The 59,789-nt window shown below is 44.1% G+C and overlaps 2 protein-coding genes and 2 non-coding genes across 4 annotated transcripts; 3 read left to right on the top strand and 1 right to left on the bottom strand.

The window, feature by feature from the left end:
* Positions 1-6,806: 6,806 nt before the first annotated feature.
* On the top strand, positions 6,807-29,265 carry LOC106578868 (cerebellar degeneration-related protein 2-like). Its single transcript, XM_082965750.1, has 6 exons — positions 6,807-7,176; positions 18,887-18,999; positions 24,238-24,386; positions 24,467-24,631; positions 25,495-25,702; positions 25,942-29,265. The coding sequence occupies exons 1-6, from the start codon at positions 7,107-7,109 to the stop codon at positions 26,683-26,685; spliced, it is 1,449 nt and encodes a 482-aa protein (XP_082821876.1). The 5' UTR covers positions 6,807-7,106; the 3' UTR covers positions 26,686-29,265.
* Positions 29,266-30,217: 952 nt separating this feature from the next.
* On the top strand, positions 30,218-30,290 carry trnar-ucg (transfer RNA arginine (anticodon UCG)). Its single transcript has one exon. It is a non-coding gene; the product is annotated as a tRNA-Arg (tRNA).
* A 1,502-nt stretch (positions 30,291-31,792) lies between these two features.
* Positions 31,793-31,864, bottom strand: trnaq-cug (transfer RNA glutamine (anticodon CUG)). The gene has a single exon. It is a non-coding gene; the product is annotated as a tRNA-Gln (tRNA).
* A 5,346-nt stretch (positions 31,865-37,210) lies between these two features.
* Positions 37,211-54,912, top strand: LOC106578867 (WD repeat domain phosphoinositide-interacting protein 3). Its single transcript, XM_014158100.2, has 10 exons — positions 37,211-37,419; positions 38,454-38,528; positions 39,623-39,724; positions 40,009-40,096; positions 44,845-44,939; positions 45,201-45,391; positions 49,887-49,972; positions 50,082-50,183; positions 50,506-50,627; positions 50,983-54,912. Exons 1-10 carry the CDS (start codon positions 37,353-37,355, stop codon positions 51,087-51,089), a joined length of 1,035 nt encoding a protein of 344 aa, XP_014013575.1. The 5' UTR covers positions 37,211-37,352; the 3' UTR covers positions 51,090-54,912.
* Positions 54,913-59,789: the final 4,877 nt, after the last annotated feature.

Raw genomic sequence — 59,789 nt, 5'->3', positions numbered from 1 at the left:
TCCTTCGCTACGGAAGGGTTCCTGACAACGAAACCGAGAACAATGTGGCTTCTCCTCCGGTCTGTTTGTGTTTGTTCTCTGTAAAAGAACCCTGAGGTACAGGGAGTGAGGCCTGTGTGTTGGTCAGTCAGAGGCAGGGTGATCTTTCAACTGGGTGAAAGTATGCAAACGTTTATTTATCTCATTTGACTTTCTGTTGTTGGTGCATGCAGGAAAATGAGAAAGAATGTTATGCAGGAAAGAATTCCCTATATTCTTTTAGAATGTCTCCATGGTCCTTAAAGGCCCTTTTGTTCCCTGCATTTCCCTTTACACACAGGATTGCATGACCACGTTACTTATCGACGTATTACATCTTTTCTGGCAAAGCCACAGTGAATAATGCTCTCACCTCACCTCTCCTCTTTTCCTTTCCTCCTCTCCTCCTCCTCTCCTCGTCTCCTCCTCTCCTCGTCTTCTCCTCTCCTCCCCTTCTCATCCTCTCATAGTGTCATATTATTACTTCATTGTCAAGCCCACTGTCATCCAATAGGACAGACAGAACATACAGAACAGACAGAACATACAGAACAGACAGAACAGATAGAACAGACAGAACAGATAGGACAGATAGAACATACAGGACAGACAGAACATACAGAACAGATAGAACATACAGAACAGATAGAACATACAGAACAGACAGAACAGACAGAACATACAGAACAGACAGAACATACAGGACAGACAGAACATACAGAACATACAGGACAGACAGAACATACAGAACAGACAGAACATACAGAACAGATAGAACAGATAGAACAGACAGAACAGACAGAACATACAGAACAGACAGGACAGACAGAACATACAGAACAGACAGAACAGACAGAACAGACAGAACATACAGAACAGACAGGACAGACAGAACAGACAGAACATACAGAACAGATAGAACATACAGAACAGATAGAACATACAGGACAGACAGAACAGACAGAACAGATAGAACAGATAGAACATACAGAACAGACAGAACATACAGGACAGACAGAACAGACAGAACATACAGAACAGACAGAACATACAGAACAGATAGAACATACAGAACAGATAGAACAGATAGAACAGATAGAACATACAGGACAGATAGAACATACAGGACAGACAGAACATACAGAACAGATAGAACATACAGGACAGACAGAACAGACAGAACATACAGGACAGACAGAACATACAGAACATACAGGACAGACAGAACATACAGAACAGACAGAACATACAGAACAGATAGAACAGATAGAACAGACAGAACAGACAGAACAGACAGAACATACAGAACAGACAGAACATACAGGACAGACAGAACAGACAGAACAGACAGAACAGATAGAACAGGGAGAACATACAGAACAGACAGAACATACAGGACAGACAGAACAGACAGAACAGACAGAACAGACAGAACAGACAGGACAGACAGGACAGACAGAACAGATAGAACAGGGAGAGGTGGTGTGAATGTGGGTATGCCAAAGATGGAAATCTAACTGTGTGTGTTTCTGCCATCCTTCATGTGAAAGGCTGTTCTCAGTTCTGCTGGCCTACTCACTGTACTGTTGCATAACTCATTGGAAGACAGACACCACAGCTCAGTGGAAAGAATAGATGGAACACTTCTCACAGAATACAGAATAGAATAGAGAGAAAGAGAAAGAGCGACAGAGAGAGAGACAGAGAGAAAGAGAGAGAGAGAGAGAGGAAGAGAGAGAGAGACAGAGAGAGAGAGAGAGAGATATTCGGGGTAACGTTAAATAGTGAAACAGGATTCAAATTCATAGAATGAAAGTTGGAAGAATGTACACTGGGGAGAGTGGGGTGAAAGTTGGACGAATGTACACTGGGGAGAGTGGGATGAAAGTTGGAAGAATGTACACTGGGAGAGTGGGGTGAAAGTTGGAAGAATGTACACTGGGGAGAGTGGAGTGAAAGTTGAAAGAATGTACACTGGGGATAGTAGGGTGAAAGTTGGAAGAATGTACACTGGGGAGAGTGGGGTGAAAGTTGAAAGAATGTACACTGGGGATAGTGGGGTGAAAGTTGGAAGAATGTACACTGGGGAGAGTGGGGTGAAAGTTGGAAGAATGTACACTGGGGAGAGTGCGGTGAAAGTTGGAAGAATGTACACTGGGGAGAGTGCGGTGAAAGTTGGAAGAATGTACACTGGGGAGAGTGCGGTGAAAGTTGGAAGGTTGCAGTAGAGGTAACAATGAAGATACAGAACCCATAAGAATGCAGAGCAACAATGGGCTGATCTGCACTGACCTCTGTGGGATCAGGTCAGTTTGGGGAAGGGTGAATGGAAGCCACAGCTGCAGTAGCAGCAGCCTGTTGAGTTGAATCAGTATCATCCAGGCTTTTGTCTGGGCCAGACTGTGGCGGTTATACGATATCATCTTAATTAACCCTTTAACCCCTGATGATGTCAAACACACTGGGCCTCTGACACGGACTGCCCAGGCAGGGAGTGTGTGTATGGTAATGGAACGGGTATTGTGGGGTTCTCTGTGTGTGTGTGTGTGGGGGGGGGGGGGGGGGGGGTTCAGAGAGTTGTGGGCCCTGTGGGGGGCAGAGTTGTATAAAGCCTGTCCCTATCTATTTCTCTGTATCCAGAGTCTGAGACCTAGAATGTTCTCTCTGTATCCAGAGCCTGAGTCTGCACTGTACCATGCTGTTTGTTGTACTGTACTGTAATACTACTACTGGAGGCTGCCTAGGCTGTGTGAGCCAGGCTGGGCAGAGCAGTGAACTTTTGGTTCCAACTCTAGCCATCACAGTGATTAGGGTAAAGAACCAAATAGATTCAGCACCCTGGCTTCACCCAAAGTGGTGAGGATTTTTTAAATGTATTTTTTATTTCACCTTTATTTAACCAGGTAGGCAAGTTGAGAACAAGTTTACAACTGCGACCTGGCCAAGATAAAGCAAAGCAGTTCGACACATACAACAACACAAAGTTACACATGGAGTAAAACAAACATACAGTCAATAATACAGTAGAAAAATAAGTCTATATACAATGTGAGCAAATGAGGTGAGATAAGGGAGGTAAAGGCAATAAATAGGCCATGGTGGCGAAGTAAATACAATATAGCAAGTAAAACACTGGAATGGTAGGTAGATTTGCAGTGGATGAATGTGCAAAGTAGAAATACTGGGGTGCAAAGGAGCTAAATAAATAAATAAATACAGTAGGGGAAGAGGTAGTTGTTTGGGCTAATTATAGATGGGCTATGTACAGGTGCAGTAATCTGTGAGCTGCTCTGACAGCTGGTGCTTAAAGCTAGTGAGGGAGATAAGTGTTTCCAGTTTCAGATTTGTGTAGTTCGTTCCAGTCATTGGCAGCAGAGAACTGGAAGGAGAGGCAGCCAAAGGAGGAATTGGCTTTGGGGGTGACCAGAGAGATATACCTGCTGGAGCGCGTGCTACAGGTGGGTGCTGCTATGGTGACCAGTGAGCTGAGATAAGGGGGAACTTTACCTAGCAGGGTCTTGTAGATGACCTGGAGCCAGTGGGTTTGGCGATGAGTATGAAGCGAGGGCCAGCCAACGAGAGCGTACAGGTCGCAGTGGTGGGTAGTATATGGGGCTTTGGTGACAAAACGGATGGCACTGTGATAGACTGCATCCAGTTTGTTGAGTAGAGTGTTGGAGGCTATTTTGTAAATGACATCGCCAAAGTCGAGGATCGGTAGGATGGTAAGTTTTACGAGGGTATGTTTGGCAGCATGAGTGAAGGATGCTTTGTTGCGAAATAGGAAGCCAACTCTAGATTTAACTTTGGATTGGAGATGTTTGATGTGAGTCTGGAAGGAGAGTTTACAGTCTAACCAGACACCTAGGTATTTGTAGTTGTCCACATATTCTAAGTCAGAACCGTCCAGAGTAGTGATGCTGGACGGGCGGGCAGGTGCAGGCAGCGAACGGTTGAAGAGCATTCATTTAGTTTTACTTGTATTTAAGAGCAGTTGGAGGCCACGGAAGGAGAGTTGTATGGCATTGATGATTTGGTACCAGACACACCCAGTGCACTGCAGGCCAAAAGCTCTTCATGGAATAAGGAGGGGTGTAATAGTATGATCAGGTGTAAATACTGTATCGCATTACATATAATAGTAGGAAGGATTCATCACAAAACCATTGCTGACTATTTTAGCACTCCTCTCCCTTTCCAATTCTCCTTCCTTACTTGGTTATCCTCTCCTACCGGCAGAGTGGGCAGGGTACGTAGGTACTTAGTAAAGCTTCATCTGTTGTTGTAAATGATACTGTGATGACATTCAGGGTTCAGACAGGACTGATCGTCTGGCAAGTCAGTGGTTGTATAATGTCTTAATCATGTGTGATACAGTCTACTCTTGGTGACGGTGTTACAGTCGACCAGACGTTTACTGTAGGAGTCGTGTAGCGTGTTGGTACTGTATGGGGAAGTGCCACGTCCCTCACCCCCCTCCCTCCAGAGAAGAGAGAGACGAAACGAGACGAGAGCAGAAAGGCTTCATTCATACCAGCCTCGCTCCCTCTTTTTATAAATCAGAGCAGCTGGATTCAGACTGGCTTTGTTGACAACAGTCGAGAAGAGTTGAGCAGCTTTGCAATTCAAATTATTTGTGTAAAGTAAACAGTGTGTGTTATTTCCCACCATGCATACGTATCACTGTAGGCACATTGGTGATCTAATGGCTCTGATGTAGCGTCCCTCTGTCAGCCAATGCTGTGACCTATAGGATGACATCCCCACTGACAGAATCCTCAGATCTCTATTCTAATACTGTGTATAATGTCCTGTCTTCACCCTGACCTAGGGAGTAGGACTGGGCCCGTATGCACAGATCTAGGACCAGCTCACCCTCCCCAACCCTGGGGAGAAAACCGAACAACTGACCTTAGATCAGCGGAGCGATTTACATCCTCCTATGTCACAAAGCAAGATTAGTTAGCTGTGGCTGTCTCTTCTCCATCAATACAATCCTGCTGTCATTACCCCCCACAAAGCTAAGACTTTCATTGGGCAAAGTGATCTGAGTAATAACAGCTCAGAGCCTGAGAGAGAACCACATCAAGCTGACTGTTTTGGTGGTGGTTGGTGGAACTGAAAGGTTGGATTGCCCCCTGGTGGTGATGTATGTGTGTAATACTCAAATGTGACATTAAATATTGTCTGCTCTGCTGCACACCTGGGGGTTAATTCAGGGGATGTGAATGATACTCAATAGCGTGATTCACTGCTACTCAATTGGCCCTCGGGCAACACAGCTACAATGTGATGTATTTCAATGCATGAATTTCTTGCATGTAGCATAATAGTGTATGTGTAGGCCTGTTATATCTGAGTGTTGATTCTGGTGGGGTTAACACCAGTGTTATATCTGAGTGTTGATTCTAGTGGGGTTAACACCAGTGTTATATCTGAGTGTTGATTCTAGTGATGTTAACACCAGTGTTATATTTCAGTGTTGATTCTGGTGGGGTTAACACCAGTGTTATTTCTGAGTGTTTATTCTAGTGGGGTTAACACCAGTGTTATATTTCAGTGTTGATTCTAGAGGGGTTAACACCAGTGGGTTTGAAATTTAGTATGTCTTTATGATATATGTCATGTATTGTCATTAAGACTTGGTCACTCACTTGGTCAAGGCTACGTGACTGAAAGCAACAACAATGTATCTGTGACTAGCAAACACAGTCATAGATGTTACTGGTAACTCAAACATTTACTGGAAAGGCACCCTGGGAAATCAATATGGAAATAAGGCTTCACACCCTATAGTGTTAAAACAACACCCCAAAACAAGTTACTGTGTTAATTTAAGTCGGAGTTAGGGACACACTCTCAGGGTGTTAGTCTATCAGCACTTTGAAAAGTGTTAGTTGAACACATATAATTTCTAAGAAAGTGTTAAATGTAAAACCGTCTGTGTTAAAATTCCGATCTGAAATCTGCTGTGCACAGTCAAACATCCGCTCTGCTGTGCCCCGTTTGTAATAGTGTTAGGAAAGGAGGAAGAGGGAGAGACAATTGAGACATCTGCCACGTCTGTAAACTACACATTCTCTCACTAGCGGTTCTTAGAACAGGATGGGACGGGGGATTGAGAGAGAGCGAGAGGTGGGAGTAACAGAGACAGAAACACACACGTGTTAACAACCCTGTTTTACTTTAGACCAAACAAAGCCCCGAACAGACCTGTTTCTGAGTTTGCAAACACTGCCGCGTGAGGGTGATGCGCGCAAGTTGGTGGCAGAACACCAACTTATAGAGCGAAGGCAAAGAAAAATCCATCTATTTACATGTTGCTTATGAGTGCATTTCACACTACTTTGGGATTATAATTGGAATCGTATGAATGTCCTGCTTAGTATAATGTTTGTCATCATCACAAATCAACTGCATTATACTTTTTTTTTTAAACTGTTCAACACCAACCAGTAAAATGGCTCTTTGGCTAGCTTTTGCTACAGCCTATGTCAATGAGCGCTAGCATTCTAGCTAACAACTAATGCATCCAAAATAGTTATTTTGCAAAGATCACAACCAAATAATCTTAGTGACTGTTCAAGCTGGAATCAAATCATCAGTGTAAGCGTATGAGAACCAACAGAAAGTGATTTTGTTTAGAAGAAATAGAACCGTAAATCTAGGCTATATTGAATGGGTGCAGATGGCCATGGCTTTCTTACTGCAGCCAAGAGTCTCGCGCATCTGTGCATGACGTCAGTGTGTCGTGTACTAGAAAGGGGTCTATAAGAAACAATAACTAGGCAATTCACACTGCATGGTTTTAAAACAGTGTTCGAGTCTCTTGTCTTTATGTGTCATTTTGTTTAATCTGCTGCCAAGAAAAAAATATATATATATTTAGCCTGCTTCATCGGTTAACGTCACAGCTCTTTCCTCATTCGAGTGTGGCGGCTGCGTTCAGAATCTGAAGAAAGATGAGCTGACGTTATTCCAGAGGCGGGCGGACAGTGGAATTGCGTGTGTGCCTGACTGTGTAGCCGGCTGGTAGACACGTCTTTGCTGGGTTCCAGGACAAGGCGGATGGTGGTATCCTTGTCTCGATGCTAGGAATGGAGGAATTTGTCACCGACGAGGAAGAGCCATGGTACGACCAGCAAGATCTCGAATCGGGTAAGTAACGACGCATATGGGAACGCCGTTTGCAGCCAACCGCATCCCCTATGTCAATGCACCGGGTAGCGGTTCGTTATTGGCGAGCTCAGATGTTCTTCCCAAACAAAGGCCTTTATGATGGAAGAATTCTAGATCCGTATGCGAAGGTACATTTGTCCGTGCATCTTGACAAATAGCAATAGTAATGGCAATGCTCTTCGAAATGTGCAACCGCGATTGAATATTTTGCTACTTTCTGACATGAATTTATTTTTAGGGATTTCTAGGGCCTTTGGGACGTGGATGGGGAAAAGCATTTCCCTGCTGTTGTCACAATGTTGCAAGAAAAACCAAATACTCTGCACAGTGGTCTGTTGGTGATTGCAAACAATGGGTTACAATATTACAATGTAATAAATTAACCATAAATAGAAGTCAGTATATTTCGGCTGTCATCAATGCAATGCAATTTGTTCTTTGTAGGTTGCAATACTGATTAGGGATCACTTAACCTTGTTTATGCAGGCAATTAGGTTTTATTGATTTCCTCATTCAAGCGTTACATATTATGTTTTCCTTTTAGAATGTGGTGACTTTCAAGGCCCGTAGACTGTCATGTCCATGTCCCCATAATTCAATAAGAACTGAACTTGTCAGTTGAACATAATCAATAAGTAAGTGATTGGTTGAGACCGAGCATACACGGGCCAACAAAGCCATGAAACATGCTTGATTTGCAGACTTGCAGATCCACCAGAATAGTTAATGAGCCAGAGATTATTTCGCTGCACACAACATTTTCCGACAATGCAGCATAATTCACAGTATGCTGCTGTAAATATACAGGGTAATACAGTATTTACTGTAAAATTGTATTGTACGATTTTACAGCAGTGTAGCGGAGCACCATTGAGCCCTCATAATACATTGCTTTTTACAGTACTGTACTGTAATATATAATTACAGTACCTAACTGTGAAACATATAGAATTACAGTAGCTAACTGTGAATGTGTTGCTGTAAATTTACAGCAATTTGTTACAGTGTACTGTTTTAAGTCACTAGGCTATTCCCCAAATATATTTTTTGCAGTAGCCTAGTCTACTACAGTCCAGGCCTTGTGCATCACTTCCGTTCCACATGAATTCTATGGGACCATATATGATATTTGCATAAAGATAACCTACTTGACCTGGACTGTATAGACTGTGTAAACACCATCATTCAGCGGAACCGCTATTAGTCTGAATTCAATTTGTATTTGTATTTATTATGGATCCCCATTAGTTCCTGCCAAGGCAGCAGCTACTCTTCCTGGGGTTTATTATGGATCCCCATTAGTTCCTGCCAAGGCAGCAGGTACTCTTCCTGGGGTTTGTTAGGGATCCTCATTAGTTCCTGCCAAGGCAGCAGCTACTCTTCCTGGGGTTTGTTAGGGATCCCCATTAGTTTCTGCCAAGGCAGCAGCTACTCTTCCTGGGGTTTATTATGGATCCCCATTAGTTCCTGCCAAGGCAGCAGCTACTCTTCCTGGGGTTTGTTAGGGATCCTCATTAGTTCCTGCCAAGGCAGCAGCTACTCTTCCTGGGGTTTGTTAGGGATCCCCATTAGTTTCTGCCAAGGCAGAAGCTACTCTTCCTGGGGTTTATTATGGATCCCCATTAGTTCCTGTCAAGGCAGCAGCTACCCTTCCTGGGGTCAAAACACATTAAGACACGTATATTACACCTGAAACAAAAGCTAAAACAGTACATCATATAATGCTGTTGGCACAATAAGCTTCATTTTGGATGACACTCGTTTAAATGCATATCCCAAGCTGCCGGTAATGTATCTGCTGAGCTGTAGCCAATCACAGCTTGTCAAACAACTTTACACTTCTTGCCAGCATTAGGTCTATTTCATATCTCTCCCCTCTTCCTCACTACATCACTCTTTTTTTCTTTGCCTCGCTCCCTGACTCTCGCTTCCCTCACTCCCTGCCTCTCGCTCCCTACCTCTCGCTTCTCTCGCTCCCTGCCTCTCCCTTCCCTCGCTCCCTGCCTCTCCCTTCCCTCGCTCCCTGCCCCTCCCTGCCTCTCGCTCCCTGCCTCTCGCTTCCCTCGCTCCCTGCCTCTCCCTGCCTCTCGCTCCCTGCCTCTCGCTTTCCTCGCTTCCTTCCCTCGCTCCCTGCCTCTCCCTTCCCTCGCTCCCTGCCTCTCGCTCCCTGCCTCGCTCCCTGCCTCTCGCTCCCTTCCCTCGCTCCCTGCCGCTCCCTTCCCTCGCTCCCTGCCTCTCGCTCCCTGCCTCTCGCTCCCTGCCTCTCGCTCCCTGCCTCTCGCTTCCCTCGCTCCCTTCCCTCGCTCCCTGCCTCGCCCTTCCCTCGCTCCCTGCCTCGCCCTTCCCTCGCTCCCTGCCTCTCACTTCTCTCTTTCCCTGCCTCTCGCTTCCCTCGCTCCCTGCCTCTCGCTTCCCTCGCCCCCTGCCTCTCCCTTCCCTCGCCCCCTGCCTCTCCCTTCCCTCGCCCCCTGCCTCTCCCTTCCCTCGCCCCCTGCCTCTCCCTTCCCTCGCCCCTGCCTCTCCCTTCCCTCGCCCCTGCCTCTCCCTTCCCTCTTTCCCTGCCTCTCGCTTCTCTCTTTCCCTGCCTCTCGCTTCTCTCTTTCACTGCCCTTCGCTTCTCTCTTTCCCTGCCTCTCGCTTCTCTCTTTCCCTGCCTCTCGCTTCTCTCTTTCACTGCCCTTCGCTTCTCTCTTTCCCTGCCTCTCGCTTCTCTCTTTCCCTGCCTCTCGCTTCTCTCTTTCCCTGCCTCTCGCTTCTCTCTTTCCCTGCCTCTCGCTTCTCTCTTTCCCTGCCTCTCGCTTCTCTCTTTCCATGCCTCTCGCTTCTCTCTTTCCATGCCTCTCGCTTCTCTCTTTCCATGCCTCTCACTTCTCTCTTTCCCTGCCTCTCACTGCCCTCGCTCCCTTCTCTCGCTCCCTGCCTCTGCCTTCCCTCACTCCCTGCCATGCATCACTCATTCCTAATCTCTCTATCACTTCTCTCTTTGTTCCAATTATTAGGATATCTGCCACAGGCTGAGAGCAGATGATGCATTTGCATTTGACTCATTTAGCAGACACTCTTTTCCAGAGCGACTTACATGCGCAATTAGGGCTAAGTGCCTTGCTCAAGAGCACATCGACAGAGTATTCACCTAGTCTGCTCGGGGATTCGAACCAGGTAATGCTTTGACCCCATTCTTGATCTGGTCTTATACACACACACTATATACACATGCACTATACACACACACACACTATACACACACACTATACACACACTATACACACACTATACACACATGTACACATGGATTTTGTACTGTATATATGTGGCAGTGGTGGAGTAGGGTCCTGAGGGCACACAGTCTGTGAATGTGTTGTAATATGTTTAAAATTGTATAAACTGCCTTCATTTGGCTGGACCCCAGGAAGAGCAGCTGCTGAGAGAGCGGGCAGGAGGGGGAACTGAGTGTGTGGACACATCAGTAGAACTGAGGATAAAAATAAAGGCTGACGTATCTTCTTTATTCAGAAAGAAGAAGAGGGAGGGAAATGGAGAGACAGTAGAAGATAAAAGGATGAAGCCAGGATGAGCCATGAGAGAGAGAGGAGAAAGATCAGAAGAGAACAAGCCCCATTTCTCTGTCCCATTCTCTACACCCAGCCTTCCTCTCTGCACCCAGCCTTCCTCTCTGCACCCAGCCTTCCTCTCTGCACCCAGCCTTCCTCTCTGCACCCAGCCTTCCTCTCTGCACCCAGCCTTCCTCTCTGCACCCAGCCTTCCTCTCTGCACCCAGCCTTCCTCTCTGCACCCAGCCTTCCTCTCTGCACCCAGCCTTCCTCTCTGCACCCAGCCTTCCTCTCTGCACCCAGCCTTCCTCTCTGCACCCAGCCTTCCTCTCTGCACCCAGCCTTCCTCTCTGCACCCAGCCTTCCTCTCTGCACCCAGCCTTCCTCTCTGCACCCGGTCTTCCTCTCTGCACCCAGCACCCAGCCTTCATCTCTTCACATCTCTCTGGTGCATCCTGTTATCATCAGAGGTGCTATTTAACCAGAAGGTTTGGCAGATTGAGATGTGGTAATAATCAGATGAAGAAGAGAACTTCCATGCTTAGCATCAAAGCAGGCATTTATTGGTGCAGCGAGGCAACCTGCTGTTCTATACCGTAAGGAATCAGCAAACGTGTTCCATCTACAATACAGACGCAGACATTTCCGTGTATTCTATAAACACTACGTGATGAGGAAAACATATCAATGATCATGCTTGGAACCCTTTGTAACACAGACCAAAGCTGGCTCTAGGCCAAAGTCTGAGCTGAAGCTATGTGCCCAGACCAGCTGAGGCCTGTTGGGACCTGATTTGTTAGCAGAGCTGGACTTTACATCTGATGACAGGGTTGTAACGTCGCGTACCTGCTGTTATTACAGTTTTATCATCTCTTCAACAACCACCTCTCTACGTCTCCACGTACCTGCTGTTATTACAGCTTTAACATCTCTTCAACAACCACCTCTCTACGTCTCCACGTACCCGCTGTTATTACAGCTTTAACATCTCTTCAACAACCACCTCTCTACGTCTCCACGTACCCGCTGTTATTACAGCTTTAACATCTCTTCAACAACCACCTCTCTACGTCTCCACGTACCTGCTGTTATTACAGCTTTACCATCTCTTCAACAACCACCTCTCTACGTCTCCACGTACCTGCTGTTATTACAGCTTTACCATCTCTTCAACAACCACCTCTCTACGTCTCCAAACACACATTTTCTTTCCTTGTTATCCTGCAGATATCAATTTGTGCTGCATCATTTGTACACAGAATTTGAGCTTACTATGGGATTGACTGAAGACTGCAGGGAAGTCGTACGGAAGGGGTTGGCCTGCTTCACAGCTTTTCTGCAGACAAGGAAAGAGGGAAAGTAGGAAGGAGAGAAGGAGGACAAAACAGGGATAAGTCTTGTTTTCCATATTCCGGTGAATCCTATGGGAGATATGTAACTATAAAAACAACACAGTGCTCAGAAAGGCTGGGCACATTCCAAACCAGGGGTGTTTCCTTTCACGTGTGCACACACACACACATACGAATGCACACACACACACACACTGCTACAGTTGTATTACATGTTTTTCTGCCACCAACAGTTCTGTGTCGTTTCAATGTTTGACTCCCCAGCACTAAGCCCCAACTGATCTGATGACAGGGCTCAGAGACAGTGGCTCTGATACCCAGACTGTACTGTGTGTGTGTGTGTGTGTGTGTGTGTGTGTGTGTGTGTGTGTGTGTGTGTGTGTGTGTGTGTGTGTGTGTGTGTGTGTGTGTGTGTGTGTGTGTGTGTGTGTGTGTGTGTGTGTGTGTGTGTGTGTGTGTGTGTGTGTGTGTGTGTGTGTGTGCAGTTGGTTGTGACAGGAGTGTGAATCTTCCCCTGAGGACAATATGTCAGTGTAACTGACAAGTCAGTGTAACTGACACGGCTAAAACATAACAAAAGATAACCATAGCATTGGCCTGATAGCCCATGCAGGAAATGCACACAATTCAATCCATTATGTCTCAGTCACTGGGTCTGGGTGGTGATGTCGTCCTTCAGGGGGGAGTTGACTTCCTGGTGTCCGTGTTTGGAGACAGTGGTCTGTGGAGGGTATTGATTAGGATGTTTCATGTTGCAGAGAAACACAGTGCTCACCTCCTCTCTCTCTCTCTCTCTCTCTCTCTCTGTCTCTTTCTGTCTCTTGTCTCTCATCCCCCTCTGAACACCCACTGTGGGACTCACCCCCCTGTCGTAACGTTTGCTGTCATTAAATGTGAAGACTGTTATATTTATCAAATCAATTCTCTATGTGTAATTATTACGTAATTAAACTAATCACGGAATAGTAATTAACTAGGAAGTCGGGGCACCATGGGAAAATTTTGTATAGAGTTTCAATTTCCCGAATATAACTCTTCAGATATTTTATTATCTTATCGATTACAGTCTTCTATTAATGCATTGTTACATCAGTCTCATTACTAAACGTCACAAACCCTTGGATATCTGCACAAACCCTAACATAGATCATGAATCAGCGATTTACAAATGGGCTTAATTATATATTTACTAACTAACTAATCACTCACAGAATTACATAAACACACACACAAATAGGTCATACATCAGTTACTGACATGATAGAAAAGTCCCTAGTGGGCTAAACCGATATGGCGGCTTGGTAGACAAAGGAAAGGGGTGGGGACAGTTCAAGAGCGGGAACTTAGAGTGGATTCCAAATAATACAGTTGATAACTACACTCATGAAATGCTAATACGTTGAACATGAACAACTGCTCATTAGAAAATAAATAGCAATTTACATATTTACGAGTGTATGCTGTCACGAACCAGCTCAAAGTTCCTAACAAAAAGGGAGACATCGTGGAGACAAGGAATAACAAAATATATATATTTATTAACTGAGGTAACCTAAATGCAATTAACAATGGTGTGTGTAATCAGTAATCAGTAGTGTAAATGAGTGTTTTCAATGCATAAATGTGATAATGCGGGGTGTTGAAAGGTGCCAAAGCAAACAACCAAAAGGCCACAAAAATATCTATGATGGAGAGAGTCTCCCCAATGAATGGGGAAGAGGTGCATTTATCCTGGGACACACCTGAGCCCAGGTGTTTCCCATGTCGCTGACGACCCTCCCAACTCCGCCCACCGGCATCCTAATAAGGAAACAAGTACAAAGAGAGAATACGGCAGACAGAGTGGGAGGGTCGTCACAATGCCTTTGTTGTCTCTGTGATCGCCGGTCCATCTGCTGGATAATAGACAGTTGACAGAAAGCCTCTGGTTTGTCCACGAGAGATCAAAGTCTGTCGTAGTTGTAGGTTGTTATAATGGATACGTCAGAGTGCCATTTGGGAAATGTTCTTAGATCGGATGTGTTTACCAGACTAAAGAATTTAAACAGCTGCAGACTGAATAATTGGTCTTTAGTTTGTAGATTTCGTCACCATTTCAGCGGGGATGATCTCAACGTTCTCTGGTCTTGTCCTTTGATAGAGTTGTAGTTTGAACCACTTCACACACCAGCATCACCCGGCGTGTTTTGGTTTGGAGTTTTAGTCATTTCAACATGGGGACCCTGCCCCGGCGTTATCTTGACTAAATGTACATTTTGTCACGAGTCCTTTTATTAGAAAAGGGGGCGTTCCATGACGTCGATGTAAATGTCTGTGCTCACAGGGTGTCGCTGACTAGTTCAAACTTTATATGAAAACAATGATCTTGTTTTGAAGGTTAACATCACATTTCATCTTCTCACAAATAGTTTAATATTTGATCATATATTTTATACAACATTTAGATGTAAACCCCATAATTGAGAAGTGTACACAACCAAAGACACAGTAATGTGTGTTTCCTGTCCTTCATGAGATCACCAAATGAAACAAACTCGACATGACTGTCCCTTAAGTGTCCACGGACCACTCCAACTGCTTGGAATACAGAAATGCTGTTCAATTATTCAACCTTTTGATGTCCAAGTGTCTCTCTCTCTCTGCGTTCCACAGTTACATTTCAATCTCCCATACTACTTAACCCAGAGGCAGAGTATTTTACGACCGCCATAAAGCGGCCCCATCTCCCTCTGCAGGAGAGAGAGAGGGTGCTGTAGAGTGGACCCACTGCAACCTCCTTCAGATCTTCACAGGAGAGTTATGACACCCCTCTGAACACCCACTGTAGGACTCATCCCCCTCTGAACACCCACTGTGGGACTCATCCCACTCTGAACACCCACTGTGGGACTCATCCCACTCTGAACACCCACTGTGGGACTCATCCCACTCAGAACACCCACTGTGGGACTCATCCCCCTCTGAACACCCACTGTGGGACTCATCCCCCTCTGAACACCCACTGTGGGACTCATCCCCCTCTGAACACCCACTGTGGGACTCATCCCCCTCTGAACACCCACTGTGGGACTCATCCCCCTCTGAACACCCACTGTGGGACTCATCCCTCTCTGAACACCCACTGTGGGACTCATCTCCCTATTCTATTCTATACAGAATCCCTTTGCCCCATTCTAATTAGCCCTATTCTGTTATACACGGGCCCTTAGCCCCATTCTAATAGGCCCTATTCTGTTATACACGGTCCCTTAGCCTCATTCTAATTAGCCCTATTCTGTTATACACGGTCCCTTAGCCTCATTCTAATAGGCCCTGTTCTGTTACACATGGTCCCTTTTCCCACTGCCTTATTCTAACGGAGCAGTGGGACAGCACTGAATCCACAGAACTAGAATGAGATTCTATTTCTATGACTGGAAGCAGCCTCCTCCTTGTTAGCGAGTTTAACTTTGAGGAGTGACTTCTCAGTGTTCTCTTCCTGAATGTTATTGTTTAGAGAGGATTGAATCGGCCTTAGAATTGAAATTGGAATGGGAATTAGCAGTCAGGAAATAGGAATTGGTTAAGTAACGTTCAACGTAGGATTGAATGTGCTGTGCATAGTGCTGGAAGGGTCAACACCCATTCACAGATACCTGTGTAGTAGCAAAGGCCCCACAGGAGTTAATTAGCTGTGAGTGCAGCAGGCAAGTCTATGTATAAGCCCATGCCAGAGAGGAGCTGGCAGCAGCCTGCTTTTCTCCTCATTAGTTTAATTGAGGGAAGACAGGACAAGACAGGACAATAAGAAAGAGGAGACAGCATGGTTGAAAAGCAAGCACTGGAACAAAACGATGTGTGTGCAACAAATTCCCAGGTGTGTGTGTGTGTGTGTGTGTGTGCGAGCTTGCCATCTCCCCTGTCTGTTCTTTCTGTTTCTGAACACTCTTCAAAACAACATACTGTGTTCTCTCTCGTTGAAGATCAGATTCTGATTAGAATGAACTCTGATTATCAGATAACTGAAGTGTTGATCAGTGATCCCATTGTTCATCACTCTCAACCTCAGAGTTTTACTGTCAACTCAGTTCAGTCTCTACAATGAGAGTGATGGTGTTTCCATTGAGTTGTTGTGTGTTTTCCCTTCTCAGATATGACCAAAGGTCCCAAAACACAAAACATATCTCGCTGCTGTGTCAGACCTGAAAATATAGACTATGAATCCGACTGATTCACTCTGAAGGCAGAATGCAGTCCCTTCCACTCCTGTTTGACCCCTAATCGATGAGAATATCTCTCAATTAGTTTTTTCCCCACTCTGCACCATTTTACCATAAAATGAGAGAGAGAAGTATTCTAGTCTAGACTGATTGTTAGTGTCTTGTATTGCTTCACTACTAGAACAGTGTTCTTCAATCCCGTTCCAGGGTGTACATGACTACACGTTTTTGTTTGAGCCCACACTCTGCTTGCATGTGAATAAAATGCATAATCTAACAGCAACTTCATATCCTGTCACTTTCTACTTTAGACATTAGCTTCCCCTCCTCCCTGCTGCAGAGAGACATACTGCATAATATTTTGACTCTGTGGAGAAGTGGTGTCTTGTCTTCTGATGATCTTGGCAGACATCACAGACCTTCACTGACAGAGATACAAGGGTGAAACATCTCAGATCGTCACTGACAGAGATACAAGGGTGAAACATCTCAGATCGTCACTGACAGAGATACAAGGGTCAAACATCTCAGATCGTCACTGACAGAGATACAAGGGTCAAAACATCTCAGACCTTCACTGACAGAGATACTTTTTCTTTCTAGCGTTGTCTCTCTTTCTCTCTCTCCCTTTATTTGTATCTCCCACTCCCCCTTTCTTTGTATCCTTCTCTTTCTCTCTAGAATGAGCTTGTTCATCTATATGTATCTCAGGGAAGAATGAAGGTGGAATATGATATTTTTTAGTTAAAAAAATGTGCTCCCTTTTTCATGATATCCAATTGCGATCATGTCTCATCATCCCCAACAGAGGGCGAAGGTTGAGTCATGCGTCCTCCGAAACATGACCCGCCAAGCCGTTCTGCTTCTTAACACCCGCTAACTTAACCCATAACCCAGCTACACTAATGCATCGAAAGAAACACTGTTCAACTGACAACCCTGTCTGCTTGCAGGCAACGGCCCGCCACAAGTAGTCGCTAGCGCGAGATGAGCCAAGTAAAGACCCACAGCCAAACCCTCCCCTAACCCGGACAACGGTTGTGAACACCAGGCTGTAGTGACTCTGCAACACTACGATGCAGTGCCTTAGACCTCTGCATCAACCGGGAGACCTAAGGTGGAATGTTTAAAAGTTCTGTTTGTAGACGCTCTTAGAAGCCTGCTGAACATAGAAATGTGATTCCAAATTATAAACTGGGTGGTGCAAGCCCTGAATGCTGATTGTCTGACAGCCGTGGTATATCAGACCATATACCACAGGTATGACAAAAATTTTATTTTTACTGCTCTAATTACGTTGGTAAACAGTTTATAATAGCAATAAGGCACCTCGGAGGTTTGTGATGGCCAATATACCACGGTTACGGGCTGTATCCAGGCACTCCGAGGTTGCGTTGTGCATTAGAACAGCCCTTAGCCGTAGTATATTGGCCATATACCACACCTCCTCTGGCCGTATTGCTTAAGTGAATCATCATGTTACAGTATGAACAACGCTTTCTACTGTGGCTGTCATAGGGACGAGTGCAGACTCAAAAACAATTTTTAGTATCTTCACTGACATCACTCACATCTTTGGACCAGCAAAGGAAAACCTGTTCCTGATGCTCTCTTATTTAGACAGTTTGATTCAGCTCTTGCTCTCAAAATGTAAAAGCTCTTTCTCTCCCCCTCATCTCCTTCTCCGTCTCCCATGGCCCTAGCCAGCTCTAATCTCTCTATCCCTTATCTCTCTCTCCCAACTTCCACCCCCCTCCATCTCTCTCCACCTCTCTCCCCCCTCCCTCTATCTATCTCAATTTCAATTTAAGGCATGGAAAACATGTGTTTACATTGCAAAAGCAAGTTAAATAGATAATAAACAAAAGTGAAATAAACAATAAAAAAATGAACAGTAAACATTACACTCACAAAAGTTCCAAAATAATTATGACATTTCAAATGTCTTATTATGTGCAAATAGTTCAAGTGCAAAAGGGATAATAAATCAACATAAATATAGGTTGTATTTACAATGGTGTTTGTTCTTCACTGGTTGCCCTTTTCTTGTGGCAACAGGTCACAAATCGTGCTGCTGTGATGGCACACTGTGGTATTTCACCCAATAGATATGGGAGTTTATCAAAATTGGGTTTGTTTTCGAATTCTTTGTGGGCCTGTGTAATCTGTGGGAAATATATGACTCTAATGTGGTCATACATTTGGCAGGAAATGAGGAAGTGCTGCTCAGTTTCCAACTCATTTTGTGGGCAGTGTGCACATAGCCTGTCTTCTCTTGAGAGCCAGGTCTGCCTACGGCGGCCTTTCTCAATAGCAAGGCATATACTCACTGAGTCTGTGCATAGTCAAAGCTTTCCTTAAATTTGGGTCAGTCACAGTGGTCAGGTATTCTGCCACTGTGTATTCTTTGTTTGGGGCCAAATAGCATTCTAGTTTGCTCAGTTTTTTTGTTAATTCTTTCCAATGTGTCAAGTAATTATCTTTTTGTTTTCTCTCTCTCTCCCTCTTGCTCTTTCTCTCTTCCTCCTTCTCTCCCCCTACATCGCTCTACCTCTCCCTCCTTCCCTCCCTCCCACTCTCTCTCAAGACCTCCACCTGGCAGCAGAGCTTGGGAAGACTCTGTTGGAGAGGAACAAGGAGCTGGAGGATTCTCTACAGCAAATATACATCACCAATGAGGAGCAGGTGCAGGAGATTGAGGTAGGAGGGCCAAGTTTCAAAAGCTCCTTTGATGCATCTCAATAGTCTAAACTCTACCCACATAGTAACCTCTACCCACATCCAGGGGTTGGAACCTAAATTATTTTCCAATCGTTTCTTTCTGAACCAAACCATTCTTTTTTTCAATCCGTTCCACAGCAAAATAAAGTTTTGAACCGATTCGAACCCTGAAAAAATTTCCTTTCTGTTCCTTTTTAACCTCGGAAATCATAATTTTTTGTATTTTTACATTTATCTCGACATTAAATTACTTCACCAATGGCTAGAGCAGCTTACTATGGAGCAGGCAAGCTATGTACATGCATTGAAATTTTGCGGGTGAGGAGAGCGCTGGGCTTGAAGCGCTGGGCATCTTGTGATGACATGCATTATCTGAATTAGGCCCACATAATTATACCTACAGAGGAGCGGCTTCTATGAAAGAACTTTGAATGTCTTTGAACTTCAGAGAGTTGGCATAACTAACGTTGGACCAGAGCTAGCTAACTTTGGACCAGAGCTAGCCCTTGATCATGACTCTTTGAGTTTCTACTTCTAAAAATGCACCTTTCCAGAAACAAGTCTCTCACTGTTGCCGCTTGCTATAGACCACTCTCTGCCCCCAGCTGTGCCCTCGATACCATATGTGAATTGATTGCCCCCGTCGACATGCTTAACACCCTGGTCATCCTAGAATCTAAGCTTGATGCCCTCAATCTCACACAAATTATCAATGAACCTACCAGGTACAACCCCAAATCTGTAAACACGGGCACCCTCATAGATATCATCCTAACTAACTCGCCCTCCAAATACACCTCTGCTGTTTACAATCAAGATCTCAGCGATCACTGCCTCATTGCCTGCATCCGTAATGGGTCTGCGACCAAACGACCACCCCTCATCACTGTGAAACGCTCCCTAAAACACTTCTGCGAGCAGGCCTTTCTAATTGACCTGGCCGGGGTATCCTGGAATGACATTGACCTCATCCCGTCAGTAGATGATGCCTGGTTATTCTTTAAAAGTGCCTTCCTCACCATCTTAAATAAGCATGCCCCATTCAAAAAATGTAGAACTAGGAATAGATATAGTCCTTGGTTCACTCCAGACCTGTCTGCCCTTGACCAGCACAAAAACATCCTGTGGCGTTCTGCATTAGCATTGAATAGCCCCCGTGATATGCAACTTTTCAGGGAAGTTAGGAACAAATATACACAGGCAGTTAGGAAAGCTAAGGCTAGCTTTTTCAAACAGAAATTTGCATCCTGTAGTACAAACTCAAAAAAAGTTCTGGGACACTGTAAAGTCCATGGAGAATAAGAGCACCTCCTCCCAGCTGCCCATTGCTCTGAGGCTAGGAAACACTGTTACCACCGATAAATCCACGATAATTGAGAATTTCAATAAGCATTTTTCTACGGCTGGCCATGCTTTCCACCTGGCTACCCCAACCCTGGTCAACTGCCCGGCTGTCACAGAATATGTTGTACTCTTCTGCGAAAATGTCGTATGTGAGAGAGAAGGACCAAGGCGCAGCGGGTATGTGGATACTCATTCTTTTAATTGGAAAATGAAAAGCATCCACAGGGAAAAACAAAACAATAAACGGTACTCACGATCAACAACAGTTTTGCAGGCTATCCAAAAACTCAGTGCAAAAACAATTCCCCACAACCCCAAAGACAAACACACACACCTATATAGGACTTCCAATCAAAGGCAACTATACACACCTGCCTTCAATTGGAAGTCCCAATCACCAACACAACATTAAACAAACAAACCACCTGCCACATCTTGACCAAGACTAAGCAATACGCCCTCTGCTGGTCAGGACGTGACACCGGCACCCTCCACAGCAACACGCCAAAGCCCCCACCATTTCTCCTTCACCCAAATCCAGATAGCTGATATTCTGAAAGAGCTGCAAAATCTGGACCCCTACAAATCAGCCGGGCTAGACAATCTGGACCCTCTCTTTCTAAAATGATCTGCCGAAATTGTTGCAACCTCTATTACTAGCCTGTTCAACCTCTCTTTCGTATCGTCTGAGATTCCCAAAGATTGGAAAGCTGCCGCGGTCATCCCCCTCTTCAAAAGGGGTGACACTCTAGACCCAAACTGCTACAGATCTATATCTATAATACCCTGTCTTTCTAAGGTCTTCGAAAGCCAAGTTAACAAACAGATTACCGACCATTTCGAATCGCACCATACCTTCTCTGCTATGCAATCTGGTTTCAGAGCTGGTCATGGGTGCACCTCAGCCACGCTCAAGGTCCTAAACGATATCATAACCGCCATCGATAAGAGACATTACTGTGCAGCCATATTCATCGACCTGGCCAAGGCTTTCGACTCTGTCAATCACCACATTCTTATTGGCAGACTCGACAGCCTTGGTTTCTCAAATGATTGCCTCGCCTGGTTTACCAACTGCTTCTCTGATAGTTCAATGTGTCAAATCGGAGGGCCTGTTGTCCGGACCTCTGGCAGTCTCTATGGGGGTGCCACAGGGTTCAATTCTCGCGCCAACTCTCTTCTCTGTATACATCAATGATGTCGCTCTTGCTGCTGGTGATTCTCTGATCCACCTCTACACAGACGACACCATTCTGTATACTTCTGGCCCCTCTTTAGACACTGTGTTAACTAACTTCCAGACAAGCTTCCATACAACTCTCCTTCCATGGCCTCCAACTGCTCTTAAATGCAAGTAAAACTAAATGCATGCTATTCAATCGATCACTGCCCGCACCTGCCCGCCCGTCCAGCATCACTACTCTGGACAGCTCTGACTTAGAATACGCGGACAACTACAAATACCTAGGTGTCTTGTTAGACTGTAAATTCTCATTCCAGACTCACATTAAGCATCTCCAATCCAAAATTAAATCTAGAATCGGCTTCCTATATCGCAACAAAGCATCCTTCACTCATGCTGCCAAACATACCCTCGTAAAACTGACCCTCCTACCGATCCTTGACTTGTTGATGTCATCTATAAAATAGCCTCCAACACTCTACTCAACAAACTGGATGCAGTCTATCACAGTGCCATCCGTTTTGTCACCAAAGCCCCATACACTACCCACCACTGCGACCTGTACGCTCTCGTTGGTTGGCCCTCCCTTCATACTCGTCGCCAAACCCACTGGCTACAGGTTATCTACAAGTCTCTGCTAGGTAAAGCCCCGCCTTATCTCAGCTCACTGGTCACCATAGCAGCACCCACCCGTAGCACGCGCTCCAGCAGGTATATCTCACTGGGCACCCCCAAAGCCAATTCCTCCTTTGGTCGCCTTTCATTCCAGTTCTCTGCTGCCAATTACTGGAACGAACTGCAACAATCACTTGAGCTGGAGACTCATATCTCCCTCACTAGCTTTAAGCACCAGCTGTCAGAGCAGCTCACAGATCACTGCACCTGTACATAGCCCATCTGTAAACAGCCCATCTATCTACCTACCTCATCCCCATCCTGTATTTATTTATTTATTTTGCTCCTTTGCACCCCAATATCTCTACTTGCACATTCATCTTCTGCACATCTACCATTCCAGTGTTTAATTGCTACATTGTAATTACTTCGCCACCATGGCCTATTTATTTCCTTAACTCCCTTATCTTACCTCATTTGCACTCACTGTATATAGACTTTTTGTTTGCTTTTGTTCTACTGTATTACTGACTGTATGTTTTGTTTATTCCATGTGTAACTCTGTGTTGTTGTATGTGTCAGTTTGCTATGCTTTATCTTGGCCAGGTCACAGTTGCAAATGAGAACTTGTTCTCAACTAGCCTACCTGGTTAAATAAAGGGGAAATCATTTATTTTCAGTTCCATTACATTACACATACACATAATGCCTGCTTAGAGTTTTCGTGAGCTAGACCAGAGCTAGCTAACAAACTAGCTTGTGCGTGCAGAGCGGCACCAGAATTAAAATAAAAACACGTCTTACCTTTCTGTAGTTAATAAATCCAATGTGAAACGTGTTAACTGTAGTATCCTTAAATAGCATTGAAAAGGTTAATCCATTCTTCTCTCCCTAATTTCTGCCTGTAACGTCAGTAGCTACTGTAGATTATGTATTTTCTTCGGAGGGAGGGAGGGGGAGGGAAAGGTAGCCTACACACACTGGCAAAAATTTCAGGAAGACACTGGAATAAGTTTCATAGTGACAGTGAGGGCTTTGCATAGGCTCTTTGTTGTGTTTTTGTGGGACTGGAAAAAAATGCCCAGAACATAAAATACAATTATTAACCGGTTCCCATATTTTTAAAATTAAGGTTATGTTCCAGAACAGTATAGATCACTTTTGTTCTCGGTTCTGGTTCTGTTCCTCGAAAAATAAATTATTTTCCCATTTCCGGTTCTGTTTGCTGAACCGGTTCCAAACACTGCCCACATCTCAACAATCTAAACTCTAACATAACCTCTACCCACATCTCAACTGGGGTGGCAGGTAGCCTAGTGGTTAGAGCGTTGAGCCAGTAACCACAAGGATGCTGGATTGAATCCCTGAGCTGACAAGGCAAAAACCTGTTCTACCCCTGAGCAAGGCAGTTAACCCACTGTGCCATGTGTGCTGATTAAGGCAGCCCCCCGCACCTCTATGATTCAGAGGCTTTGGGTTAAATGCAGAAAACACATTCTACTTGAATACATTCAGTTGGACAACTGACTAGGCATCCCCCTTTCCCTAACTATGTAACCTCTACCCATAAATTAGGTGTAGATTGGATGACAATCTACATGTTGACTGAGCAGAGTTGTAGGATGTTGGCTCTTCTCTGCTGTGGTGGCTGGCCATAGTTCTGTGGCCTACCTAATGCCTCAGTAACTCTTTGACCCTGCTGGCTGATCCTAATATAGTGAAATGGTTCACTGAGTTCATGACCAAGGGGTTTTAGAGCGCCCTAATGGCTTAGGGGTAGTGGAACGTGCCCCCATCTGTTAATGTACTGTATACAGTGCTTTTGGAAAGTATTCAGACCCCTTGACTTTCTCCACATTTTGTTACGTTACAGCCTTATTCTAAAATTGATTTAAATAGTTTTTCCCCCGCATGAATCTACACACAACACCCCATAATGACAAAGTGAGAACATTCCGCTCCAGTCATTACCACGACCCCGTCCTCCCCAATTAAGGTGCCACCAACCTCCTGTGATATATATGTATATGTGTGTGTACAGGATATATATATACAGTATGTCTCTCTCTGTGCAGTACCTGGCTAAGCAGCTGGAGGTGCTGAGGGAAATGAATGAGCAACATGCTAAGGTGTACGAGCAGCTAGATGGGACAGCCAGAGAACTGGAGCTCACCAACTGCACCCTGGTACTGGACAGCAAGGCCTCGCAACATAAGATGGAGAGGTGAGCTGGACGGACGCACAGCGTCAAACGCACGTACACAAACACACTAACCCCATTTCTCTCTTCCCTGGTTCTCCCAGGTTGACGGGGACCATCGAGACCCTGCAGACCCAGGTGGAGTCTCTCTCTGGGCAGGTGGAACAGCTCCACTCCCTGGAGCAGCTCAGGGTCCGGAGGGAGAAGAGGGAACGACGCAAAACCATCGCCTCCTTCCCCTGCCTTAGGGAACTCTGCACCGCACCCAAGTGAGGGCTCATAGCAGTCACACTCACATCTTTGGTTACTGGATCTCAAGGTCCCTAGACTATGTATTGCGCCTGTCTGTCTGGCAGGTACAAGTAAAGGTGGGTGTACACTACACGATTTTGGCCCCGATTTAGCTGTCCCAGACAAGTTTTTGTGATCGGAGACAAAATCCACGCCGTTACCTACTCGGAGGGGGCCTGACGCTCGTTTAATGTAAGCGGGTCAGAGACACAATCTGAGGGCTACCGATCCCGTCTTTGAGCCATACCAGACGTCCCGAGATTTTCAGACGTTTGATTTTATCGGCATAAAATCTGCAATGCTCTAGTAGTGTGAGTACGGCGATCATCAATAGCCAATGAGAGCTGGCCAGAGAAGAAGCCAGCGAGATGATGACGTTGTATCACATCACCCAGAATGTGTCGACTCTCCAGCAGGAACCATGACTACTGTTATTAGGTGTTCTGTACTTGCCTTTAAACCAAAGTGTCAAATCGTTACAGCTCTGAAGTTCACAGGCAAATGTTATTCAACTCCAAAAAAATTTGGCTAAATATTTCAACTCTATGTGGAAGGTGTGAATGTCTGACTGAAAACGTTTGAGGCTGCTTTGTTCTAGCTACGTTAACAATCTAATCACCATCATTGTTTTTCGCGAGACAGTGTGTTGGTAATCGAGAATTCTCACGACCAAGTAAAGAATCTTGTAGTGTGTGAACCCTTGTCTGTGCCACATCGTTTAGTTGGCAAGACAAAAGAAAATACAGGAAGGATGGTTGTTTAATATGAGAGGCTCAGCGATGTTAGGATTTTAGCTGATATTGTGTGGAACTGTGTGTCTCTATCTCTGTCTGTCTGTCAGGTATGAGGATGGGTTTGTGGTGGGCCGCTCAGACAGCTTCACCTCAGAGACTAAGCGCCAGCCAGCAGAGGAGGAGAACGAGCGTCTGAGAGAGGCGGTGTCGGCACTTCGCTCGGCCGTGAGGGCGGAGCGGGGTCGCAGGGAGGGGGTGGAGAGAGAGTGTCACGTCCTCCTGGGGGAGTTCTCTCGTCTGGAGTCACGTGTGCTGGTCAGAATCACTCCATTTAATATTCATTCCAAAAGGAGTGCCTCCGTTTCTTTTATGGTTGCATGTTCTACTAAATGGGTTCAATCCAATGAGTGATACTGATACTTGTTCCTAACTGAAATATAGCAGGGCTCCTAACTCTCCCTCTTTTTTGGGAGAATAAAAATATTGAGTGATTGGTTTATTGACTGTCTGACTGACTGACTGATTGACTCGTTGACTCATTGATTGATTGACAGGGTGCAGAGAGCTGCCAGGCACGGGTTCGTGAACTAGAGGCAGAGCTCCAGGAACTCCAGCAACTCCGACGGGCGAGGACCCTCCTCCTGAGCAGCGAAGATGACGGCGTGGGCTTCACCCAGACCCTCCTCAACAACACCCCCGAGACAGACACCCTGGAGGGGGAGGGAGGAGAAGTGGGTGGAGGGTTCAGGGAGGAGGGCGAGGGGGGAGGAGGCTTAGGTGGAGAGTTGTTACCTGCCTCCAGCCCCGTCAGGAAGAGCTGCAGCGACACGGCACTGAATGCCATCGTGGCAAGGGACGCGTCCGGGAGGAGAAGAGGGAGCTACGCGATCCACGCCAACAGCGTCCGTAAGAGAGGGATGTCCATCCTGAGGGAGGTGGACGAGCAGTACCACGCTCTGCTGGAGAAGTATGAAGAGCTGTTAGGGAAGTGCCGGCGCCACGAGGAGTCCATGTGCCACGCGGGGGTGCAGACCTCGCGGCCCGTCTCCAGGGACCCCTCCATGAAGGACTGTGCCATGGGCCCCACCTCTGCACCCCCGCCCTCCCCCACCCAGTCCCCCTCCACCCCCGAGGTAATGGAAAGCATCAGTAAGCAGGTGGAGGCGGTGGATAAACGACTGGGCCAGAGCGCGCCAGAGTACAAAGCTCTGTTCAAGGAGATCTTTTCGCGTATTCAGAAGACCAAGATGGACATCAAAGCCACCAAAGCCAGCAAGTCTGGCAAGTCCAGCAAATAAATTATGATACTGGATTGGTTTGGTAGTGCAGTGCTTTTTCCATGCTCAAAGCGCTTGAGATTAGAGGAGGAATTTGCCTCGTACTCTACCGATGTGTAGCACTCATGAGTAGGCTTCTGTATGGGGTCTGGTCTCCTGTCTGCTTCACATGAGGCTGCTGAGGGGAGAACGGCTCATAATAATGCCCGGGAACGGAGCAAATGGAATTGCATCAAACTACTGGAAACCATGTATTTGATACCATTCCAAATGATTCCGCTCCAGCAATTAGAACAAGCCAGTTTTCACAAACTAAGGAACCTCCTGTGGACTGCTTCTGTTACTATAGTTACCAATCAAACAATATGCTACTTAAACCAATCTACTACTAATGCTATTAGCACCTGCCTAGCTTTGCCAGTGAGATCTAACACAGCTGCCTTTTGCTACCGTTACACAGGTCACACAGGTATGATAACTGTCACCCTCAACTTGTTGGACTCCACTATTGTCTGGGCTTGATATGCCCAGCTGGTAATACACTCGTGTCTCCCGACGACTAGTTCGTACATTCTCCATTCTCCTACTTAACTCGATTTAATTTAAGGTGGAAGAAAACATACTTTCTTTATGAAACACCATTTTCTACCACCATGCTCGAGTGGCTAATGCAACTTCCTGATGTTGCGCCCCGCATTCAGCCAGGGGTAAACATTTTAGGCATTAGCCACTCTAGCATGGTCCATAACTCCAATCACCTTTCCTTATTATCATGAATGTTATAGCGTATTTTGCATTACTTTGACTTATGTATGTGAAATACTCACAATGTAATGCCATACCATATGGCAGAAGAAAATGTACACAACAATGAACCTGCAGTATACAGGAAATATAATCGATTATAACTTGGATTATTACATGTTTTACTTTTCTATTATTTCTCTATTTTCTTTTTCTCTGCGTTGTTGGGAAGAGCCCGTCACTAAGCATTTCACTGTTAGTCCACACCTGTTGTTTACAAAGCATGTGACGAATAAAATTTGATTTGATTTAGAGCTAACTCACTCAAGGTCTTAAACTCAACTGAAGCTTCAAACCTTTATAGCAGCCACAGGATTTGGCGTGAGATCAATGCTGTTGTGGTGTTGTGAAAGTAAAACTGTGGATTGTGGAATGAGAAAAGAAAAGTTGTTACAGAGAAATCAACTGAATCATTTAAACCAGAAACTAGTTATTGTTTTCTCCACAGTGTTATAATTAAGCATTAAGGCACGAGGGGGTGTGGTATATGGCCAATATACCACAGCTAAGGGCTGTTCTTAGCCACGACACAAAGTGGAGTGCCTGGACACAGCCTTTAGCCATGGTATATTGGCCATATATCACAAACCCCCGAGGTGCCTTATTGCTATTATAAACTGGTTACCAACGTAATTAGAGCAGTAAAAATAGATGTTTTGTCATACCTGTGGTATACGGTCTGATATACCACGGCTGTCAGCCAATCAACATTCAGGGCTGGAACCACCCAGTTTATAATGAGTCGTATGTGCCAGGTACAAGCAGAGGCACATTTTTCTCCCAAGGTCACTCAAGTGTTGCTGAGTGAAGAAAAAGGGCATGACGTCTTGTGGAGGCTAACTGTCAGTCTGTCATAGCAATGTTCCCTCCTGGTCCTGGAGGGCCGCAGTGTGTGGTGCAGACTTTTGTTCCAGCCCAGCATTCAGGTATACTGCTGGGCTGGAACAAAAGCCTGCTCAGCCTGAAGCTCTTCAGTGCAAGGAGATAATGACACTGTGTCATAGCAATGGTAACAGAATATGTTCTATATTCCAATAAGAGACAACAAAATGAAGCGGTTTACACGTCCACCCTTCCTAACGGGGAGCCAATCAAAAGTGGACATCCCATTCTTATGGAACATTCTGTCCTTTTTGAAGGCTCCTTGGTTTTCTCTGCACTGTAATGTTTTACTGATTGCACTTAAAAAAAAAAAAGTATTGTGTATTTATACATGGATATTTACTTATTATTGCTTGTGTATTTATTCCATTATCGTGTGTCTCTGTGAGCATTGATTCATGATAACGACACTTATCTGCCATGGTGCCTATATGTGATTGTATTCATTATTGATAGGCTACATCTTTAGAATGAAAATCAAGTCATATTTGTTTTTTATTTATCTACTCAACCTTTTGGGCTCCCGAGTGGCGCAGCGGTTTAAGGCACTGAATGTTAGTGCTAGTGATGTCACTACAGACACCCTGGTTCGATTCCAGGCTGTATCAGGACAACCGGCCATGATTGGGAGTCCCATAGGGCGGTGCACAATTGGCCCAGGTTTGGCCGGTGTAGGCTGTCAGTGTAAATAAGAATTTGATCTTAACTGACTTGCCTAATTAAATAAAAAATTCATTCAGATGAATGAGCATATTATTAGTTTTATGAGGATATTAGTTAGCCTTCGGCATCACAGGTTTTGTCATTGTAGCAAGCCACATTATCTCTCTCATTGAACTGAGTAATTCATGTTGTGGCACTCTGTATCATTGACTTACATGTCTGCTCTGTGCAATTAAAGCATTGGAATGAAAATATGTCTCTTTGTGGATTTTGTTATATTACTCTGAAAATGTATATTGATGGTTAATTATTTGATTAATTGGCTGGTGGAATGATTAATGGAGAAGCGCACACAGTGGTGGAAAACGTTGCCAATTGTCATACTTAAGGTAAAGTAAAGAGACTTTAATGGAAAATGACTTAAATAAAAGTTTAAGTCACCATGTAAAATACTACTTCAGTAAAAGTCAAAAAGTATTTCGTTTAAAAAATACTTAAGTATCAAAAATAAATGTAATTGCTAAAATGTACTTAAGTATCAAAAGTAGAAGTAAATTCCTTATATTAAGCAAACCAGATGGCACGATTATCTAGTTTGTTTCCATTTACACACCCGGGGCACACTCCAACACTCAGATAATTTACAAACAAAGCATTTGTGTTTGGTGAGTCCGCCAGATCAGATGCAGTAGGTATGACTACGGAATTTCTCTTTAATTGACAATGTTCCTGTCCTGCTAAGCATTCCAAATGTAATGAGTACTTTTGGGTGTCAGGAAAAATGTATGGAGTAGAAAGTACATTATGCTCACTACAATGTAGTGAAGTAAAAGTTGTCAAACATATAAATAATAAAGTAAAGTACAGATACACCCCCCCCCCCCAAAAAAAAACACAATTTAAGTAGTACTTTAAAGTATTTTTACACAAGTACTTTACAGCACCGCACGCACACACAGGGTCGAGTTAGTCCGATTTTCATTCACCCGCCCCGAACCTTCCACCAAGATGCGCTATTGACAAGGTCAAGGGCGTCTACCTTTTCGTATAACTATGTATATTATTTCACCCGTCTAGTTATATTTACAGTGTTTAGCTGCACACACTCACACACTAAAATTCTTTCTTCATATTACATCATCTTTGATCCAACGTTAAATAGTAGTAGCATTTAGATATCGAAAACGCTGTCATTCGCTATATAGACCGCGTGGCCTAATGGATAAGGCGTCTGACTTCGAATCAGAAGATTGAGGGTTCGAGTCCCTTCGTGGTCGTCTTTTGCTAAATCGTACGGTTCATGACGCAATACGAGAGCAACACTTATGTCTTGTTTGATGAATGGTACTGCCACAATTGTAGCTAGGTACGTTCATTGGAATGCGAAAGTGTCAAGATTTGACAATGGCCTGATTCAGCATAACTTAATAGGCAAACAAGTTAAATGTTCTTATTTCTCATACTGTACACGACCGCATATAATTTCTACATCTTCTTGCACAGTTGCGGTAGCTAACGACTTCCAAACCGAGTGCACCCTTGCCTTCACCTTCGAGTTGTACAGTGTGGGCGTTTCTAGCTGCGTATATTAAGGTAACTGCGCTAGGAATTTCTGTACAGCAGAGTGGCGCAGCGGAAGCGTGCTGGGCCCATAACCCAGAGGTCGATGGATCGAAACCATCCTCTGCTAACTTTTTCTTCCTGTTCACGGGGAATCCGATGTTTTTTGCTCATGTTTTTTTGCTCATTCATTGAATAGCATTTACTTGTAATTTATAGAAAAATACTGCAACAGCAATCAACTCAAATGAGATCAGCATGTCTACAAAAACTCAACATAGATGTTTTATCCTTTCAAACCAAAAATTCTAAATGTATTGATTACGTGAGAAAATAGACACAAAGCAAGACTCATTCACGACCTAGATGCTCTGAAGACGATGTCCTTTGCAGTAGGCTCATTGGACTTCTCACTAGCCTCTGCTATGATGTCAATATCTTCTGAATGTCGGCCCAGAGGTTCCTCTGCTGGCTCCTGCTCTGCTCTGACATCACCAGCAAGGCTCACTGCCTTGTTGATATGGTTTTTATTCTGCAGTGGAAGAAAGAGTAAAAACATACAGCGAAATGCTTGTGCTTCTTGTTCCAACAGTGCAGTAATATCTAACAAGTAATCTAACAATTCCACAACAACTACATAATACCCACAAATCTAAGTAAAGGGATGGAATAAGTATATATACATATAAATATATGGATGAGCGATGACCGAGCGGCATAGGCAAGATGCAATAGATGGTATAAAATACAGTATATACATATGAGATGAGTAATGCAAGATATGTAAACATGATTAAAGTGGCATTATTAAAGTGACTAGTGATCCATGTATTAAAGTGGCCAATGATTTCAAGTCTGAATGTAGGCAGCAGCCTCTCTGTGTTAGTGATGGCTGTTTAACAGTGAGATAAAAGGCCTTGAGATAGAAGCTGTTTTTCAGTCTCCCGGTTCTAGCTTTGATGCACCTGTACTGACATTGCCTTCTGGATAATAGCGGGGTGAACAGGCAGTGGCTCGGGTGGTTGTCCTAGATGATCTTTTTGGCCTTACTGTGACATCGGGTGCTGTAGGTGTGCTGGAAGGCAGGTTGTTTGCCCCCGGTGATGTGTTGTGCAGACTGCACCACCCTCTGGAGATGCATTAACACAGCGAAAATTTAGGTAGGACAAATGTTGGCTGGAATACATGTGACAAATCTTCAAGGTCGTGATAAAACTTTAGGTTCTACCGAGATTTGAACTCGGATCGCTGGATTCAGAGTCCAGAGTGCTAACCATTACACCATAGAACCACGTTTTGCTATGCATACTGCAACATATTTTAAACTATTGGAATCTCGTGTGTCATTATATGTACAGTATATAATGACACATTGTAAACAACCAGGAAGCTGACAGCTGGCTGTTTGGGAGGCAGTCGATATTGATTCATGGAACATAATGCTCCACATGTGATTGTTATCAATCGCAATGGGTAGCGCGAGCAAAATTCAAGGGACTCGCACACACAATCCCTGGTTTAGGAGGCCAGTGCCGTATCAATTAGACCACTGGGGCGCATTAGAAAATATATATATGCCGGAATGACTATAGGGGCTACAAATTCATATTTGTACTGTCGTATAAAAGCATTCTTTTCAATCTACGGCCAACACCGTGATGGTCAATTTTACCAAGGACATGGCATGGATTAGCGAGAGTTGGAAAACCAGCTATCTACCTTTTCATGTTGGCACGTGGTCGCATGTTAGCGATCTATCTATCTATCTACCTACCTACCTACCTACCTGACTAGCTAACTTTCATCTGACTGGAGCAATGTCTGTCTCTGGTGTACTTCCTCAGCTATCTCTGGTGGAGACCGACAATGTAGTTATGTCTGTGTATACTTGGGTTGCGGTTATCTTCCTCTTTTTTAATTTAATTTATAAAATACGATTGTATCACCATCCGTCAATCACTGGCGACAGCTAGCTAACTAGCTATTTGCGAAAGGATATATTGTCATACTGCAGCAAGCGCTTTTAAAGGCCAAAATAATCAATATTCTCTTATAGATCATGGTGATAAACTTACCTCTGAATGAATAATATAAATTACTTTTTAAACAGGTCAACATTCACAAAGCCGCGGGGCCAGACGGATTACCAGGACGTGTACTCAAAGCATGCGCGGACCAACTGGCCAGTGTCTTCAGTGACATTTTCAACCTCTCCCTGACCGAGTCTGTAATACCTACCTGTTTCAAACAGACCACCATAGTCCCTGTGCCCAAGAAAGCGAATGTAACCTGCCTAAATGACTACCGCCCTGTAGCACTCACGTTTGTAGCCATGAAGTGCGTTGAATGGCTGGTCATGGCTCACATCAACACCATCATATCGGAAACCTTAGACCCACTCCAATTTGCATACCACCCCAACAGATCCACAGATGACGCAATCTCAATCGCACTCCACACTGCCCTTTCCCATCTGGACAAAAATAACTACTATGTGAAAATACTGTTCATTGACTACAGCTCAGCGTTCAACATCATAGTGCCCACAAAGCTCATCACTAAGCTAAGCACCCTGGGACTAAACACCTCCCTCTGCAACTGGATCCTGGACTTCCTGACAGGCCGCCACAAGGTGGTAAGGATAGGCAACAACACATATGCCACGCTGATCCTCAGCACTGGGGCCCCTCAGGGGTGTGTGCCTAGACCCCTCCTGTACTCCCTGTTCTCCCACGACTGTGTGGCCAAGCACGACTCCAACACCATTATTAAGTTTGCTGACGACACAACAGTGTTAGAGGCCTGATCACCGACAACGATGAGACAGCCTATAGGGTGGAGGTCAGAGGCCAGGACAACAACCTCTCTCATTGTGAGCAAGACAAAGGACTATAGGAAAATGAGGGCCAAACGGGCCCCCATTAACATCGACGGGACTCAAGTGGAGCGGGTCGAGAATTTCAAGTTCCTTGGCGTCCAGATCACCAACAAACTATCATGGTCCAAACACACAAGACAGTTGTGAAGAGGGCACGACAACACCTTTCCCCCCTCAGGAGACTGAAAAGATTTGGCATGGGTCCCCAGATCCTCAAAAAGTTCTACAGCTGCATCATTGACAGCATCCTGACAGGTTGCATTACCGCCTGGTATGGCAACCTCTCGGCATCTGACCGGAAGGCACTACAGAGGGTAGTGCGTACAGCCCAGTACATCACTGGTGCCAAGCTTCCTGACATCCAGGACCTATATACTAGGCAGTGTCAGAGGAAGGCCCAAAAAATTGTCAAAGGCTCCAGTCACCCAAGTCATAGACTGTTCTCTCTGCTACCGCACGGCAAGCGGTACCGGAGCGCCAAGTCTAGGACCAAAAGGCTTCTTAACAGCTTCTACCCCCAAGCCATGAATGCTGAACAACTAATTTAATCAAATGGCCACCTGGACTATTTACACTGAACCCCCCTTTTGTTTTCACACTGCCTCTGTTTGCTGTTTATTATCTCTGCATGGTCACTTTACAAATTACCTCGATTAACCTGTGCCCCCGCACATTGATTCGGTACCGGTACCCCCTGTATATAGACTCGTTATTGTTATGTAAACAAACTCACTCTCCCTGCCTGTTTCATTACACTACGATGAGAGCCGTCTGCAGACAATGATCAGCTAGGGGGAAATCAACAAATTTTCCACCAACAGGTTTCTGTGCCAATGCACCACATAACCAATAAAAAAATCATACCGACTTCGGGCACTTCAATATCATGGTTTTCAACACCTCAATAAATAGACTGTCAATCTCAACAAATAGAAAATACATTCCTTCCTACCTTGTGGGCTTACCCAGTATAAAAGGTTGGTTTGACAATCTCCGAATGTCATTAAACTTTTTGGTGATTTGTTGGATTGATTGATTGTATTTGTCAGTTACAAAAATACATACTGTATATAAGATTTGTCAAAGTGACCAGGATTGCACAATAAAGTCGGGGACTTATTGCCGTTGTGGTCCCTATTTTTTTTACATAAATAAATATACAGACACATTACAGAGATACACTGTGGCATTGGGCTCTCGAGTGGTGCAGCGGTCTAAGGCACTGCATCTCAATACAAGAGGTGTCACTACAGTCCCTGGTTTGAATCCAGGCTGTATCACATCTGGCCGTGATTGGGAGTACCATCGGGTGGCGCACATTTGGCCCAGTGTCGTCCAGGTTTGGCCTGGGTAGGCCATCATTGTAAATAAGAATTTGTTCTTAACTGACTTGCCTGGATACAGAAAAAAAATACAGAAAAAAATGCTTGACCTCCAGATGAGTATGGGAGGGGAGTTTAAGTACAATTCTTACAAGTTTGTTTTGGCTGGTCTGTAGCTTATTCTTTATATGTTTGTGGCTGCTGGTGAACCATGACGTACAGGCAAAATCAAAGTTACACTGCACTAGCGCACTTGAGCCTTTAGGGTGTCTATAGCTAGGTTTCCATCCAATTGGTGACAGTTTTTATGTCAATATTCCGTTGGAGCCTGGCTGGAGGAGCTATAGGAGGACTGGCTCATTGTAATGGCTGGAATGGCATAGATGGAAACAGAGGGAAACATGTGGTTTCCATATGTTTGATGTGTTTGATACCGTTCCATTTATTCCATTCCAGCCATTACAATGAGCCCGTCCTCCTATAGCTCCTCACACCAGCCTCCCCTGGAATTTTCTAAAATCTGCATAAAAATCATATGCATATTTTCCCATCAGAGTTGTGTTTCCATCAAATTCACTTATTGCGGATAAAGTGTGTTCTAGCCAACAGCTCACAGATGCAGTGTGGGTATAGCCTACTACATGATGAGATTATTATGGATAAGAGCAAAAAAATTGTTTATTTGTCAATGGCAGCCAAGCATCGATCATCATGTCACCAGAATAAGACCCTTGATATTTATTGAAAGGAGCTCTTTCACCACCTGGTGAAGTACATAATAACTTATTTCATCTGTAGCCTATTAAACTGCATCCCATGATGTCTTTGACATTTTTTATCCAACGTACTTAACTCGCTTTAAAAGGTTGGATGGAAACCTGGTTAATGTAAAGCCATTTTGAGGATGCTGGAATTATATTTTGGACGAATGTGTGTATGGCTACAGGAGACTTTTGAAGTAGCCTAATCAGATTAAAACATTGTGACTAGATGCGTTTATGCCACATATAAAACGTAATACATTTTAAAAGTTAAATGATAATATGCTATATTGAAGAATTCAGTTCTAGGTGCATGAGGAATAGCCGTTTGGATTGGAGAGGAGGCAGAGTGTGTTAAGTTTTCCTGACTAACTGGGTCTGCCGGGATCATATGTTGCCATATTATTATAGGATGACTTGGCAGAATGATGATCTGAAACAGACAGCGCATCTCAGTATCTAAAGTAAAAATACAGCCAGACTAGTCTGCGACTGTGCCTTTCTAGACCTTATGAACTGTCCAGAGTAGACCCACAACTGATCCAAATGGAATGAAACGTTCAAGTCACAGAGCCGAGAGTAGAATTTTGTACTCACTTGAAATTTTTCATTGCATTGTGGTGTTGTAGACTAGTCTAGGAAGGATACTTGTATTGTCCCTAAACAAAATCAATAGGGGAGCTTTTTGAGCTGCGTACTTCAAGGCTTCACTGTATTTTCATGCGCAATGATGCACCTGGCCTTGTTCTTGTGGATTCATATAGAACATTTATGCAGCTTTGAATGCTTTAATGTGTGGTATGATTGCTAGTTAGCCTATTGCAGATCTGGACAAACTATCCACCTACGACTATTGTCACTATGAATGGTGGATGGAGGGCAGGATAGAACAGACTGGTAGACTATATTGGCCTGTGGTATAGTAAAGGTTAGTGCGCGGAAAAGCGGAGTGCACAAGGGAAGTACCAAAACAGTACCAAGTACCGCCCCCCTCCCGTAAATTTCGATCTGTCCTTAAATGACTAAGTCGGATGTTGAGGTCCTGGACTGGAGTGGTTACACGTGGTCTGCAGTTGTGAAGCTGGTTGGACGATTCACTAAAACGACGTTGGAGGCAGCTTACGGCAGAGAAATGAACATTCAATTCTCTGGCAACAGCTCTGGTGGACATTCCTGCTGTCAGCATGCCAATTGCATGCTCACTCAAAACTTGAGACATCTGTGACATTGTGTTGTGTGACAAAACTGCACGTTTAGAGTGATCTTTTATTGTCCCCAGCACAAGGTGCACCTGTGTAATGATCATGCTGTTTTTAATAAGCTTCTTGATATGCCACACCTTTCAGGTGGATGGACTATCCTGTCAAAGGAGAAATGCTCACTAACAGGAATGTAAACATATTTGCGCAAAACATTTGAGAGAAATAAGCTTTTTGTGTATATGGAAAGTTTCTGTGATCTTTTATTTCAGCTCATGAAACATGGGACCAACACTTTACATGTTGCGTTTAATGTGTATATTTATGTTGTATCATAATACAGAGAAAAAGAGACCTAGGTCTCAATATGTCTTCACTGTTTAATAAAGGTTAAATAAAATATACAGTGTATTGTTTTTTCACTGTCTTTGGACTAGTACTGAAACGCCCACTCCCAATCAATCGATCGCTCGGTGCTCGTTTGAGCGTCCTGGAACCAATAGCTGTGTCTTTGGCTGTGTTGTTTTTCCTGGCTGGTTGTCTGTGGGACAGGAGGAACGCTAGCTAGCATTCTGTTCAAATTCGGCTAACGTACGCCTGTGATTATCTGATCGAAGTAATGAATTTACTACCATCAAATGCACATGGGAACGGACTCTTGTACGCGGGATTCAACCAGGATCATGGTGAGAAATTGTTTCTTCATCGAAATCGTCTTTGGTTGACAGTTCTGTCGTCGATGCCACGCTACCGACGACGTGTTGAGGCCGGGGGTTAACTTTAAACGTTAGTCAGCCTTCGGTAGCTAGCTCGCTAGTTCTCTAGCCATATTAAGTTGTTGTGAAATCGTGATTGGATTGTCATTTGAGCAAACGAAATAATATTACATGTAACAATTTAGATGTAACATCATGACCAGAGCGAGCTAAATGTTATGGATGTGTTAGGCTCTCCCATTTGTGGACAATATAATTTTAGCACTAATGTTGTCTGATGTAAAATAAACATCTGCTAAACTTTCGTTAAATGTATGTTGTAAATAGCCAACATAACGTTACTATTCACTTTACCGTATATACTTGCAGGGTTGTCAAATGTCCTCATCTTTAGCGCCTCTGTCGTTAACAAGCTAACTATCTTAGCGACATAGTAACGGTATAGTACAGATGGTTATAACAAAGATGTTAGAACGTTCCCCTTTTATCTGTAGTTATAACGTTAGTTTGACAACTGCTAAACTACTAAATAGTTTACATCAAAAGATGGCTAGGTATTTATTTTTTATTTAACCTTTATTTAACTAGGCAGCTCAAGTTGTGAGGGTGGGTGGGTCTAGGTGGCCCTAGCCAGCTTTTCTTCACTGAGCAGTGAATGAATGGGTCTCCTTCCAAACAAATAAATTACTGGTAGCTAATATTCAAACACTCTGTTCAATGCCCACTGTGTGTGCATTCCTCACATGCAGCATCTGGTTACTGGAGCAGTAGGACAAACTTCAACTTGGATAGGATAGAGAGAAAGAACAGGAACAGATAGGAGGCTGAATGGAAACATAGTCTGTCCTTAGTTGACCTTCCATATAATCATGATGTCTTCGAAGACAGACACACATTCTGGCACAAAAGCAATTATCTTGGGTTGTTCATACACTGTGAATTTGTTTGGACCAAGCTTCGATCAGGGTTGTTCTAACCAGTGGTATTTTCTGTTCTCCTTCCAGGATGCTTTGCTTGCGGAATGGAGAATGGGTTTAGGGTGTACAACGCAGACCCACTCAAAGAGAAAGAAAAACAAGGTAAATATATGTCAAGATAATGACTGTATGAAACATAAAATCATAATTGTCTATAAAAAAAAAATCATGATTCATCATAATGTGGTTTTTCCACAGTTTACTATTGATCAAAAGTTATGGGGTAAGCATTTTATTGATATGTAAAGAAACTAAGTGTGTGAGTAGCAGTGCTTGCAGTAAATCGAGGCCATTTTGCTGCATACCGGGGCCACAGCATTGTGACAGCGAGAGCCAAGGTACTTCCTTCCTGTTCCTGCTGTGTGTGAGACGAGATGGATCTGTCTGTGGCTGGATTGGTACTCTAGTTGGATGAGGAGGGCTATATGAGAAAGTTAATCATTCCGCCACTGATCCCTGCACATGTGACTCCTCACTCCGCACATAACCTGTTCCAAAGTCACTATAGGAAACGACGGCTTACTGTACTGTCTTTAGTACTGTAGGGAAATTATTATTTAACATTTTTTAAATGTAACCTTTATTTAACTAGGCAAGTCAGTTAGAACAAATTCTTATTTACAATGACGTCCTACCTCGGGCAAACCCGGACGACGCTGGGCCAATTGTGCACTGACCTATGGGACTCCCAATCACGGCCGGTTGTGATACAGCCTGGATTCGAACCAGGGTGTCTGTAGTGACGCCTCTAGCACTGAAATGCAATGCCTTAGAACGCTGCGCCGCACCACTCGGGAGCCCATAGGCCAGGGATAACCTGGTCTTGTTGGGTTGCTTTTTCTGTTCATTGTCCAACCTTTACCTATGTGTGCAGGTGCTAGGATATTGGGTTTCTGTGAGGCATCATGCATGCTGGGAAGGCTTGTTTTAATATGCAGATGGAATGAGTTGTCTGCAATTTACTGTCTGGTACTTTCTTGAAAACGAGTAAAACCTTTGAGATATTAAAACTATTTAAATGCTCCTGATCAGGAGTGTATCTTTCTAGTAACAGTTTAGAGATCTTGTCGGAATAATATTTTGGATAATTGTGGTTTTTGAGGCAACATCCTTGATTCTCATTGGCTCAGTTCACTCGGCACCTGCCAGATTGACAGCATAATGGCCAATAAGGTGGTTCTGTGTGTGTCTTCCAGAGTTCATGGAGGGTGGGGTCAGCCATGTGGAGATGCTGTTCAGGTGTAACTACCTAGCACTGGTCGGAGGAGGGAAGAAGCCCAAATACCCACCTAACAAAGGTATGGTTACTGTGTGTGTGGAGCATGTGTTGAACTTGCCTGTATCTATGTACTATGAGCATAAGAAATAATATATTTTGGAACCCTCAAAATAACCTTTTTTTTTATCTGTTTGAAATGTGTCCCTTGCAATTATCTCAATAGTGGTAGACTTTTCCATCAGATTGACCGTGTCCAGTTATTTCTTTACATTTGGTCTGAAACTAGAGACAAACGGCATTATCTCACATTAGTCTTCTTGACTGTTGTTAATTCCCACCATGTCCTCTGATGTTTTCCTCTAGTGATGATCTGGGATGACCTGAAGAAAAAGACGGTTATAGAAATTGAGTTCTCCACGGAGGTCAAAGCAGTGAAGCTTCGAAGGGACAGGTACGAACACTTGCCACGTGTTTCTTCTTCCCTCGGGGTGTTTCTATCAACAGTGTTGAGTGCCAATACAACCACACATTGGCCGTTTCTCAATATGCGTACCACTGTGCTCCCGAGTGCATTCTCCGAAGACGTTTTCCTGAGTACGTTCTTGTGTGGACGAGAGTGTGAAGAATGCATAAAACATTCCATTTGAGAAGCACTCACACTCCCCCTACTGTATTACCTCACGCTGCACCTCCCCCTACTGTATTACCTCACGCTGCACCTCCCCATTCACTGAACCTTCTTCCAGACAGAACAATGGCAACAATAGAGACCAAACAAGATATACACAAAGCAAACGTTTTACTTCATAATTATCAGCTAGATATGTGAATCGTAATAATCTAGCTAGCCAGCTAGTTAAACAGGCAAAAATGACCTAAAACTTCGTTTTTGGACAGTAGATGTACATTTTTCGTGGCTAGCTAGCTAGCCCTATTGAACTATGGACTTACCCATTCACTGAACCGTCTTCCAGCCAGGACAATAGCGTCGAAACAAGACACAGTACCAGTCATAAGTTTGGACACACCTACCCATTAAAGGGTTTTTCTTTATTTTTTACTATTTTCTACATTGCAGAATAATAGTGAAGACATCAAAACTATGAAATTACCCATATGGAATAATGTAGAATCAAAAAAGTGTTAAACAAATCAAAATATATTTTATATTTGAGAATCTTCAAAGTAGCCACCCTTTGCCTTGATGACAGCTTTGCACACTCTTGGCATTCTCTCAACCAGCTTCATGAGGAATGCTTTTCCAACATTCTTGAAGGAGTTCCCACATACGCTGAGCATTTGTTGGCTGCTTTTCCTTCAATCTGTGTTCCAACTCTTCCCAAACCATCTCAATTGGATTGAGTTCGGGTGATTGTGGAGGCCAGGTCATTTGATGCAGCACTCCATCACTCTCCTTCTTGATCAAATAGGCCTTACACAGCCTGGAGGTGTTTTGGGTCATTGTCCTGTTGAAAATGATTGTCCCATTAAGCCTTTACCACATGGGATGGCGTATCGCTGCAGAATGCTGTGATTGCCATGCGGATTAAGTGTGCCTTCAGTTCTAAATCACTGACAATTTCACCAGCAAAGCACCCCCACACCATCACACCCCCTCCTCCATGCTTCATGGTGGGAACCACACATGCAGAGATCATCCGTTCATTTACTCAGTGTCTCACTAAGACACAGCAGTTGGAACCAAAAATCTCAAATTTGGACCAAAGGACATATTTCCACCGGTCTAATGTCCATTGCTCGTGTTTCTTGGCCCAAGCAAGTCTCTTCTTATTGGTGTCTTTTAGTAGTGGTTTCTTTGCAGCAATTTTACCATGAAGGCCTGATTCATGCAGTCTCTGAACAGTTGATGTTGAGATGTGTTTGTTACTTGAACTCTGAAGCATTTATTTGGACTTCAATCTGAGGTGCAGTTAACTCTAATGAACTTGTCCTTTGCAGCAGAGGTAACTCTGGGTCTTCCTTTCCTGTGGCAGTCCTCATGAGAGCCAGTTTCATCATAGCGCTTGATGGTTTTTGCGACTGCACTTGGAGAAACTTTCAAAGTAATGATGGACTGTCGTTTCTCTTTGCTTTTTTGAGCTGTTCTTGCCATAATATGGACTGAGACCTATTTGGTAAAAGACTATCTTCTGTATACCACCTCTACGTTTTCACAACAGAACTGATTGGCTTAAACACATTAAGAAGGAAAGAAATTCCACAAATTCACTTTTAACAAGGCACACATGTTAATTGAAATGCATTCCAAGTGACCACCTCATGAAGCTGGTTGAGAGAATGCCCAAGGGTGGCTGATTTGAATAATCTCAAATATATAATATATTTAGATTTGTTTAACACTTTTTTGGTTACTACATGATTCCATATATGTTATTTTATAGTTTTGATGTTTTCACTATTATTCTACAATGTCGAAAATAGTCAAAATAAAGAAAAACCCTTGAATGAATAGGTGTGTCCAAACTTGGTACTGTATATACTTCATAACAATCAGCTAGCTATATGTGAATTGTAATAATGTAGCCAACCAGATAGTTTAACAGGCAAAATGACCTAAAACTAATATTATGCAAGATACATGTCAAACCTTCGTTGGAAGCTAGCTAACAATTCTTGACTTATTATGGGCTTGTGATCTACGCTACGTAGGCAGGTAAACATGTCAAAATTAACACAGCATATATTTATTAAGGTATCAAGATAAAATATTATAGTCAGGCAACATATGAGATATGAATAGGCAACATTTTCATTCCGAAGTTGGAGTTTATTTGCACTTGCTTCATCCTCCATTGATTTCAATACATTTTGCGTTGTTTTTACGGGGTTGTGTCATATTTCTTTGCATACTTTCCATTGGAGCTTGCATCGATGCATGCTTCAAAATATGTACAAACGGAGAACGCATTCGAGAAGTGCCCTCGTTCTCCGTTTTCATATACTTTAATGTGGACTCATACTCCAACCCTCCCGTGCTCCAATTTGCGTGCTCAGAGCACAGTAGTAAGGATTTTGAGAAATACCCATTGACTCAAATGTACTCACATTTTAGTAAGAATTTAGTACTACTTTAACTTCCTGTTTAAGACCAATTAGGAATGCAGTCGTTGTGTTTCATCATCAATGGCACACAGCGATCATGTAAGCATTGCTTACACTCGTCAGCATTTCACTGTTAGTCTACACCTGTTGTTTTACGAAGCATCTGACGAATAAAGTATAATTTAGTTCGATCTGGTTGGAAGTACTGCAGGGCACTGTATTGGGAGTCAAATGAGATATGTAGCTTTAGTTACAGGACAGAGAGGGTGGGAGATGGTACCAGCATTTACATTTTTACATTTTAGTCATTTAGCAGACGCTCTTATCCAGAGTGACTTACAGGAACAGTTAGGGTTAAGTGCCTTGCTCAAGGGCACATCAACAGATTTTTCACCTAGTTGGCTCGTGGAATCGAACCAGCAACATTTCGGTTACTGACCCAACGCTCTTAACCACTAGACTACCTGCTGCCTGTAATAGTACAGTAATAGCAGGCTGGGATTGCACTCCCTCTTCTTAGGCCCAGAACCTGTTGGATTGTCATTACATAGTAACTGGTTGGTAATTATACAGTACTAGGTCCCAATGCAGTAATGGTATACATTTACATTTAAGTCATTTAGCAGACGCTCTTATCCAGAGCGACTTACAAATTGGGGCATTCACCTTATGATATCCAGTGGAACAACCACTTTACAATAGTGCATCTAAATCTTTTAAGGGGGGGGGGGGGGGGGGGGTAGAAGGATTACTTTATCCTATCCTAGGTATTCCTTAAAGAGGTAGGGTTTCAGGTGTCTCCGGAAGGTGGTGACTGACTCCGCTGTCCTGGCGTCGTGAGGGAGCTTGTTCCACCATTGGGGTGCCAGAGCAGCGAACAGTTTTGACTGGGCTGAGCGGGAACTGTGCTTCCTCAGAGGTAGGGGGGCCAGCAGGCCAGAGGTGGATGAACGCAGTGCCCTTGTTTGGGTGTAGGGCCTGATCAGAGCCTGAAGGTATGGAGGTGCCGTTCCCTTCACAGCTCCGTAGGCAATCACCATGGTCTTGTAGCGGATGCGAGCTTCAACTGGAAGCCAGTGGAGAAAGCGGAGGAGCGGGGTGACGTGAGAGAACTTGGGAAGGTTGAACACCAGACGGGCTGCGGCGTTCTGGATGAGTTGTAGGGGTTTAATGGCACAGGCAGGGAGCCCAGCCAACAGCGAGTTGCAGTTATCCAGACGGGAGATGACAAGTGCCTGGATTAGGACCTGCGCCGCTTCCTGTGTGAGGCAGGGTCGTACTCTGCGAATGTTGTAGAGCATGAACCTACAGGATCGGGTCACTGCCTTGATGTTAGTGGAGAACGACAGGGTGTTGTCCAGGATCACGCCAAGGTTCTTAGCACTCTGGGAGGAGGACACAAGGGAGTTGTCAACCGTGATGGCGAGATCATGGAACGGGCAGTCCTTCCCCGGGAGGAAGAGCAGCTCCATCTTGCCGAGGTTTAGCTTGAGCTGGTGATCTGTCATCCACACTGATATGTCTGACAGACATGCAGAGATGCGATTCGCCGCCTGGTTATCAGAAGGGGGAAAGGAGAAGATTAATTGTGTGTCGTCTGCATAGCAATGATAGGAAAGAGCATGTGAAGATATGACAGAGCCAAGTGACTTGGTGTATAGCGAGAATAGGAGAGGTATAACACTGTATAGATCCTAGTTTCTTTTAGAGAGGACTACTCTGCCTGAAAAGGCAATGACTGTTAAGATGTTCACCTTTTAGGTAACGTTAAAGGGGAAGGTTAGAAGGTAGTATGTCGGTGTCAGGAGTAGTCAAATCAAATTTTATTTGTCACTTGCACATGTTTAGCAGATGTTATTGCGGGTGTAGTGAAATGCTTGTGTTCCTAGCTCCAACAGTGCTGTAGTATCTAACAATTCACAACAATACACACAAATCTAAAAGTAAAAGAATGGTATTAAGAAATATATAAATATTAGGACGAGCAATGTCGGAGTGGCATTGACTAAAATACAGTATATACATACGAAATGAGTAAAGCCAATGTTTTCTTACCAGTTTTTCCCCATTGGATTGCTGTATGTTAGTGGGCCAGAAATCTTTAGCCTAATGTCTGTATCTCTCTTATGTCCTCAGGATCGTTGTGGTCCTGGACTCAATGATCAAAGTGTTCACGTTCACCCACAACCCTCATCAGCTGCATGTGTTTGAGACCTGCTATAACCCCAAAGGTCAGTACTACAATACAGACGGACCGACTACTGTCTACTGCAGCTGCCAGATTCCTAAACCAGGCTGCTAAATACAATATTAGACATGCTCATAATTGAAGTAAACAAACAATCTTCACAACAGTGTTATATGGGTGTAATGTGTAGCTTCTCCTCTCATCTCTCTCTCCCTCCCTCTCTCTCTCCCCCTCTCCCTCCATTTTAATACACTCTCCCTCCATTTTAATACACTCTCCCTCCATTTTAATATACTCTCCCCAGGTCTGTGTGTGCTGTGTCCCAACAGTAACAACTCTCTCCTGGCGTTCCCGGGCACCCACTCTGGGCATGTGCAGATCGTGGACCTGGCCAACACAGAGAAGCCTCCAGTGGACATCCCCGCCCATGAGGGGGCGCTGTGCTGCATCGCCCTCAACCTGCAGGGAACCAGGATCGCCACCGCCTCCGAGAAAGTAATACAACCCCTTTTAAAAATACTCATTGGCTAAAGGGACATTCCACAGTAACAGAGTGACACTGAGACTCTGATTTTTTACTTTAAAATGTATGTCAAACAAAAACCAATGATTACAAAGTTAAACAAACCATACAACTCTATGAACAAGGAATACTTTTAACTATTTCCACTGCAAATTGTACAAAACACATTTACTTGAAGAACACTGCAGATGCAAAGTTTGGTAACAGAATGACGGCACAAACAACACCAACCGTCATTCTGTTACCAAACTTTGCATTTGAACTGTTAAAGTAAATGTTTTTTGTAAAATGTTCAGTGGAAATAGTTAAGTATTTTAATTTTATTTCCCCTTTATTTACATTTTTACATTTAAGTCATTTAGCAGACGCTCTTATCCAGAGCGACTTACAAATTGGTGCATTCACCTTATAATATCCAGTGGACAACCACTTTACAATAGTGCATCTAAATCTTTTAAGGGGGGGTTAGAAGGATTACTTTATCCTATCCCAGGTATTCCTTAAAGAGGTGGGGTTTCAGGTGTCTCCGGAAGGTGGTGACTGACTCCGCTGTCCTGGCGTCGTGAGGGACCTTGTTCCACCATTGGGGTGCCAGAGCAGCGAACAGTTTTGACTGGGGTAGGCAAGTTGAGAACAAGAGGAATTGGCTTTGGGGATGACCAGTGAGATATACCTGCTGCTGCTATGGTTTACCAGTGAGCTGAGATTAGGCGGGGCTTTACCTAGCAAAGACTTATAGATGACCTGGAGCCAGTAGGTTTGGCGACGAATATAAAGCGAGGGCCAGCCAACGAGAGCATACAGGTCGCAGTGGTGGGTAGTATAGGGGGCTTTGGTGACAAAACGGATGGCTCTGTGATAGACTGCATCCAATTTGCTGAGTAGAGTGTTGGAAGCTATTTTGTAAATGACATCGCCGAAGTCAAGGATCGGCAGGATAGTCAGTTTTACGAGGGCATGTTTGGCAGCATGAGTGAAGGATGCTTTGTTGCGAAATAGGAAGCCGATTCTAGATTTAATTTTGGATTGGAGATGTGAGTCTGGACGGAGAGTTTACAGTCTAACCAGACATTTAAGTATTTGTAGTTGTCCACATATTCTAAGTCATAACCGTCCAGAGTAGTGATGCTGGACGGGCGGGCAGGTGCGGGCAGCGATCGGTTGAAGAGCATGCATTTACAGAATGATGTCGTCTGCGTAGAGGTGGATCAGAGAATCATCAGCAGCAAGAGCGACATCATTGATGTATACAGGGAAAAGAGTCGGCCCGAGAATTTAACCCTGTGGCACCCCCATAGAGACTGCCAGAGGTCTGGACAACAGGCCCTCCGATTTGACACACTGAACTCTGTCTGAGAAGTAGTTGGTGAACCAGGCGAGGCAGTCATTTGAGAAACCAAGGTTGTTGAGTCTGCCGATAAGAATGTGGTGATTGACAGAGTCGAAAGCCTTGGCCAGGTCGATGAATACAGCTGCACAGTATTGTCTCTTATCGATGGCGGTTATGATATCGTTTAGGACCTTGAGCGTGGCTGAGGTGCACCCATGACCAGCTCGGAAACCAGATTGCATAGCGGAGAGGGTACGGTGGGATTCGAAATGGTCAGTGATCTGTTTGTTGACTTGGCTTTCGAAGACCTTAGAAAGGCAGCGTAGGACAGATATAGGTCTGTAGCAGTTTGGGTCTAGAGTGTCTCCCCTTTGAAGAGGGGGATGACCTCGGCAGCTTTCCAATCTTTGGGGATCTCAGACGATACGAAAGAGAGGTTGAACAGGCTAGTAATAGGGGTTGCAACAATTTTGGCAGATAATTTTAGAAAGAGAGGGTCCAGATTGTCTAGTCCGTCTGATTTGTAAGGGTCCAGATTTTACAGCTCTTTCAGAACATCTGGTATCTGGATTTGGGTGAAGGAGAAATGGGGGAAGCTTGGGCAAGATGCTGTGGGGGGGTGCAGGGCTTTTGACCGGGGTAGGTGTAGCCAGGTGGAAAGCATGGCCAGCCGTAGAAAAATGCTTATTGAAATTCTCAATTATCGTGGATTTATCGGTGGTGACAGTGTTTCCTAGCCTCAGTACAGTGGGCAGCTGGGAGGAGGTGCTCTTATTCTCGATGGACTTTACAATGTCCCAGAACATTTTGTAGTTTGTGCTACAAGATGCACATTTCTGTTTGAAAAAGCTAGCCTTTGCTTTCCTAACTTCCTGTGTATATTGGTTCTTAACTTCCCTAAAATGTTGCATATCGCGGGGGCTATTCGATGCTAATGCAGTATGCCAAGGATGTTTTTGTGCTGGTCAAGGGCAGTCAGGTCTGGAGTGAACCAAGGGCTATATCTGTTCCTGGTTCTACATTTTTTTGAATGGGGCATGCTTATTTAAGATGGTGAGGAAAGCACCTTTAAAGAATAACCAGGCGTTCTCTACTGACAGAATGAGGTCAATATCCTTCCAGGATACCCGGGCCAGGTCGATTAGAAAGGCCTGCTCACTGAAGTGTTTTACGGAGCGTTTGACAGTGATGAGGGGTGGTCGTTTGACCGCAGACCCATTACGTACGCAGGCAATGAGGCAGTAATCGCTGAGATCCTGGTTGAAGACAGCAGATGTGTATTTGGAGGGCAGGTTGGTTAGGATGTTTTCTATGAGGGTGCCCGTGTTTACGGATTTGGGGTTGTACCTGGTAGGTTCATTGATAATTTGTGTGAAATTAAGGGCATCAGGCTTAGATTGTAGGATGGCCGGGGTGTTAACCATGTCCCTGTTTAGGTCACCTAACAGTACGAGCTGGACTCTGAAGATAGATGGGGGGGCAATCAATTCACATATGGTGTCCAGGGCACAGCTGGGGGCAGAAGGTGGTCTATAGCAAGCGGCAAAGGTGAGAGACTTGTTTCTGGAAAGGTGGATTTTTAAAAGTAGAAGCTCAAATTGTGCACAGACCTGGATAGTAAGATAGAACTCTGCAGGCTATCTCTGCAGTAGATTGCAACTCCGCCCCCTTTGGCAGTTCTAACCAAAACAGCAATGGACAAGGCATATTGATATTAGGGAGAGGCTTGCGTAGCCGAGTGATCATAGGGTCCAGTGAATAGCTAGTCGGGCTGGAGACACGGCGATTCAGACAGCTAGCAGGCCGGGGCTAGCAGAAGGGCCTTAGAGGGACGTCGCGATGGAAGAAGTCTGTTGTAGCCCCCTCGTGCGGTTTCGTCTGCAGACCAGTTGTGATGGATCAGCAGGGCTCTGTGTAATAAAAGGGTCTAGGCCAATTGGCAAAATAGGTATAGTAGCCCAAGAAATTGGCTGATGGCCTCTTCAGCTAACAGTCCGATATACTCTAGACAGCTAGTGGGCCGCGGCTAGCAGATGGGCATTCAGGGGACGTCGCGACGGAGGAGCCTGTTGAAAAACCCCCTCGGGCGGATTACATCGGTAGTCCAGTCGTGCTGAATCGGCGGGGCTCCGTATCGGCAGTAAAAGGGGTCCAGGCCATTTGGCAAAATAGGTATTGTAGCCCAAGGAGTGGCTGATGGACCTCTTCAGCTAGCCGGGAGATGGGCCTAGCATAGGCTAGCTCCAGGCTAATTGGTGTTTGCTTCGGGACAGAGACGTTAGCCAGGAGTAGTCACTTGGATAGCAGTTAGCTAGCTGCGATGATCCAGGTGAAAAGGTTCAGAGCTTGCGGTAGGAATCTGGAGATATGGAGAAGAAGAAGTCCGATATGCTCTGGGTTGAATCGCGCTGTGCAGACTGGCAGGAGTTGTCCGGGCTAAAGGTTAGCTGATGACCGCTAGCTGACTACTAGCTAGTAGCTAGTTAGCTGGCTAGCTTCTGTTGGGGGTTCCAGTTCTAAAGTAAAGAAAATAGCAGATCCATACCATATTGGGTGAGACGGGTTGCAGGAGAGTAAGTTGAGGTTAAGAAAATATAAAATATATGCGAAGAAAAAATATATAAAAAGATATATACACGGGACACGACAAGACGAAGACAAAGACGCCTGACTGCTACGCCATCTTGGATTCAAGTTCTCACCAGTCGATAGTCCTTGTTCATAGAGTTGTATGGTTTGTTTAACTTTGCAATCATTGGTTTTTGTTTGACATACTCTTTTTTTTATTTTTTTACTTTAAAATGTATGTGTCACTCAACGTTGAATTGCTCTTAACCCTTTTATCACTACTTCTGGGCTTAGACGGTACCTTTTGTCTCTACAACTGGTTGTCATGGTTGCTTGTAGACGAGGCGCAACCAACTCCCAACTGGTTGTCATGGTTGCTTGTAGATGAGGCGCAACCAACTCCCAACTGGTTGTCATGGTTGCTTGTAGACGAGGCGCAACCAACTCCCAACTGGTTGTCATGGTTGCTTGTAGACGAGGCGCAACCAACTCCCAACTGGTTGTCATGGTTGCTTGTAGACGAGGCGTAACCATCTCCCAACACCGTGTCTCTGTTTATTTCTCTCCAGGGGACCCTGATCAGAATATTTGACACCATGGCAGGTCACCTGATTCAGGAGTTGAGGCGAGGGTCACAGGCCGCTAACATCTACTGGTGAGAACAACCAACCAACCTGGGTCTCTTCTTCACCTCATATTAGATGTGACAAATGAACTAATGTTTCCATTTTGAGTCATTTAACCCTCTGTTCCCCCTTCCCCAGCATCAACTTCAACCAGGACGCGTCCCTCATCTGTCTGTCTAGTGACCATGGTACAGTCCACATATTTGCTGCAGAGGACCCCAAGAGGAACAAACAGTCCAGGTCTGTCTGATTTGATTTGTCTGAGACAAACGTTTCAACTTTTTATGCACTTTGTGACTGGAACTCTTAAAAGGTCCAAATACTGCAACATTGATCGTAGATTAAAGTACTGCCTTGGTGCCAGTGGTGATAAAGCTCTCTTTGAGAGAGCTATCTATATTATTGACGGTTCAATAAGAGTAACTTTGAAGTGAGCACATTTCGTTTTTCAATGTTAATCTTTAAACCAGCCACCATTCCAAACCCATTCCCGAATCCTTGTTTTGTTTCCTATAAATTCAAAACCCATCCCTGAATCATTGTTGTTTCCTTTTATCCTTAGCTTAGCCTCGGCCAGTTTCCTTCCTAAGTACTTCAGCTCCAAGTGGAGCTTCTCCAAGTTCCAGGTTCCATCAAATTCGCCGTGTGTGTGTGCCTTCGGAACAGAACCCAACTCTGTCATAGGTGAGTTGTGTGTGTGTGTGGTAGTATTGCTCTCTGTGTACATGTTTGCGTTGGCACACCTCTGGAACAGAGCCCAGTGCAGTCATAAATTAGTCATACTCCAGCTACTTCCTGCTTCCTGTCCAGTGTCTATAAACGCATTCAGCTTGACATTTCTTCCATGTTGACTCATTTTATTGTTGACCTGACACTACTTATTTGATTGTTTTATTGTTGACACCATTTTAGACTTTGAGCAGGAAACTGTGTTCTTACATTTGTGGATACATTCTCTTATTGGGGGGACTCTCGCTCTCTCTCGCTCGCTCTCTCTCGCTCTCTCTCTCTCTCTCGCTCTCTCTCGCTCTCTCCACAGCCATTTGTGCTGACGGCAGCTACTACAAGTTCCTGTTCAACCCGAAGGGGGAGTGTTCCCGAGACGTCTATGCCCAGTTCCTGGAGATGACTGATGAGAAGATCTGACCTTTAACCCAGACTCCTCCTGCGGACAGACAGACGTGTGTTTATTTTCTAGAGCAGGAGGACAAGGGGGAGATGGACAGAAGGAGGAGGTTAGGTGTCTCTGCGCACCCAGTGCTGATTGATAGACTCTCAATGGAGGGAAGGAGAGAGGGAGACCGCCTCAGAAACGACCGAAGACGGATGGAGGGAGTGATGAATGAAGTCAATGTCCTCTCTGACACAAACTACTTAGAGACCATCCTTGAACAACTAGCGAAGGACAGACAGATGGACAGACTGTCACCTGGACCTTGTTGTCCTGCTACTCTGAGAACCAAACAGGGAAATGTATTTTTGTTGCTTTTTAAAGATGTCTTCCGTGGAATTTACAATGATCGGTCGATTATTCTGGTTGTTTTTTTTAAAGGCGTATAGCGTTGATTCCAATGGGTAGATACATAGAAAAATAAATCTTGTAAACTAACACCACCTAATCTAACTATAGGGAGTGCCTCTGAGCTGAATCAATATTGGAGTGTGTATATACTCGCATATGTGCCTTCAGGAAGTATTCATAACCCTTGACTTATTCCTCATTTTGTTGTTACAGCCTGAATTCAAAATTGATTAAATATATACTTTTTTTTTTGCACACATCTACACACAATACCTCATAATGACTAAGTGAAAACATGTTTTTAGAAATGTTTGCAAATATATATATAAAATGAAATGCAGACATATCTAATTTATGTAAGTATTCACACCCTTGAGTCAATACTTTGTAAAAGCACCTTTGACAGTGATTACAGCTGTGAGTCTGTCTGGGCAAGTCTCTAAGAGTTTTCCACACCTGGATTGTGCAACATTTGCCCATTATTCTCATCAAAATGTTTCAAGCTCTAAAATTGGTTGTTGATTGTTGCTAGACAACCATTTTCATGTCTTGCCATAGATTTTCAAGTAGATTTAAGTCAAAACACCAACTCAGCCACTCAGTAACATTCACTGTCTTCTTGGTAAGCAACTCCAGTGTAGATTTGGCCATGTGTTTTGGGTTATTGTCCTGCTGAAAGGTGAATTCATCTCCGAGTGTCTGCTGGAAAGCAGACTGAACCAGTTTTCCTCTGGGATTTTGCCTGTGCTTAGCTCTATTTTGTAAATGTTTTTATACTGAAAAACTCCCCTGTCCTTAACAATTACAATCATAGTCATAACATGATGCAGCCACCACTATGCTTGAAAATATGGAGAGTGGTACTCATTAATGTTTGGCGCAAATCCAACACTTTGTATTCAGGAGAAAGATGTAATTGCTTTGCCACATGTTTTGCAGTATTAGTTTAGTGTCTTGTTACAAACAGGATGTATGTTTTTGGAATATTTGTATTATCTACAGGCTTACATCTTTTCACTCTTTCAATTAGGTTAGTATTGTGGAGTAACTGCAATGTGTTTGATCCATCCTCAGTGTTCTCATAACACAGCCATTAAACTCTGTAACTGTTTTAAGGTCACTATTGGCCTCATGGTGAAGTCCCTGAGCAGTTTCCTTTCTCTCTGGCAACTGAGTTAGTGACTGGGTGTATTGATACACTATCCAGAGGGTAATTAATGACTTCACCATGCTCAAAGGGATATTCAATGTCTTCTTTTTTTTTTTTTTTTACCCATCTACCAATAGGTGCCCTTCTTTACAAGGCATTGGAAAAACCCCCTGGTCTTTGTGGTTGAATCTGTGTTTTAAATTCACTGCTCAACCTTACAATTATCTGTATGTGTGGGGTACAGAAATGAGGTAGTCATTTCAAAATCATGTTAAACACTTATTGCACACAGAGCGAGTCTATGCAACTTACTATGTGACTTAAGCAAATTTTTACTCCTAAAAGTATTTAGGCTTGCCATAACAAAGTGTTTGAATGCTTATTGACTCAAGACATTTCAGTTTTCATTTGTAAAAAATGTCACTTTCACATTTTGGGGTATTGTGGTTAAGCCAGTGACAAACAAATCTCAATTTAATAAATGTTTTATTCTGGCTGTAACACAAAATGTGGAAAAAATCTAAGGGTATGAATACTTCCTGAAGGCACTGTACATATGCATATTTGGGTGGGATTTCACAAGGTAAGATCTTTGAGTTAGCAAGATGGGTAAACACTTAGAAATAGATCTTTCTTCCTACAGTTAGAGAAATGAGTCACCCATTAAGGGGCGGCAGGTAGCCTAGTGGTTAGAGCATTGGGCCAGTAACCAGAAGTTTGCTGGATCGTATCCCCGAGCTGACAAGGTAAAAGTCTGTCATCCTGCCCCTGGACAAGGCAGGTAACCCACTGTTCCCCAGTAGGCTGTCATTGTAAATAAGAATTTGTTCTTAACTGACTTGCCTAGTTAAATTTAAAAAAGTTCCTATTTTTATATGAGCTTGAAGCTTCAGTTTTGATTTACAGTGGTTTATCTGGTTAACCTCAGGGATTCCTCTTGGTGAAACCTCACCCTGGTAGAGTTTAGCTTTTACTCGCTGTATAAACACAATGAATGCGCCAGACTGAACATAAGTAACTTACTGCATATAGACCGTAGAGAGTAGAAGAACTCTCTCATGATGAATGTTTCGCTTTTCCTGACATTTCATGTTGTAGCTTACTATGTATGTATGTATGTATGTATGTGTAATATTCTTGACGTGAGTCTCGCCCTCCTTGTGGAGAGGGAATATATTAGTTACAACTCTAGTTAGTACCTATAAAGCACTGATTTGGGGCTAGATTCAATCCCATCGCCCCTTTTTGAGCTATGCACCTTTTTTAAAGGCAATGTTTCCGTGTTCGAGGAGACAGCATTCGTGGTAAATGCTGCATATGTCGGCTCAATCGGAAATGAATGTCAATCGCGCTATAATGCAGCTCTTCCGCGGTACGGATTGAATCTAGGCCCAAGTACTTTGATCTTTACATTGAGTTTTGAGCATAATCAAACTCGGAAACTTGATCAGTCTCAGATGATTTTCAATGACGTATATCTTCCTAATTCTTTCAAAGAAACCAATGTTTATCATACATCCGCTCATGAATGAATACAACCGTTTTCCCAGAACTAAGCCTTCCCGGTCATTGTGGAAACTACTGCAATATTCTGCCGTGATCAAAGTGCATTTCCACCCCCTATGCTTACATTTTAAAAATCTGCTTTCAAGATTAAATGAAAGTCTTATGAGTGACACATTCTAGCTGAATTAAACCAAAATCCACTTCCTTGTGTGACTCAATGCGCACCCATTCCTTTTTGGTGAGGTTTAATTGGCTGGTGTAGTTTGCCTCTTGAAGAGATAACTCTCTTCTGCTTGCTCACTAGGGCCAGCTTGAGCAAGCTTCTGCATAAATTATCTGATCTACAGATGATGGTAACATTTGTGGATCTACAAGTATTGACTTTAGAGCCTATCTCATGTTTGTCACAGTATCAGGTCCAGCTTTTTTGCCCATGTATGTGACCTTACAATGCAGTACTACAATGTATTTTTCTGTATCTTTCAGTATATTTCTGATTTGTCCGACGCACATTTCTCTTTCAGTTTGAATTCAATGGGAACCGCTCTCTGAATGCATTTCACTTGTTGCATCCAGCTCTGATTGTACATATGTCAGGGGAATTTAGTCCCTACACACTTCACAATGTGAAGACCCCCCCACACACACACACACAACACTATGCTGCCATTTAACTACATATGGACGCGGCACAAACTCTCCTGTTTATGTGACACATTCAAAATGATTGTAAAATCCTGCATTTAAATTTGTAAATAAAACGTCATGTCCGTATGGACATTTGTACATGACCCGGTGTACTGTGTGCAACTTAAAGGTAGTGTGTAATCTGTTTTAGTATGTTATTGCATCATATGCATTCATAAGGTTACTTTAGTTTAGAAGGAACCATGCTTGGTCTGAAAACAACTACCCAAGCCCTCCCCTACCCAGCTGTTAACCCCCCCTAGCCAGCTGTTAACCCCTCCCCTAGCCTTCTGTTAACCCCTCCCCTAGCCAGCTGTTAACCCCTCCCCTAGCCCTCTGTTAACCCCTCCCCTAGCCAGCTGTTAACCCCTCCCCTAGCCCTCTGTTTACCCCTCCCCTAGCCAGCTGTTAACCCCTCCCCTAGCCCTCTGTTAACCCCTCCCCTAGCCGGCTGTTAACCCCTCCCGTAGCCCTCTGTTAACCCCTCCCCTAGCCCTCTGTTAACCCCTCCCCTAGCCAGCTGTTAACCCCTCCCCTAGCCCTCTGTTAACCCCTCCCCTAGCCAGCTGTTAACCCCTCCTCTAGCCCTCTGTTAACCCCTCCCCTAGCCAGCTGTTAACCCCTCCCCTAGCCGGCTGTTAACCCCTCCCCTAGCCAGCTGTTAACCCCTCCCCTAGCCGGCTGTTAACCCCTCCCCTAGCCAGCTGTTAACCCCTCCCCTAGCCGGCTGTTAACCCCTCCCCTAATATGTTTCTAAACATTAATGGGGAGGCTACCATGATTACAGATAATCCTGCATGTTGCACAAATAAAATCCCCCCATGCCTGCTGACCTCTCACCATAACAAGTGAGGTTGGCATTTTTGTTGGGGGGGGGGGGGGGGTTATGATATTTGTGCATCTAACTTTCTCACTCATTATTCACAATTCATCCAGGATTATCCATGGTAGCATCCACATTAATGTAGACATGTTTATAAACATAACATTTTTACAATAAGTGACTCCAAACTGACACAATACATTATTTACCATTAATTTATATTATCTGACAACCAAAACAAACAGAAAACAGAAAAAGTAAAAAGTAAAGTAACGTACTATGAATTTGGGACCAAATATTAAACTTTTGACTTCTTTAATAGACATAAGTGGATTTGTCCCAATACTTTTGGTCCTTTAAATGGGAGGACCATGTACAAAAAGTGCTGTAATTTGTTAACGGTTCAACCGATGTGGATGAAAATACCCTAAAATGAAAGCTGACAATCTGCACTTTACCCTCATAGTCATTGTATCGTTTCAAATCCAAAGTGCTGGAATACAGAGCCAAAACAACAACAAATGTGTCACTGTCCCAATACTTTTGGAGCTCACTGTGTGCGTCAGCATACGGACATACACTACATGAGCAATAGTATGTGGACGTCTGCTCCTCTAACATCTCATTCCAAAATCATAGCCATTAATATGGAGTTTTTTCCCCCCTTTGCTGCTATAACAGCCTCCACTCTTCTGGGAAGGCTTTCCACTAGATGTTGGAACATTGCTGCGAGGACTTTCTTCCATTCAGCCACAAGAGCATTAGTGAGGTTGGACACTGATGTTGGGCGATTAGGCCCTGGCTCGCAATCGGCGTTTCAATTCATCCCAAAGATGTTCGATGGGGATGAGGTCAAGTTTTCCCACACCGATCTTGATAAAACATTTTTGTATGGACCTCGCTTTGTGCATGGGGTCAATGTCATGCTGAAACAGGAAAGGGGTTTCCCAAACTGTTGCCACAAAGTTGGAAGCACAGAATAGTCTAGAATGTCATTGTATGCTATAACGCTAAGATTTCCCTCCACTGGAACTAAGGGGCTTAGCCTGAACCATGAAAAACAGCCCCAGACCATTATTCCTCCTCCACCAAACTTTACAGTTGGCACAATGCATTGGGGCAGGTAGCGTTCTCCTGGCTTCCGCCAAACCCAGAATCGTCCATTGGACTGCCAGATGGTGAAGCGTGATTCATCACTCCAGAGAAAGCATTTCCACTGCTCCAATGACGGCGAGCTTTACACCTCTCCAGCCGACGCTAGACATTGCGCATGGTGATCTTAATCTTGTATGCGGCTGCTCGGCCATGGAAACCCATTTCATGAAACTCTCGATGAACAGTTCTTGTGCTGACATTGCTTCCAGAGGCAGTTTCGATCTCGGTAGTGAGTGTAGCAACCGAGGACAGACGATGTTTATGCGCAACGTGCTTCAGCAATCGGCGGTCCCGTTCTGTGAGCTTGTGTGGCCTACCACTTCGCAGCTGAGCCTTTGTTGCTCCTAGATGTTTCCACTTCACAATAACAGCACTTACAGTTGACCGGAGCAGCTCTATCAGGGCTAGACAAACTAAAAAGGTGCTGAAAAGGTGGCATCCTATGACGGTGCCACGTTGAAAGTCACTGAGCTCTTCAGCAAGGCCAGGGGCGGAAATCCCGGGGGGGACGGGGGGGACACGACCCCCCCATCCTGGGAAAAATATGATTTGTCCCCCCCAATATATCACTGAAACATAACTATGTAATTGAAATAATATTACTAATACGCAATGAAAGCAATTGTGCTGATTATAGACATTTAATAACGCGTTTTTAAGTTTCAAAAGATTGCAACACCCCCACCCTTTGCCTCACAATGGTTTGATCCACTGCCAGTTCCTTAGTTGGCAAGGTAACAGAGGGGTCGTATCTACTGTCTGAAAGGCACTCAATGCACGTAACTGACGTGAGGTTAATCCAGTCAATCGCGCACACACACTAGCTGAATATGCAGAGCTAGCGCGCAAATATTAACTATTAAGCTAGCTAGTACCTATTCCATTTATGTGGCATCGTCAAAGATGGAATCAGCATGCAGATGATGTAAGTTAGTGCTTCAAAGTCCCTGTGATAAGGTTAGCAATAAACTGAAATCCAAACTGAACAGAACTACATTCTCTTCTACCGTTGTCTTAAATATATTTAATGGTCTCGTTGCAAAAGCTAAATTGTCACAAGTGAACTTTTATTTATTTATTTTATTTCACCTTTATTTAACCTGGGTAGCAAAGATTATAGCAAACACCACTGAAACTGAATTGGTGCTCGCTAGCTTTGCAAATACAGCTATTGTTGGAAGCCAGCCAATATGAAACAAACTATTAAAATTACAAAAGGTTGCAGCATATGTTGTGTAAATGGTGAACTCATACAGCTGTCAACTCTTGTCATTTTAATCCGTTTCACATTTGCTAGCTACTTTTTAGATCGAAGCCCAAATAGAATGATTGAAGATGATAGAAGCCCATCTCCTACTGTAAATAACCTACACACTGTGTGTGTAGCCAGCCAGCCAGCCAGCCAGCCAGGTAGAAAAATGGCAGAAAAATAAAAGACGGACATCAGAGTATTTTTCAATACACCAAAACGCATAGTAAGAACCCTAGTAGCCTAATATCTCAAAGACTAGACCACTCTCAACTTAAACTGGTGAGAGTGGTCGGTAGTTAGGAGTACGGCAAACACCTTATTTCTTTGGTTCCTCAATATACATTTACCATATTACAATGTAGGCTATGTGTTACAGCACTACTTTTGGTGTCCCCCTCAGGAATTGCTCTTGAGAAAATTTCATGTAATTGTCCCCTCCAAAGTTGATATCAGATTTTCTCCCCTGAGCAAGGCCCTTCTACTGTCAATGTTTGTCTATGGAGATTGCATGGCTGTGTGCTCAATGTTATACACCTGTCAGCAACGAGTGTGGCTGAAATATCCGAATCCCCTCATTTATTAGGGGTGCCCACATCCATTTGTACAGTTGAAGTCGGAAGTTTACATACACCTTAGCCAAATACATTTAAACTCAGTTTTTCACAATTCCTGACATTTAATCCTAGTAAAAATTCCCTGTCTTAGGTCAGTTAGGATCACCACTTTATTTTAAAAATGTGAAATGTCCAAATAATAGTAGAGAGAATGATTTATTTCAGCTTTTATTTCTTTCATCACATTCCCAGCGGGTCAGAAGTTTACATACACTCAATTAGTATTTGGTAGCATTGCCTTTACATTTTTTAATTTGTGTCAAACGTTTTGGGTAGCCTTCCACAAGCTCCCCACAATAAGTTGGGTGAATTTTGGCCCATTCCTCCTGACAGAGCTGGTGTAACTGAGTCAGGTTTGTAGGCCTCCTTGCTCGCACACGCTTTTTCAGTTCTGCCCACAAATTTTCTATGGGATTGAGGTCAGGGCCACTCCAATACCTTGACTTTGTTGTCCTTAAGCCATTTTGTCACAACTTTGGAAGTATGCTTGGGGTCATTGTCCATTTGGAAGACCCATTTGCGACCAAGCTTTAACTTCCTGACTGATGTCTTGAGATGTTGCTTCAATATATCCACATAATTTCCCTCCCTCATGATGCCATCTATTTTGTGAAGTGCACCGATCCAGTGAATTGTAAGTGATATAATCTGTCTGTAAACAATTGTTGGAAAAATGACTTGTGTCATGCACAAAGTAGATGTCCTAACCGACTTGCCAAAACTATAGTTTGTTAACAAGAAATTTGTGGAGTGTTTGAAAAACGAGTTTTAATGACTCCAACCTAAGTGTATGTAAACTTCCGACTTCAACTGTATATATAGTGTAAGTGGTCCAGTTGGTTCTCGTATCCATTATGACGGCTCCTCGTGGGGGACGTTCATGGCTACGTCCAAAATGGCTCCCTAGTCCCTATATAGGGCACTACTTTTTTATTTTGACCCCCCTTTTTCTCCCCAATTTTGTGATTACTCTATCGTAATCGCTCCTCTTTCACCCCAGCTGCCAAACTAACCCTGAATTTATAGATCGGCAGGTAAGGGTGCTCTCGAGCGGCTAGATGTTACTGCACTCTATATTCCTCTGTAAACTGGTCATCTCTGTATACCCGTCACAAGACCCACTGGTTGATGCTTATT

Source organism: Salmo salar, chromosome 19 (assembly GCF_965601325.2).
Source record: "Salmo salar chromosome 19, fSalSal1, whole genome shotgun sequence".
NCBI lineage: Eukaryota > Metazoa > Chordata > Actinopteri > Salmoniformes > Salmonidae > Salmo > Salmo salar.
The sequence above is the reverse complement of the archived record's forward strand: the minus strand, read 5'-3'. Positions and strand labels throughout refer to the sequence as shown.

Coding starts and splice junctions, on each gene's coding strand:
- LOC106578868 (XM_082965750.1), top strand. CDS start 7,107: ATGCTAGGAATGGAGGAATTTGTCACCGACGAGGAAGAGCCATGGTAC. Junction 24,387..24,466: donor TCGCAACATAAGATGGAGAG/GTGAGCTGGACG, acceptor TGGTTCTCCCAG/GTTGACGGGGACCATCGAGA. Junction 24,632..25,494: donor GAACTCTGCACCGCACCCAA/GTGAGGGCTCAT, acceptor TCTGTCTGTCAG/GTATGAGGATGGGTTTGTGG.
- LOC106578867 (XM_014158100.2), top strand. CDS start 37,353: ATGAATTTACTACCATCAAATGCACATGGGAACGGACTCTTGTACGCG. Junction 49,973..50,081: donor CAGGCCGCTAACATCTACTG/GTGAGAACAACC, acceptor CCCCTTCCCCAG/CATCAACTTCAACCAGGACG. Junction 50,184..50,505: donor AAGAGGAACAAACAGTCCAG/GTCTGTCTGATT, acceptor TTTTATCCTTAG/CTTAGCCTCGGCCAGTTTCC.